The sequence below is a fragment of the Lissotriton vulgaris genome, chromosome 3_1 (assembly GCF_964263255.1).
Source record: "Lissotriton vulgaris chromosome 3_1, aLisVul1.2, whole genome shotgun sequence".
In the NCBI taxonomy this organism is placed as follows: Eukaryota; Metazoa; Chordata; class Amphibia; order Caudata; family Salamandridae; genus Lissotriton; species Lissotriton vulgaris.
In genome coordinates, this window is record NC_141689.1 from 175,834,364 (window position 1) to 175,906,452 (window position 72,089).

Below are 72,089 nucleotides of genomic sequence, written 5' to 3' on the forward strand. Positions count from 1 at the left end.
TAGCCTTTGAGTGACAATATTAAGTCCAAACATGCGTCAAACTCGGCACCTTCAAAGTATAAACATGCCCAGGTTTGCCCAGTCAAACACACAGTGGTTTGGAGCAGATCGACTATCTACTTGCCCGACGCCCTGCAGCTGCAAGTGTCGAAGGAAGCCGACCCTCCAGCTGACGCACTGAGAGAGACGCTGTCTTTTCTCTTGCCGAAAAATCCAGCTCCAGTGTTTCCGGCTTACCCTTGCGGGTATCTAGGAAATCGAGTCCTGAGAGAGAGATACAAGACCTCCTTCATTCTAAAACCAAGGTTTAGAATGATTAGACCTCTTAGAGAATTCTTGGAATAGATTCCTGGCAGAGAACTACTAAACTTAGGCTACTCCTCACTTACTTCCTCCCTCGTACTAGACTAAGGGTAGGTACACCGGGGTAGGCGTATTCTAGAAGCACCAGTTGAGTACTTTTAGTCATTATTTATTACTGTATGTAATTTATACATTTTATGCACTTTTATTGCTTAGAAACCATATCATGCTTTTACAGTACTATTTTATAATACTGTGTGTATTATATACCTTGTACTTTATAACCAGTATTGCGATTGTAGCAGTTCATTTCCAATGCTTGAGAAAGAAGACTGTTCAATAAATATTTTTATTGGAAACGCCCATCTCTCTATTTCTCTGCATTTCTGGTGAAACGAAGCATGCACGATTGACTGAGTAAAATAGTTATCTATTGTTTCCGCAACTCTAGAGATTTGATTTCTTATTCTTGGGAAACAAAGTTATCATGTTTATGCGGTTGTCAGAAACTAATCCCTTCTTCTGAAATCAAGAAAGTTTCTAGTGACCTCTGAGCTAGATGGCACTCACTATTAAGTTTAATATTTTCGGTAGAGACCTAGTCGACTTCAGTCCTATGTCTAAACTACAGTATAGGGGACGTGGCCAAGCTGGAGACCTGATCGGACGCAGGTCTTGATGGCTCCCTGCCCCGATCCCCTCTAAAGCCCATTATTAGCGCACTTTTATCCCCCTAAAATCGTACCTGCATCCGGTCAAGGGGCAGTGACCGTGCACGATCCCCTGTGAGAGGATCCGGAGGGGAGGCAAAGCAGAGAACAACTTTTTCTGGAGGCGGCGGTGGCTGACCGAGTCGCATGAAATGGCGGCCATGACGGAGCAGTGAAGAGCTCCGTAGCAGCATCTGGCAGGATCCGGGGTAGGAACGGAGCTGAAATCGCCCCTCTCAGCGGTCCCATGAGAGGCTGCACACCGGCGAACTGAAGGTGGCACAGCGGAGAGGTACGGCCAAAGGTCTCTTGCTCAGAGTCAGCGGAGAGACTCAGGGCCAGTGCGGGGTCGCGGAAATCAAGGCCCCGGCTTCGGGCCTTCCTGGAGTGTGGAACCAGCGTCAGCGCCACCGACGGACCCAGCAGTGGAGGCGGCCCGGGCCCCGGAGTGCCCTGCACCGGTGCCCTGGGCTTGAAGCGCCGACTCGCTACCTAGCGGAGGATCGGCGGCCACCATCGCCGCCCCCCCCTGAAGCAGAAACTTACAACTAGGGGGCCCGGCCTGGAGGTGAGAGACTGCCAGCCGCCTGCCATACCTGGCCTGCACTGCGCTGGTGGTCGTGGAAACCGAGAACCACCAGCAGTTAAGGGGAGCCTAGCAGGCCACAGCGGATCGGCCCATAGTGGCGGGGTGCGACACAGCACACTCCCGGTAGCGGCGCACTAGACCCTGGACCCGGTCTTGGACCTGCAGAGGAGTGAGACAGAACCAGCGCCGCAGTCGGGCCTGGAAGAGGTGAACGGCCCAGCGCAGAGGCCTGCTGCTGCGGGCCAGCTTCCATGAATCCAGGTGTAAGCAGCCCAGCCTTAATGTGGCACCGGAGGGACAAGTAGCGAGGCCCAGAAGATCGGACGTGGCTCAGACCGCAGCAGCCAAGAGTGAATAAGGCCAGCAGACACAGTGCTCCCCCCAGGGGGGACGAGGCATGCAGTGGGGGCAGTAAAGCCGGCAAGCAACACGGTGTCTCACGCCCCTTGGGACGCAGGAAAGAGGTCGTAGAAGCGGCGGAGAAACAGATCGGGTCTGAGCCTGTGTTGGACCCCGAAGCACCGAGGTAGAAGGGTGCACCACACCGGCAGATGAAAGTGAGGTGAGGAGCTAAGGGGAGCGGCAGCAGACACTCGGGGAGCATAATCGAGCTCCCGGCGGGAGGTCGGGTTAGCCACAGGGACAAGGGTGATCGAGAGCGCAGGGGCCAGAGGTGCCTTACACACCTACCTGGCGGAGGGCTGCCACAGGCCGGGGTGCAGTAGGGAGTTGGAGGGGCCGACCGCGTTCACAGCTCTTGGACACCACCGCGGGGTGCTTGAATCTTGGCGGACACACAGAGGCATACCCCTGACCCGGCCCCAAGCACCGGACGAAGGCGCAAGATTTGGGAACAACAAGGCCAACGCTAGTAGAAAAGGCAACCGGACTATCACAGACATGCTCAGCAAAAATGCCACAAAGGGGGGGAAAACCCCAACAGCCACTTCTCCCACGGCGCACTCCACGGCCCCACAGCAAGATGAAGGAGAAGCACCCATCACAAGGTTGTTCCTAGAATCCCTCTTTAACACTCTCCGGGATGACTTCCAAACGTTGAAACTGGATCTTGCAGGGGAACAAAAGGAACTCCACCGCGATTTTGACGGCCTGGGCGAGAGAGTGGCAGCAGTAGAAGACTCTAGCCAGGCCAGAGACGAGGAGATGCATCACCTACAGCAGGAGGTACTTCGCCTACAGGAGCAACAGGTAGACCTGCAAGCCCACACGGAAGACCTAGAGAACCGTTCCCGCAGGAACAACATCCGTGTTCGGAATGTACCGCTGAAAGCAGAAGGGAACAGCGTGACCAGCTACCTACAGGACCTCTTTAGAGACATTTTAGGGGTACCCTCGGACTTTGAAATTCGTATTGTCGGTGCGCACAGAGTGGGCTTAGCGAGACGTGCGCCAGCCTCACCGCCGAATATCTTGGCATACCTTCCGGACTTCCCTCTGAAGGAGCGCATTCTACAGATGGCCCGGCAGAAACAACCGCTGCAGTTTCACGGTGACTCCGTCGCCCTATTCCAGGACTTGTCAGCAATCACGCTGCAGAAGCGGAGATCGTTCAAAGTGGTCACGTAGTTTCTTCAGGACAAGAAGGTCCCGTACTCATGGGGCCATCCGTTCCGCATTATCTTTAAATGGCAGGGGAAACTGCATCAACTCCGCTCTCTTAGCGACACCTGTTCCCTGCTGCAGCTCGAGCTCCCGGAAGAAGCAGTATCCAGAGAGGCTTCACCACATGGCTCTCAAGACGGCCCCACACAACGCTCTCACGATGGATGGCACCGGGTCCGAAGAAGACGACGCTCGAGGGGGCGCCTCAGGCCAGACCCGGAAACAATTGCACAGGAACGAGCGGCAGCTGTCCAGGAGGCCGTTAAGGACACCTCTGAGCCCTCCTAAGTAGCACTCACGGGGGGAGAAGTTACTCTTTCCTTTACTTGATTGGGGGGGAGGCAGAAGGGTTTCCACGGCCACAATTCCCACTCCATGACTTTCTACGGTCCTGCATTGGTTGTTGACAGGCACAAGACTATGATATGCAATGGGGAGTTTCACATTGAGGGGAGGGAGGGGGGAGGAGGGGGAGGGGGGAGGGGCCGGGGCTGAGGGGGAAGGTTGGGGACATGGCAGTTGGAGTTAGGGAGGGGCCAGGGAGGAAGGGGGGGCCATCCAGTGCAATGCCCCAGTTTCCGCTACCCTTACCGCAATCACGCACACCCCTTCGGTCAGACGGAGTTTCAGCGCAGATAATCACATCAGTTTAAATGCCAGCCACGACCATTAAGATATTGACCCTGAATGTGCGGGGCCTAAATAACCTGACTAAGCGGCGCGCCATACTATCCCACTTAGACAACACGCGCGCGGACATCTGCCTGCTACAGGAAACTCACCTGCTATCCCGCGATTGCCATCGGCTGCGCTCCCACAAATTCCCAACACAATTTTTCTCATCCAGCACTACCAAGACAGCAGGGGTGGCGATCCTAGTGGCGAAACATTTTAGAGGTGAAGTGTTATACAAGTGCGCAGAACAGAAGGGGAGGTTGTTGGCATACAGATTCAGGATAGGAGGGCTAGCATTTATGATTGGATCCTTATATAGCCCTAATGAGCAGCAGGAGCGCTTCCTAAGATCAGCCCTGATGGACGTTGCAACCACTCCTGATAGACACATCATCCTGGGAGGGGATTTCAACATGGTCTTTGACACACTCCTGGACAGATCCGCACAACGTACTCCACAAACAGGGGCATTTTCCACTAGGTGTAGGGAACAGATGGCGGAACTAGGTCTTCACGACCTCTGGCGCCGCACGCACCCCACGGAAAGGGAATATTCCTATTACTCCAACGCACATAAAACGTACGCACGACTGGACCATCTTCTGGTCTCGGAGCCGGTATGCGCCTTAGCTACGGCGACGGAGATAGGAGTAATTTCATTGTCAGACCATGCGCCGGTCTCCACCACCCTCAGTCTACCACCGATATCTTGCCCGCCTAGAGTTCGGCGCCTCAGAGACACCTTACTGCACCGAAAGACGGTAGTGAAACACATACCAGACGCTATCCACGACTATCTATCGCTCAATGCCAACTCAGACACATCCTTGGCGACACAATGGGCGGCCATGAAGGCTGTTATTCGAGGGGAGTTTTTGGCCCTTTCCTCAGCGGTAAACAAAGAACGGCAATCCAAACGGGACAAACTCGCCCAGCTAGTATGAGAACTAGAACAAATGTACCAGCGTACAGGAGCTCCCAGAATCTGGAAGCAACTTTAAGTAACGAGGAAACTCCTGGAGGCCCAGGATTTGGACCGTGCGGAGTACACGGCGCTGCATCTAAAACACACATACTATACCGGCGGAGACAGATGCGGCCGACTTCTGGTACATAAACTCCGAGTAGCACGCCAGCTACAACTGGTGATAGAGATCTCTGACTCAGGCGTGACGATAGCCACGGAAGATGCCGATATTGCGGAAACATTCAGCAGATTCTATGCAGATCTTTACGCAGGAGACCCCCAGGACGACACCGGGACAACGGACTACTTAGTCTCAGTCACGCTCCCCTCGCTGGAGCCCTCTCAGGCGGAGTACCTAGAAAGGGACATCCACATCCAGGAGGTGATCTCAGCAATTGCTAGACTTAAACATGGCAAAGCTCCCGGGCCAGATGGCTACACGTCCCTTTTCTACAAGACATTTTGCACGACGCTTGCACCGATCCTCACTCATTCTCAACGCCCGGCCCAATCCCACCTGATCTCTTGCGAGCATCCGTTACCGTGATTCCCAAGCCGGGGAAGGACAGGACCAAGTGCGGCTCCTATAGGCCGATTTCGATCCTGAACTTAGATCTCAAACTATATACTGGGATACTGGCAGCCCGACTGGCACCCCATTTGCCTGGGCTCGTAGAACCGGACCAAGCGGGATTCATACCTGGGCGGCAGACGGTGGACAATACCAGGCGGATCGTCCATCTTATTGAAAAAAACCTCCCGAATACCCGGAGAAAGGATGATGCTAGCGGTCGACGCCGAAAAGGCATTCGACCGAGTGCACTGGCCGTACCTGGAGCGGGTCTTAGCGAAAGTGTGCATTGGCGAAAAGTTCCGCTCCTTAGTGTTCAATTGCTATAAATTCCCCACGGCAGTGGTGCGGGTGAACGGATATAGCTCAAGGAGCTTCACCATCGAGAGGTAAACACGGCAGGGGTGCCCGTTGTCGCCCCTACTCTTTGCCCTATATATGGAGCCCTTTGCTCAGCGGATACGGCAGAATCCCCTAATAACGGGGGTGAAGTTTGGCGGCTTCCGCCATGCAGTCAGCCTTTATGCTGACAATGTGATATTGTCCCTAGACGACCCGCGAACGGCCCTTCCGGCCTGCATCGCGGAACGAGATACCTTTGCCGCCATTGCAGGGTTTAAGATGAACATGGATAAATCTGTGGTGCTAGATCTGTCGCTTAGATCGCCCACTAAAGCCTACTTGCAAGATCTCTTTCCACTACACTGGTCATCAGACCGAGTGCCATATCTCGGAATCCAGCTGGCCAATACACTACCGGCCATGGTGCAGGCCAATTATACCGCGCTGGGGGGAAAGATCTGGGAGGAACTTGGATGCTGGAACCATGGCACGCTCTCCTGGCTGGGCAGAATTGCTGCGGTTAAGATGACGGTCTTGCCGCAGGTCCTTTACCTATTCAGGGCGTATCTACTTCAGCCACCGGTGTAATGGATCCAACAAACACAGGCAGACCTCTTGCGTTTCATCTGGCAAGGTCGGAAGCCCAGACTGAAGAGAGCTCTATCCATGCTAGCCCCGGAGGCCGGGGGACTAGGGATTCCGGATCTGCGCAAATACTTCCAGGCGGCGCAATTACGCTACTTGGTGGAGTGGAGCCGGTGGGAATCGGACAAGCACTGGCTCTTGAAGGACCAGGCGGTGGCGGGTCGACCCCTACAGGAAGTACCCTTCCTGCGTAAAGCCCACTACCCGGCTAACCTGTATGCTTCCTTCGTCACGAGGGTTCCCCTGCGAGTTTGGGATGCCACTAACACCGCGCAGGGGCTCACTACATTTCCCTCGCCACTTACTCCGTTGGTCGATAACCCGGGCTTCACTCCGGGGCTGGAAAGAGGGGCTTTCGCGCACTGGAGGGCGGCGGGATGCAGGACTTTATTCCACATTTATGGACCGGAAGGAGTTATTCCCTTCCCACTCATCAGGCAGGAGTACTCGCTGCCGGAAACGGACAGACTGCGCTATATGCAGGTCCGACACTGGGCCCTACACCCGCAGGTGCGGGAAACTGCAGACAGGACGCTCTTACCTTACGAACGGTGGTTATTGTCCAGCACCTCTGATGCGTATCTCATATCGGACCTTTACAAGTTGCTGCAGCCTCCCTCCTCACACTTTTACAACCCGGGCAGGGAACGCTGGGAACGGGAACTGGGCCGAACAGTCAGTCACAAAGAATGGGACCAGATTTCGCACAGGGCCCGCCACGCGGCATACCACACAGGACTAACAGAGACGATGACTAAGGTATCTACATACTGGTACTATACGCCAGAACGACTGCATGAAATAGACCGCAAGCGGGAGAACGTCTGCTGGAGAGGTTGTGGGCAGGTGGGCACACTATCACATATACTATGGGACTGTCCGCTCCTGCATTCTTACTGGAGGGAGGTGACAGATGAGAATGACACTCACTTCAATACCGAACTGCCGCGCTTCCCTGCATACATTCTTTTGGGTCTCCCGAATCCCCTGATGTACCCTCTGAAATCGCATAGGGGACGCCAGATCGCTATTGCTTTAGGCGCTGTGGTGCAAAATATCCTTACACACTGGCGAACTGCTGAGCTCCCCTCCATCGCCAGGTGGTTACATAGGCTGTGGTAAGTTCTGGGGATGGAGAAGATGTCTCTCACTTTAGCGGGGGATATAGAGCAGTTTGACGATCTTTGGCAGCCGTTTCAGTCCCTCTTGGCTAATGAATTTAGAGAGATCTCTTGTCCCAAATACCTCCGCCTATTACGACTTACGACATATGAGGGGACAACCTCCTGAGTGGAACTTGGTTGGGGTTGGAGTCGGAGAGAGTGACACAGCGGTACAGAACGGGGCGGATTTAAGCACTGGACGGGGGTAGGTGGGGAAGGGAGTTTGTGGGAGTTTGGGGTCCGGGTGGGGAGGGGTTCAAGGAGGGGTTCAATCTCCATTCGAAACACTGCTTCTATCTATGTATCTTTGCTGGTCGGTTCCTTGTTGATATGTCATTTGTTATTGTTATTGTTATCTACAGCTTATATAGCGCCAAATCACTGTCAGGTCTCAAGGCGCTTCTAACAGAAGAAAGCTATGCTAACAAAAGAACAGATACGTAGAGCCATGGCACTAAGTGGAGCTTAGGGCTTCCCTAAACAAGAGTGTTTTTAGGGATTTCCTGAACTGCAACATGTTAGGTTCCTTACGAAGAGACTCTGGAAGTCTATTCCAAACCTCTGGAACCATAACTGAAAAATATCTGCCACCTTCGTCGCTAATTTATAGCGGGGACAAGACAGCAGTTGAGTGTTCGAGGACCTTAGTGATCGTGTAGGTTCTTTAATGTAAGCAGGTGCTTGACCATATATTGCCTTGTGGGCAATGCACAAACTTTTAAACTCCACCCGTTGTTTTATGGGGAGCCAATGTAGCTTACATAGCAACGGTGATGCATGAGTGCGTCTAGGTAGCCTAAAGATCAGCCTAGCTGCATCGTTCAAGACTACTTGCAGCCTATTTGTCAGTGTTTTGAAGAGACTTGGACAGCTAAGGACTCCTCGGACCCTTGAGGTCCTACACCTTCTATGCAATGTATGTTTAGATTCTTTGTGTTGCCTCAATAAAAATGATTTAAACATAAACTACAGTATATATTATTCCAATGCGCAGAGCCTATTGGAAATATAGGAACTACACTACAGTGCATCACAGACAAACTGGTCCGATACACCCACTCAAGGACCCTTCACTCAGAGTCCAAAGATCTTCTTCTTATGCCTTGCATAAAACAGGCTTGGTTTGGGGGATAATCCTTCTCCTTTTTAGCCCCATTGTATTGGAACCAGCTATCCATCTACCTTCGTCGCTACACCAACTACACATCCTTCAGAAACTATTAAAAACTGCACTATTCTGATCCTCCTGTATGGGTTGCCAAGGGCCGTTACAGTGCGGATATACCCTGGTTGGGGTGATTTGTGGGCTTTATAAATGATACAAATAAAGAAAGAAATAAGGTTTTGATGGATTACCTCAATCACTAGGGGGGCTCCTGGCTTAGGAGATTCTAACCTGGGTGGAGGGCACTGTGTTGTTTCTGGGAGTGGTGTATTGTTTGTAAGCCTGGGTGGAGTTTGCGTATTTCCGCTATGAGGAACACCGCTACGAGGAACTCCGCGAAGTGCAAAAAAAACTCTGCTGTGCTATGCGGAGCTCCGCAAGCAGCGGACTGTTTTAGATAAATGCTATTTGCGGTGATTTTCAGTGCCATGTGCTTGTCTGCACTGTTCAATCATGAACAGCACCATGCACAGAGCAAGTAGGCACTGCTTCCTTTCTACTGCTCGAGAAGATTTTTACTCGAGAGACCGCTTTCTCATTGCGAACGGATGGTTTCTCAACGCGAGCGGTCGCAAACATACGTGACAACTCGCAATGAGAAATTAGACCGCCTGCATTGAGAAATCTTGCCGGGGGGTTGATTTTCCACACTTGTGCTCGCCAACTTGATGTTGACGATCGCGAACGAGGAAAAATCTCACCAGAAGGTGGATTTTCCTCGCTCGCACTCACCAACTTGACATTGACGAATGCGCGTGAGGAAAAAACTCCGCTCTGCTATGCGAAAAAGAGTTTTTTCTGAACTCCGCGAGCAAGCGTATCGCGGAGTAAGGAAAACTCTGCAAACTCTGCAAGCGGAGCTGAGTTCACCTCCCAGACTTAATTGTATGTTGCAAAGGAGGTTTGGGTGTTCGACCGTTGACGTGTTTGAGGCCAGGGACAATGCTCTGCTATCCTGCTTCTGCAGTATTACTCCCCTTTCGGAGGCGTAGTGGGTGGATGCGATTTCATTCAGGTGGCCAGATACCCTGCTTTATGCATTTCCTCCGATTTCTTTGATTGCCCGGGTCCTGTGCAAGATCCACCTGAAGAAGGCATTTGTTCTGTTGATTGTTCCCTGCTGGGTTCACCGCCCGTGGTATCCTCTTCTGAGGGAGCATGCGGTTCAGGATTGTTGGGTGATTACCGATCACCCATATCCACTGAGGAGTTCTCATCTTCCTACGGGGGTTCTGCATCAGCTCCATCTTCAGGCCTGGCTCTTGAGAGGATGAGTCTCTTGTCCCGTGGCTGGTCCGCAGAAGTGGTTGACTTACTTCAAGGTTCCCGATGTCCGGCGACTCTTCAGTCTTATTCTCGGCATTGGGGTTCCATTTCTAGGTATTGTGTCTCTAAGGGTCTGGACTCTGGTACGGTGGATCCGATCAGGGTGCTAGATTTGCTGTTGGATGGTTTTATGTTGGGCCTGGCTCATTTTATGCTTTGGGCTCAGTGGGTGGCTTTGTGGGCATGCCACAGTCGTAATCTCTCATTGGTTTTGCCGGCCCTTCAGGTGGCTTCTTTGAGACCTTGGGGTCAGTGGATGTGAAGTACTTTACCATTAAGGTTGTGTTTTTGGTGGCCGTTGTGTCCGCCGTGTGGATGGGGGAGTTTGGGGTCGTTTGTGATGTCTTCTCCTTTCTTGCGCATCTTGCCAGATCGTGTTGTCCTGCTCCTCAATTCTATGTTCTTGCCCAAGGTCCCCTCTGTTATCAATTATTCCAGGGAGGTCGTTCTGCCCACCTTTTCTCCATTGCCTTGGTCTGGGGTGGATGCTTGGCCTCCCCCGTTGAATGTCAGGAGGGCAGTATTGTTATCTCTGGAGTGGACCCTGGTATTTTGCAAGTGGGATAATCTGTTTGTCACTTTTGGCCTGGTGAGACTGGGTCATACGCCTTTTCTTTCAACTTTGAGTAGGTGGATTAAGCCGATGATCCTTCTGGCCTAGCGGTCCCAGGAGTTGGGGATGTGTGCCCGGATCCAGGGTAGGTCCATCCGAGGTATTTGTGTCTTTTAGTCCTATTTCAAGCGTGTCTCAATTACTAGTGGTATCTGTAGGAAGCAGGAACTCCCAGTCCACCAGAAACCTCTTACTCCAACCCGCCTTCTTCCAGAAAAAAATAACCTATATTAGGGCATTCACCGGGGCAGCTTCTAGAATCTGGAACTCCTTCCCACCCACCATCAGAAGAATCCCCTCTCATGCACTTTTCAAGAAGGGGGCCAAAGCGTTCCTCATGGGTAAATTCCTCGTCTAATGCCTGCCATGTCTGACTACAAGTCTGATGTTTCTAAAACTAGCGCTTCTCCCTTAGATCACCAACTCTCCCCGCAGAGAATTTTCGGGGCCCTTATTTTTACTTTTATTGTTTTTTATTTTATTCCTATTTTTTACCAACTTTGAATATGATTGCAATCTTCTTGTGTATTACCAGTAGTCCTATGTTCCCTACACCCTGGCCCATCGCCACCCGTTTTTACAGTTTTTGTATGTATATTTCTGCACCTGAACATTGTCTGTACTCCTCTGTATATCTTGTAAAGCGCTATGATACCCTCACAGGTCAAGTTTGCGCTCTATAAAACACTAAAATAAAAAAATTAAAATTAAAAAAAGGCCGTGAAGAGGTGTCTCCTCGGATGTTCATGGACCACTATCGGCTGGTGTTGGGTGGTGCTGCTGCTGGGTTTTTTGCTGAGGCTGTTCTACAGACTAGCTCTGCCATGTGCTTGATATCTGGCTGCCTGTTGGGCATCTGTTTGTTTTTACCTCTGTTAGTTGTTTGGATTAAACTTGTTTTTTGTGTCACTCTTTGGTCTGTGGTTTTCTTGTGGTGTCCATGAAGCCACTTGGCTTCAGTATATTCTCACTGCATAAATGATGTGCGAAGAAGTCTTACAAGGAGGTAATGCTTCAATTACTTACCTGTATTCTTCATGACTACGAGTATAGTCTTCCTCGCTACATGAGTTCCCATCCATCCCTCAATCAATCAATCAATCAGTGCATTTATAGAGCGAGCTACACACCCTTGAGGGTCTCAAGGCGCTGAAGGGAGGGGGGTGCTGCTACTGCTCGAATAGGCAGGTCTTGAGGTGTTTCCTGAAGGTGAGATGGTCCTGGGTCAGTCATAGGTGGGCTGGGAGGGAGTTCCATGTCTGGGCGGCCAGGTAGGAGAACGATCTTCCTCCAGTGGTGGTTCTGCGGGGTGGCAGCGAGATCGAGGCTGGCGGAGCGGAGCTGGCGGGTCGGAGTGTAGAACGTGAGGCGATTGTTGAGGTATTCGGGCCCATGTTGTGGAGCGCTTTGTGTGCGTGAGTGAGGAGCCTGAACGTAATCCTTTTGCTGATGGGGAGCCAGTGCAGGTCTCTCAGGTGGGCGGATATGTGGCTGTGGCGAGGGATGTTGAGGATGAGTCATGCAGAAGCGTTCTGGAGTCTTTTCTAAAGTTTGGGTGTGGTTCCTGCGTATAGAGCGTTCCCGTAGTCCAATCGGCTGGTGACGAGGGCCTGGGTGACCATCTTTCTGGTTCTGGTAGGGATCCACCGGAAGATCTTCCGGAGCATGCACAGGGTGTTGAAGCATGAGGATGAGATGGCGTTGACTTGCTTGGTCATCGTGAGAGAGGAGTCCAGGATGAATCCCAGATTGCATGCATGGTCTGCGGGTGTCGGTGCCCAGCGCTGTGGGCCACCAGGAGTCATCCCAGGTGGATGGTGATGGTCCGAGGATGAGGACCTCCGTCTTTTCCGAGTTCAGTTTCAGACAACTGAGCTTCATCCATTCTGCCACCTCTTTTTTTCCTTCCTGGTGGTTGGTTTTGGCAGTGGCTGGGTCTTTGGTGAGAGAGAGTATCAGCTGGGTGTCGTCGACGTAGGAGATGATGTTTAGGTTGTGTTTGCGAGTGATGGCGGCGAGGGGGCTCATGTCGATATTGAAGAGGGTTGGGCTGAGCGAAGAGCTTTGGGGTACGCCACAGATGATCTGGGTGGCCGTGGAGCGGAAGGGATGGAGGCGGACTCTCTGTGTTCTGTCGGAGAGGAATGAGGTGATCAAGTCCAGGGATTTTCCTTGGATCCCAGTGTTGTGGTGGCGGGTTATTAGGGTGCGATGGAAAACGGTATCAAAGGCGGCTGAGAGGTGTAGGAGGATGAAGACGGTTGTTTCCCCGTTGTCCCCGTTGTCCCTCCCTGTTTGGCTTTCGGCTTCCTGTTGTTGGTGACTGTTCTTGGAGTTGAACAGCAAGTGCGTTGGGTAGTGCCTCCTCTTGTACTGTGTCAAGGGTGAAGGATGTCGGCCATGTTTGGCACGGATGGGAGGACTAAAGCGCTAAATTGATTGGAGGGCTCCAACATATTTAGTAAAGTATTAATGTATAGGATTAATGTATAGGGCAAAAAACATTGAAGAACAGAGGCATCCCTTTCTCGTCTCTCTAATACACACTGGTTCAGATTCTAGACCCATCATACATCATCATACATCATACATATTTTAGCCATGGGGGATCAGTATAGAACCTGAATAGCTCCAACAAAACCAGAGCCAAACCACAGCAGTTGTAAAATCCTCCAAAAGATATCCCACACAACCTGATCAAAGGTCTTTTTGGCATCTAAAGGAATCAGCCTGAACTTATTGCCTTGAAATCCTTAATCCAATTATTCATGTGGTCAATGAGCACAGCGTCCAACAATAGCTTTCTATCAAATGTGAATATTCTCATGGCCATATAGCTGCCAAGAGCTAAAATAGCCATCACTAGTGGGCCATGATCTGAGGTGATCCTAGGAAAAACTTGAATCTTGGCTCCTGCTAACAATACTGGTGATATTAAAAAGTAGTCTAATCTAACTAATGTATTGTGTGGATGGGAATAAAACGTATATCCTGGGTTCTGCAGCGCTGCCCATACATTGACCAAACCATGAATGGTCAATAAATGATGAAGGGCATATTACCAAGGCAGGCAAAATGAAATTATCACCGCTTTTGCTGCCGTTTTCGGCCGCAAAGCGGTGATAATTTCATCGCCCTATTAGCAAGCTGTCGCTAACATCAGTTAGCGACAGCTTTTAGGTGATAGCGAGCGGGTTGGGGCCTGCTTTGCATGTCAGCGATTGTTATCGCTAATGACATGCAAAGTGGGCGTACCCAATCTGTTAGCGACTGAAAGCAGTCGCTTACATCGCTATCGCCTATTATCAACGCAGGCGTAGCGACTAAAAAATGTGCGCTAAGCGCGAATATCGCTGAAAACTAACGACTGCTCAGACCAGTTCATAGCCTGTATATTCAATGGTAGGTGGATATTCGGCTAAGTCCCTATTAGCGATAATGCCTGAATATCGCTGGATTTCCAGCGATATTCACGCATTTCGCCAGATATTTTATCACTTTGGAGATAAATGTTGCTAATAGCACGTTATCTCTGTGATAAAATCCGGCGACGTGCGGCGTTAAAAAAAATGTGACTAAGCTTATTTAGCGATAAATATCGCTAGTTGTTGATAATATGCCCTGTAGTGCCTTCCTGCCCTTATTGTTCTGTGTGCCTGGCTGTAAACCCCGACCACCCAAATATATATTAAAATCCCCACATGAAATAAGTGGGGTGGGCACTGATGCCAGTTCCACATTCAACCCCTCCAGCACTCGTCTAACGCACCTATCATACGCGGACGACGTGGTACTGCTGAGCCAGACAAGAATTGGCCTTCAACGCCTGCTACACGACCTGTCCAGTTATACAAAAAGGAACCTGCTAACGATAAACATCAGGAAAACAAAGACATTGCTCATAACACGACGTCGCAAAAATCAGCCAATCTTCCAAATAAATAATGATCATCTGGAAGCCGTGAACAGCTATAAATACTTGGGGGTATACCTAGATAAGCGCCTAAACTTCCAAGAGCATTTTAAAGCCGTAGAAAATAAGGGGGCAACTCTATTGCACGCCTTTGCCAGACTGGCAACCGAGCTAAAGGGTCCTCTCGTATCCCCTCTACTAATTGCAATGAAAGCAAAATTACTGCCCACAATAGCATACGGCAGCATCTTGCACCACGGAAAAAGTGCCACCCTCCCGGACAAAATACAAACTAAAGTCTTCAAACGGGTTTTTGTGTTACCAAGTAGTTCTTCTCCAGCTCAAGTTAGACTTGAGTTCGGACTACAATCTCAGGTTTTGCTGAAAAAATATGAAGCCATCAAATTCTGGTACAATGTCTGGATGAATAAGGAGAACGTAATGTACGGCGCACTCTGGGAAGCAATCCAGACTAGTCCGAACTCTGACTACTCAAAGTATCTAAAACTTTCACTAGAAGCAACCGAGCTGGGTACCTTGTGGGAAACAAAACTGCCAGTTCCTTCGTTTAACCAGGTGATTAAAAGGATCACTAAGAAACATTCGTTTCTTACTGACAAAATAACTTTTAGCACCCGAACCCACGCTTGGATGACTATTAAATCTTACACAAGACTCGCTCCAGCAGTTTACCTAGACACCGCATTCTCACTGACACTTAAACGTAAATTTCTCCTTTTACGGATGGGCATTCTGCCCACAAAACTAGATCAACCTAAATGGAGAACGCAAGAAACAACGGAATGCGATCTTTGTGGCGCAGGTAAACAAGACATTATGCACATAGTCTGTATCTGTCCTGCAATGTATCAAGATCGAAGGCACTGGCTGAAAGACAAACTCAACGAGCAAGGAGTCCGCACCTGTCGATCTGCGATTGTCCAGATTCTATGTTCAGCGGACCCACAACTGATCTGCCGATCAGTAAAATTTCTGGACAGCTTTGTGAAAAAAAACGAGGCCCACAGCCATCGAACCGACCTTCGTCGAGAGCTAAGAACACTGTTTGAATAACAACTCGTGCTCTAGCAAAGCCCACTGAAATCAGTGGCGGCCTTTTTGTAACATAGTTTTATCCTCGTTTTTTAAAATTCTCCTCCCCTTCCCTGTTGCTACTTACTATTCCTTCCCTATTTCTTAAAAGTTGTTTTAAACGTCGTAGAATGTTATATATTGTAACGGTTTTAACTAACCAAGCAATAAAGAATTTACTTACTTACCCTCCAGCACTGACACCTCATCAAAATTAGAGCCATAAACTGTGCATAACGTAAACTTACCCACCCCATAATACATTCCAAGATAGCCCTTCGACCTTGTTTGTCCACCAACATTCGACATGATCCCTGGATTTCCCGTTAAGTCAATACTGCAACCCCTGGGTCATTGTGGATAGTTGTGTGCATGCCAATACTGAATACCCTGATACAGCTAAGCTCTTCCGCTTGCCCTACAGTATATTTGTTTCCTGCAAATAAAACAGGTCGGGTGCATCATGTGTACCTCTGTGGCCACTCTTTGTCTTTTCCTATTATTGTTTAGCCCGCATACATTAAAAGAACAGATATGTAGTCCTGATTTATTCATCCTATCCCCCATTGGATGAAGCTGCCTTCCCTCATTCATAGCTCCTGTTATGTGGCCACATCAGTGTTTGATCTTTCATCTTCATTACGTTTATCATGCTATGGATGCTTTTTCTTTACCCCTTGTCTCTACACCCCTCAATCCCCATCTTCCCTCCAGCCCACACCACCCCCACTCAGTCCTACATTCCCCCCTTCCACCGAATCACCCAATGCCCCCAACCAAACCAATGTAGTTATGCTTTAGGACAAATGGTCCCTGTGATAGCAAGCTCCCGCCACCAGGATGCTCCCCCCACCTGCACTCCAACCAGTATTATCACAACAAGCACCCTGTCACCTATATAGTGTAAAAAACCTGACCCAATACAGATGATACCATAAAAAAACAAAAAAACAGAACCCCAAAAAACCACCAGATAGTTAGAACAGCAAACATGCATACTTAGTCACCTACTCCAATATCAGCAGCCTGCCTTTATCTCAGATAGACATCAGCTCCGACAATCAGTTCTGGGAATTATCAAAGCTCTAAACCTTCCCTTGAATACTGAACATTTAACTCTCTTTCATTGTATTTTAAGTATATTCCTTTTGGATGATTGAACATGTTTATATCAATTTTTATCAATATAATTAAATTGTATATGTCATCATAGTGCTTTGTTTGTTTCACTTCTCTTCTTGTGTTTATTTTATCTTATTTTACTGTATTGTATCTGTGCCAGATATTTAAATTGTTTTTGCCTGGGTATTTACCTTTGCCATAAAAAACCTGACCCAATACAGATGATAACATAAAAAAACAAAAAAACAGAACCCCAAAAAACCACTTGATAGTTAGAACAGCAAACATGCATACTTAGTCACCTACTCCAATATTAGCAGCCTGCCTTGATCTCAGATAGCTTGCATATACACCTTTGCCTGTATCTCAGAGGTGAAAAAATGAGTATGCTGCTATATGACCTTTAGCTTAGCTGGGTTAAGGAGAAAGGCTTGAGCACCTTTGCCCTGAAGCGGAGCAATGAGCTGACGTAATTGCTAACGTTTCTCCATAAAAAGTCTGGCCTGATAAAAAATTCTGCCCCTTTACCTGCCCTCTTTATATCAGGACGTGCAAGTTTAAATACAGATTTGCGGGCCAAAAAGTTTTAAAATGAGATTAGTATCACCCTTAGTCTAAGGGCCACCTGTCCTGGTCTTGCTCGAAGAGTGTAACTCACTGATATATTTGCAGGGATCCTGGCCATCTGAGCCCTCTGGGATTTGTAAAACTCTCTAATTATTTCTCCGGGGTCAGTTTTCCAAATATGTCAGTTTCCACTGTGTATCCACTTTGTATGACTGCGTAGCCTCAGTTGCCACCTTCTGAACTGCCAGCTCATCCTCTAAGCATGGAATCCGAGCTTCTGCTTCGTTGAACCTCTCTGTCAATTCAGAGCATGACTTTGCAATATGACAGGCAGAAGTCTGCAATTTACGACAAGCACTTTGCATCCATTAACTCTTGTGTTGCTTTCCTGTGAGTCATTATAGTTTGATATATCAGAGTTAATTAAATCTCCTCAGATTTTTCTGCCATACTCTCCTTGTTGAGCTCCAGGATACGCCCACTTTCAACCCTTAACTCCACCGAGAAAGAGTAGTCGCAGAGCATTATTGCCCATCGCCTGCATAGCCCCATCTCCCAAATCCTGTTTCTTATAGACTTTCCGAGGGCTGGCTTCCAGGGTATCTGTGCCCGTATCATCGGGGTGTCTACTGCTTGGCTCAATGTACCCACTGCCATGAGAGCCACCTCTTGCATGAAATTTTAGAATTGACTCTTGTCATCAGAAGAGTCCGAGTGGTCTGATAAGGAATAAAAATTATCCCCAGAATCAATTTACTTACTTGCGGTCTGGATAACATTTTTACTTCTTGCACCTAGGTTTTCTGGGTTTGAGAGGGCCACCATCTCGGATCCTACATTGATTTTAAAGTAGCTGGCTATGACCGGTGAAGCAAAGCTGTGGGTTTCACCCCCTCCTGCCCTTGCCACCATCAGAGCTTCGCCCTCTGCAACTTGCGCCGTATTGCAAGAATTAGTTACATTCATAGGGCCTCATTTATGAAAAGTGACGCATCCAAGCGAGAAAACAGCAATGCGTCACTTTTCATTGCGCCCTCCTTGTGACCCCAACAATGCGTCAAATTTACAATATGATGCATCATTGCGCAAGGACTTACAGATACGTCAGTATTTCTGACTTATCTGTAAGAGCAAAAGTGACGGTATTGCTGGAGTGTGTCACAAAAGTGACGCAACTCCGGCATTGCGTCCTTTCACATGGGGCAAGCCCCATGTGAAAGGGCCTGCGTCAGTCTTACGCCTGCTGTGAGGCAGGCGCAAGATTTTGACGCAACGGCGTCCTAGAAGTGACACAGTGAAATCTCATAGATTTCACTGCGTCACTTCTACGACCCTTCCTTGCGTCAATACGCCCCCCTTGCATACATTATACCTGGCGCAGGTATAATGTGGTGGAGGAGTTTACAAGGTGGCGCATCTACCTAGACTTTGTAAATACGGCGCAACAAGGCGCATTTCTTACGCTACTTGTGCGTCACAAAAAGTGATGCACCGGCGGCGTAAAAGTGATGCACGGCCTCATAAATGAGGCCCATAGTTTTACCAACCGAGTCCCTCTCCACCGATCGTTGTGCCACAGAACGATTGAGCGATTTGCCTCTCTCTACCGTCAGTCCAGTACTATCACTCTCCGGTGTGTGTAACAGAATATGCTGTGTCATTTTCTTCTCTTTTCCAGAGGTAAACAAAGGGGAAATAGTACGCTTACCCAGTATTCCTCTTTGAGTCCACTCGCCTTTCTCCTCAAACAGTGGTGGCTGGTGACATTTGAAAGTGGCGGGCATAAAACAATTGTCGTACTTCACTGCGGCGAGCGAGTCTGAACCACCTACGGGGGTTTCAGGGGTTCACCCCGAGGGATGGATCCAAAAAACACACAGATCATTGACCGATAAAAACTGCAATTGCTTTCTAGTGAACAGCACAAACACTCCTAGGAGCAGCACAAACACCCCCAGGAACAGCACAAACACTTGTAGGAACAGCACAAACATATCTAGGAACAGCACAAACATATCTAGGAACAGCACAAACATCTCTAGGAACAGCACAAACACACCTACTAACAGCACAAACACTCCCAGGAACAGCACAAACACCCCCCTAGGACTTGGAACAGCACAATCACCCCCCTAGGACTTGGAACAGCACAAACACATCAGTGCAGTGACACATCAGCTGGTCATGCAATGTGGTGTGACCCGTCTGTGCGCGGAATCCTAGCGCCAAAAGATAACAGGTCCAAGCAATGACCATGATTCGAGATGGGTAACATTGCGTCATTTTTGCATGCGTAATATGTGTAACCTTTGTGGAAGTTGCAGATAGCACCCAAATCATTCTCCGGGGTCCACATAAGTGATGATAGCGCTCAACTTCAAAATAGCGCTTTATCAGGACCTGTGCTCATCGGCACAACACTAAATCAGGCCGACCATTACATTAGATAATAAACTGGCCTTCAGAATTCACATCTCTGATTTAAAGACACGCATTGGCATGCAACGCAGATGTGTTTATTCATTTAATTCTCTTCTGAAGTATTTAAGGAAGAAAGATCTCAGGTAATGGTTATTGGCGTGCTCTACATTGACCATACCGGCTCATAACAACATGACAGAGAAGGGCAATAACAATAAGTCGGTCAGAGACGAAAAGAGCCTAGAGGGATCAGAGAAAGGGGAGGCAGGCACCATTCACTAGTTGAGCAGGTTCAAAAGAGAACAAATTGGTCTTTAGGGTTTCACGTTACACCACAAGGTTAATTGATTGTTTTTGAGGGATCGCAGATAGAGGGTTTCTTCGCTGGCTGTATCTTTCTTTAACACAGGAATATCCAGGCAAATCGGAAAACTGCTTTTCTGGCTTACGCCGCCCAGGCGGACGCAGGTGCCACTTACAGCCGCAGCAAGCTGGGTGCCAAACCGTGTGGGCAGCAGGCCGAGGCTCTTATGTGCAGCATTCCAGGCAGCTTTGGAAACTTTTCGAGTAACCCTTTACTTGTCTTGGTCGCCAGTTATAATGCTGTCAGTGGGCGCTGGTCCATTAATAGTATAGGAAACAAAGCGTCTTTAAATGTACTATCAGAGCTAAAAGAACTTAAATTCAATATAGTTCACTCAACGTGTTCAGAAATAGTTTAAGGTATTTACTACGAGCCGAGTCGTGCCATGGGGACCTGTTGTATGGCCCCATCTACCTGTCGCCACTGGGTTTTTTTTACACAAGCGATTACAGTTGGTCACGCCTTTGGTCTTAGATGCAATTAGCATGTAGCCTTAGGGAGAGGAATGTGTGCTCTGACTCTGAGGGCTGCTGGCCTAGGTGAGGGTTCACTGTGCTTGAAATAAGGGCTTAGAAAACACAGAAAAAGGATAAAGCAGAAATGAGCAGCAGCGGTACAGACTCTGAAACGATAGCATCTTGTTCAAAGTGTCGGGACTTCAGGCAAGCAATTTAAAGTGTCTACGACACCAGAGTCACCAGTAAACCACAAAAGTAGGGGGTCACGCAGGGGTGGGGGCCGGGCCGGGGAGAGATTTAAAATAAAATAAAAAACTTACCGGACCGGGTCAACGTCGCCTCTACTCTGGCCCCAGGGTCCTGTTGGCTGGCGCCTACAAACAGCTGCAACGTCAGTGCTGGCAAACCCTCTTAGAGCGGGGCTGTTCACCGCCCTGCGCCTGCCCATTAGGAGACCGAGGTCTGAGCCTTTGCTCAACCCTCGCTCTCCTAATGGGCATGCGCCAGCAGAACAGACAATAGTGCGCATGAGTGGGCACAGAGGAAAAATTCGACCTCCGTCCCCACGCATGCGCACTTGTGTTGTGCTGCCTGACCCATGTCTGACAATCATGTCAGTCAACATGACGTCGGACCGCCCACCCCCTTCAGACTCTGAAGGGGGTGGGCAGTCCGACGTAATGCTGACTGACATGATTGATTGTCAGTTCTCCCTTGTCTCTGAACTTAAGTTCAGACTAGACGCCCAGGGAGCTGCGGGCGCAGGTGGCTTGTGGGGCAACGCCCCAGCGCCTTTAATGGACGCACCGCCACAACCGCCTTTACACAATGTTGCCGTAGTTGCAGGATTTTTGAAAGCTCCAGTCTTATCCGTCAGGGCACGGGATCTCACTCTCCCAGCCTTGGGAGGCATCACCAGGCCAGCTCCGTCCATTCCCCTTACGTAGCCATCTGCTGTTGTGGCAGCCACAGAACACAGGTGCCAATATCACAGCTTCCTCCAGAGCAGTCCAAAGAGCCGTAGCAGCCTATTCCGCAACGTCACCAACTAAATTCCACTCAGGCCGTAATGGCAGCCATGAAAAGTCCCGTGAGTACACCCACGATTGTGCGAGCATTGCCAGAGTTTTTTTCAGCTAGTTTCCCCTGTGTAGGCAAGGAGGACCATGAGCGCCAGCTTACACGTACGAAAGCGCGGACGCCATCTTCACCCCCTAGTTATTACTTTTTACTGTTTGAGTGCAGCATAAGTGCTTAATAAATTCGACAAAAATATTTCTAATGTGATAGCATGAGCCATGGAAAAAATCTCTAATCAATATTTATTAGAGATATAGGCGTATAATTTTGGCACAGAGTAGAATCTTTCCCTTCTTTATGTATAAGGTATGTCATGGCTTCTGTGAAGGACCTTTGGAGGCATTTAAAGAAGAGAATATGCCTACCAGTTTAAACAATAAGGGAATCAAAAGACTAGAAAATGCCTAAATAAAATTTTACTGTAAACAATTCGGGCTAGGAGCTTTACCAGTTAGAAGTTTATTAAGTGGGTTAAAGAATTCATTAGCGGTCAGAGATTTTTCAAGAGAGGAAAAATCAAGAGAAACCAGGGGTGTAACACAGGCCCCTGCAGCCCCCGCGGTGAGGGGGGGGCCTCACCCTCCATGGGGCCCGACAGCACCGCACCTCTGCTGGGGAGCTCTAGATTGAGTCCGGAGGGGGCCCCTTCATGTACCCTGCAGGGAGGCCCCCACAAGGTTTGTTACGTCACTGAGAGAAACCCTGAAATTCTTATGTAAATTTGTAAAATATCTATCAAATATATCCTCCGTAGGGCTCTATCTGCAATATATAGCTTTGTATAATATTGAACAAAACTTCTCACAACTTCCAAATCTCTAAAAACCCACTGGCCCTGTCTATAAACAATAGATTTAATAGTTGATTTTGCTTTTTTTAAATTTGAGGTAATTTGCAAGGAAAGTATCTGGCATTCAAGTTTAGTAAACCACCACAAGCTTAGTATTTGTAAGTTTTATTACATTGAATTGTAGTGTTAACAAGTTCTTCTAATGTAGTTTTGTTATTTTTGTATGTATAATACTTTGTTTACAAATGTTTAATCGTGTCTCATGTATATATATATATATATATATATATATATATATATAATATATATATTAGCAGCCCGTTCCGATGTTGTCCGGGTATGAATTGCTGCCGGCCAGTAGTATATTGTTTTGTAGGACTTCGTTTTGATAGCATTTCTTATCTTTGACAGGCCTGTGAAACGCTCTGATTCACAGTGCACTGCTGATGCACTTAAGAGTGCGCGTTCAGTAGTGTGTGAACTCGAGTTTCCCTACTTTATTTTTCATTGCAATATTATATAGCGCAAACTCGACAACATGGCATGAGCACAATTTACATTACAGAAGAACACATTCATTTGTGGTAGGCACCAGGAGACAAAGCGATTTGCCTGGAATCACAGGATGTCGAGCTGATGCCGAGATTGGAACGTAGCTCCCCAGCTCTAAAGTTCGCAATTCTAGAACTTGTGGCGGAGGTTTGTCTAAAATTGTATGTCGATGCTGGCCATCAATGAGAGACCTGTGCATTTTTCAAACGGGTGGTGAAAAAATATGAATATGTTGCTGGAGATGTGGGCCACCGTGCCACCAATGTACTTACCGGGGGAGGGTAAACACCCATTATTCTGCAACTTTCTTTCCGCATACCATCACTCCGCATACTTTCATTACGAAAGTACCATGACTCCGCAATGCCATTTTAACTCATGGCATTACATTTTATATGCTTTCACCACGCATACATTTAGCATGACTGTTAAAAGCATGTTTTTTTATGTTTGGATAAGGTAAGTATGGGTATTGGGCTATATGTTTTGGGGTACTGAGGTATATATTTTGGGGTGTTTGGGTATTTTAAAGGTTCAGATATATATATTTGGGTTATGGGGGACAGGTGTAGCTTTAGGGTTTAGGGATAGGTATGGGTTTGGGGGTACAGGGGTATTTTTAGGTTTCAGGGCTAGGTTTGGGTTTTGGGGTATAGGGGTATTTTTGGGGTTATGGGGTAGGTTTGGGTTTTGGGGTACAGGGGTATTTTAAGGGTTCAGGGGTAGGTTTGGGTTTTGGGGTACAGGGCTATTTTAGGGTTCAGGGGTAGGTTTGGGTTTTGGGGTACAGTGGTATTTTTAGGGTTCAGGGGTAGGTTAGGGTTTTGGGGTATAGGGGTATTTTTAGGGTTCAGGGGTAGGTTTGGGTTTTGGGGTACAGGGGCATTTTAAGGGTTCAGGGCTAGGTTTGGGTTTTGGTGTACAGTGGTATTTTTAGGGTTCAGCGATAGGTTTGGGTTTTGGGTACAGGGGTATTTTAAGGGTTCAGGGCTAGGTTTGGGTTTTGGGGTACAGAGCTATTTTAGGGTTCAGGGGTAGGTTTGGGTTTTGGGGTACAGTGGTATTTTTAGGGTTCAGGGGTAGGTTAGGGTTTTGGGGTACATGGGTATTTTTAGGGTTTAGGGATAGGTTTGGGTTTTGGGGTACAGGATATATTTATAGGGTTAAGATGGGTTAGTGCTTAAGTGTGTTGGGGTATTTTAAGGAGTAAGGGTGGGTTATGATTATGGGGTGCAGGGGTATTTAAAGGGAGCAGGGTGGGATTAGCACACGATATGAGACATGGCATGAAGGGCGGAACGTACCACACGCCCCCAGCGTTTGTCACGCCCCCAGCAGACGCCCACAGCACAACGCAGTCACTCCCACAAGGGACTACTTTGCTGGCACGGTTCTTTTACCTTTTAAATGCATATGGTGGGCGTCTGCATAGCCTATGTCCTTCTGCTGAAACTGCCCTTTCCAACGCTGTATTGTGTGTTGTGATTGGAGCTGTGGTTCCTGAGATTTCCCGCCTCAAAGGTTTGGGCTCTCTCTTTATTATATTAGTATGGATAAGACGATTCCATTTAAGCTTTCCATTTTTGAAAAGAGACATAAGTAATAATAAATCCTCTGGAAGCCACTTTTCATGAGCGTCCCCAAAATCACTTCCAGGGTGTTGCAACAAAGCTGATACACTCATTTCAGGTCAAGGTTTTCTCACTTTCCATCTTAAATAATTGAAATAGATTTGATTAACTTTAACCTAGTTTTGCAAATGAATCAGTAACATTTCTCTAAACAAAAGTACCTTATTTTGATTTTTGGAAATCAACTGTTGAACAAATGAGTTTGCAGACTACACAGCACTTTAATTTATTTTTCTCTCCATGCTTGTCTCAAAGTTGATGAAGGCTGTTAGGATTGTAGGGTAAGATTTATTTTTGAAAAAATTAGCAATACCTACTGGGTCACAATTCGACGTACCTCATGGATATTAATTTTGAATCGCAGTCTTCACAGGAATGGTGGCCTGCTTGGGTCAGCAGGCCACCATGTCTGTGATTGCTTTTTAATAAAGTCATAATTTTAGAATGCAGCCCATTTCCCCTAAAGGAAACAGACCTGCGTTTAAAAAGAAATGTTTTTTTTTCTTCTTTTGCTTACGAATAAGTAGTGGTCCCCTGGACCACTGCCTCCTCTTAAACAAATATTTGTTTTACATTCCAAATAGGGAAGGTGTCCCAAAGGAACCCCTTCTCATATACAAATGGACTACCATTACGTGCTTCCAATCGGACAAGCATTCATGTTTTTTGACCGGAATTCGGTCATAAAATATTAAGTCATACCAATCAGATTTGGTATTTGGAAGGGACTCCCTTTCCAAATACCAAATTGACGTTTGGTTGCAAACCCCAATTGCGATTTGGTAACATGTTACCAAATCACAGATTGGGTTTCATACATACCAAAAGGCTTTTTTGCAGTTGCTCACTGGACCATACTGCTAATTGGCCCATTTTTGAACTCAAAAAATCTCAGTACATCTGGCCTGTAATTTGCGTGAAATTCCCATCTGAGAAACTGAATGTGCCAGCAGGAATTAAGCTTCTCTTTACTCAAGGCAGGGCATTTGAATATTCAAAAAACATTAACTCACTCGCATATTACATTGCACCCCTTCAAAAATGTCGAAGCAGTAGACGGGAACAATGTGGTATATGTACTATGATAGTGGTTGTAGTTGTTACTGGGGCGGTAGAAAGGGGATCCCATGGACCTCCCAGAAATACCTCTGCAGGCTGGTTCAGCTATTCACTGCATTCGCCTGCAAGGGGATCTCTCTCCCCTCTTGAAAGTGCAGGCAAAATGCCACCTGCACTATGAAAAATGGAATGGCTGCTTCACCTGAATGAGATGCCTTCAGGCCGCTGCACAAGTTGGTGGCTGCCTGGGGGGTGGGAGGGGAGGGTGTATTTTCCATAATAGTTGCCCTTTTTAGCTCTCGGGACGAAGCTGCGAAGCAGCTTCCGGTCAGAGAATTAATGTCCTCTAGTGGGGCTTCAGAACCCGCCTCCCTGCTCTGTCTCTCCACCATTGGCTGGCTTCCTAAAAGGAGGCCAGCCATTGGAGGAGAGAGCCGTCCCTCCAAAGAAGCTCCGTCTTTTTCGGATTCGGGGGCGTGATTTTTTGCATTCTTTAGCCCTGTGACGTCGTCTGTCACTCAGGGCGCAAAGAACACGCCCCCGAATCCGAAAATGGCCGTGCGTTTCTCCGAGGCATTGTCTCCTTGCCTCGGAGAGACGTGGTCGTGTTTTCGTAGCTGCTCGCCTCCCTTCCCTGCTGCTTTTAGGAGCTGCTCGGCTCCGCTCGCCTCCCCCCTCCCTCTGCCCTCCTCCGTCGCGCTCTCGCCTCTCCCCTCCCTCTGCCCTCCTCCGTCGCGCTCTCGCCTCTCCCCCCCCTCCCTCTGCTGCAGCTCTCGGCCCCCACCCCTCCCTCCCGCATTCGTAATCGTACCTCTGTGGAGGGGGCATCCGCGGAGCCTGGGGTAGAGGGGGTAATTTTGTTAAATTAAGTCTGGTACCCAAACGTTTTGATTAGGCCACGGCAAGGCTGAAGTTTTAAAAAAATGAGCTCCGCCAGGAGCTGCGCGTAATTGCCGAGCTACAGGTGTTGTGCTCCTGGCCCCCACCGAGCAGCCTGGCTCCAGACAACTCACCCAGTGTAGCGGCAGCTTGCGGGGACCCGGGCTTGATCATCTGTGCCTTCGGTCCCTCACCAGCCAGCCATGGTGGTGCGGAGGACAGGTCACCAGCGGAGCAGAGGCGGCCGAGCTCGGGCAGCACACAGGCAGGCACGCGGTGGGCCAAACAACACCATGGCAGTCGGCAGCCCCTTTCTTTAAGCGCACCCCCGCCCGCCCACCGCTCCTGCAGCTGCACATATAACATGAGTTTCGGAATGAAGATTACGAACAATAAAATACGAGGTATCCCGATTAAATGATCTAAACGAAAATGTGTGTCTTTGAATGTAAAATTAATCATTCCCATTCCAAAATGGCCACCGGACGGCGAGTTTAGTTCACTTTTCTACTTTACTTTATCTGGGTGTATTACTAGTGCTTCTTACAGACAGCTCCGCCCACGTAAATACAACCTATCAAAGAATGACCGGTGACGTCCTGAGCTTCCTTCCTATTTGACAGTACGCTCACCACAGTCACTGGCGCTTTAAGGCAGATGACTGAAGACGAGAATCACGAAATGTAAAGACTGGTTAATAAGAATCTTTAGGTGCTAAAGCTTCAAAACCGATTGACGCAACTGGACATAATTATTAACAGCAAAGGTCAAAATGACTTTCAGTGACGTTTATCCATTCGCACACGCCTCAGTAGTAGGATAACTGCACTTCCGATATGGCGCTTGTTAGGAGTCTCCTGATTGGCCTCTTTTTCTGAAAGTCGCCATGAAGTGTAAAGAGGCGACTGGCAGCCGAGAGATGGGTGTGGGCATTGTTTGGGCGCGTGGTCCTAGAGTTGAGGTAATATCAGAATCTACGGTGGTACTATTGACATTGAGCTTCAGATCTGTAAAGAGCGTGTCAATTTACTCTGTAATTCTAGGTGTTTGCTCTAGAAGAGGTTGTTGTATACTGTTGGTAGTTCTGTTGGGTTTGGGGAGGTTTCCCAGTTCCTGTCAGGCATTGGCTGGAGTTAGTGTTCATTATTACTGAGGCAAGCACACAGAACCCATCGCACAATTGTAACCCGTGAGATGCATGTTTTATGGCTTCAGCTTCCCTTCCGATTACCCATTAAACCCTGTGTTTGTTGAATCAGTAAACCTCGGCTGACACATGTTTTCTTGTAGGGAGTTGGCTGATGTCTTATTGGACTGCTCATATCTTTTCCTCTATAACTTCCCTGTACAACCAGAGCCCTTATAGCTCCTTTTTCCCCATATCCTTCTTGTACTTACCATGGGACTCTGCCAAACTATACACCTGCCAGCATCCTCTCCTCTGACACCTTGTTAATAAGTCTTTGTTCGCTCTCCCAACTGCACAATATAAAAATCATTAGTCTGACTTATGTTTTTTACACATTTCCTAAACTTTTGTGGATTCGGGAGTGTTGCCACGCTTTTAAACGAGGGTCTGATTCTCTCAGATGGGTCACGAGTGACAAGTACTGTGCTACGTTTTCTGACACCTCTGAGATATCCCTGTGCAGTCTGCAAATCTTGTGTTCATTTTGAAGCTGTAGGAAATCTGTGATCAGCAGGTGAATTCCTCATAACAGCAGGTCTGTTTTTCCTCTAATATCATATATGTTGGGGTAGCCCACTTTCCACAAGGTTCAGGTATCAGTTGACACATCTGGTCTGCTTCTTCTTTCCAAATATGTGTGAGCCATCTCCTTCCTATCTCTAGTCTTTGATTGTTAGCATGTACTTAGTAATCAGTCACCAGTTTGAGGTTCTGCTTTGTGGTAAACTGTTTTGCTATACTGTTATCATTTGTGTTGAACATTTTACCAATAGTGTGGTCTCTGACTGCTCTTTAACGCTGCAAGGCTCCTCCTGGCATCTTCTTCACGATCGCGGCCACAGGTACAACTTCTCATAGCGGGGGGGAGGAGTTATGTGATCATTCAGAGCCTTGAGTTGTGTGTTTGTGCAATGGGGGAGGGGGGTTACTAGTGACCTGGCTGTGTGTGTGGCTCTGTGGCTGTGTGTGTGGCTCTGTGTGTGTGTGTGGCTGTGTGTGTGGCTGTGGGTGTGTGGCTCTGTGTGTGGCTCTGTGTGTGTGTCTGTGTGTGTGTGTGTGTCTCTCTCTGTGTGTGTTTGTGTGTGGCTCTGTGTCCGCTAATACTCTCTAATTCTCACCTATTGTCATTGTAAATGACAATAACATTTATTTATGTTTTAAAAAAAAATGAAAAAAATTCCATTTGCAATGCCAATAGCTCTAACTTTAACAAAGCCGAGACCATTGCATTGTAAATGCTTGTTTCTTGTTTGCTCCCGCTGCACCTTTTGAAAGGCGTGCCAAGGAGCAAAAAGGGGTAGTGCACCGTATATATAAAGCAGCCAAAGGTCTGTAAAAAAATTGGGAATCTTTATTAGAAGCAGGCACCTGCCATCCCGATCTCCGAAAGGGAAGGGGTCTAAAGGAAATCAGTTCCCAACCCAACCTATTAGTCAGCAACTGATCAATGGTTTACAAATGAAATTACAAGTCACAAACCTTTGATACATAGATTAAGAATTGCAATGTGGGAGGGACTCCCCTAACACATCCCTTCCCAATTGCTACTTTGTAAAGACATTGTAATGACAAGCACCAGCCGCCCTCCCCGTTTTATACCAGATTTTATCATCAAATACTCCTACACAAGAGGAGGCTTGTTCTCCCCCAGACCAGTAAGTAAGTCACGATACTGCTGTATTCTGCAGCTTGGGGACAGTTCTAATAACAAGGCATGTACAACCTGCAAACTCACCATAGGAAATGGAAAAAAAGGAGAAAGCTCCACTCAATAAAGAGTTGGTCAATAAACAACCAGCTAAACCCATAAAATGCTCACTTATTAACACTAGATCGCTAGTTAAAAACACCTAGGGGCATATTACCAACGTTTAGCGATATTTACCGCTAACGATGCTTAGCAACGAATTTTTTAACGCTAAGCATCACCGGAAATTATCGCAGAGATAACTTGCTATTAGCAAGGTTTATCTCAGTAGTGATAAAAATCCTCGCGCTAACTGCCAATTGAGAGATTATCGCTGGAAAACCAACGATAATCTCTCAAATTTTTCTCTGGAACGCCCCCTTTGCATCTCATTAGAGATGCAAGGGGAAGCGTAGAGAAAAAGGGTGCTAACATGCAAATTTGCGTGTTAGCACCCTGTTGCTGATAGGGAGATAATTTTATCCCCGCTTTCTTGGCTTTTAAAGCCAAAAAAGCGGAGATAAATCCCTTGATAATATGCCCCCTAGAGTTTAATATTTTTATCAAAAATACCATATTGATGCAGCTTTTTAAACGGAAACTTGGCTAAACTCAACTGCAGTTCCTGACATTAACCAGGCCCTGCCTTCTGAATACTCCATTCTCAGGCTAGATAGACCTGTTTTGCAGATGAGGTGGTATCACGATTATCTTTAAAATAATCTATTCCATTAACTGCACACCTTTCCCCCTTAAAGAGGATTACGGAGCATTTACGTTTGAATTAAACCTAAATGCAAATAATTATTTTAATGGCATACTCGTTTCTCGACCTCCAACAAGCAAAACGCAATTAATGAAAGTGTATCAGTTCATGTCTTGAATCTAGATTTTGAATTGGAAATTTTTAACTTTCTGGTTGATTTTAATTATTATCTGGAAGACACTTCGGACAAAGAGGCCAGTTATCTCATAGTCAGTCAGTCAGTCATAATAGCTTTATTTCGATAAAAACACATCTTAAAAGCTGTAGAACAAGAATAAAAAGCTATATTATTGAAAACACAATACATTTTGACAAATAGTAAATGTACCCTAATCGACTGAATAGCAAACTTCATCAGAAACCTTATAATAAATAGTTCAAAATAACATTTACAGCATAAAAATGGGAGAAAGTGCAATTCAGAAAGTGCGGAGAACACATAGCAGCGAGAATACTTAGGGATTGACATTCAAGGTTCTGGATCTAATATTCCAAGCCCATCTCAGGAACTTGGCCAAACCACACGCATAGAGGGCTCGTGCATCAGATCTGGAAATGCGCAGCGCCACAAGGTGGCTACGAGTACCCAACTCCCTGCAGAGTGGTTTAAGCCAACATTCCCTTGGCGCTGTGTATGCTGGACAAACGAACATGACATGCGCTATTGACTCAAGATTAGCCCCACAGGTCGGACAGGAGGCTGGTGTCTGGTAGGGAGTGAGGAGTGAACCAACCCTGAACTCAAAAAACAGAGCTCTGTCGTAAGGTTTTTGTATGACATCTAGGTATGGTTCATAGCGAGTACAAAGCTTGTGTTGCTTGAACTCCTCTGACAGCCTGCCTAATTTGGGATCAAGGAAACCCTTATTACTAACCCAGGACCAGTAAGCCTTCTTGAGTTCTGCCTTTGGTGGAGCGGGTCTATTTGCCCATGCCTCTTTAAGGTCACGGTCATGCAGTAATGTTTTTAGGTCCTTTAGCCATTTGATTTTATGCCACCCATCCATGTTCATTTTTTCACTTAACCCCACTGCATACTTTGTCAGTTCTGGCGTCCGCCACAAGTGGGCCCACAACAGAAGGGGGCGAAGTCTTGCTAGATCTCTAAATGAGTGGCACCCTAGATCTTTTAGCAAAGGCCTGGTGGGGGTCCTCTGGGGAAGCATCATGAGCTGTTTTAAAAATTAATTTTCTGATCTCACAATTTGCTCTGAATTAGAAAAGCCCCAGAGTTCGGCACCATAAAGGGCCGAGCTCACTCCCCTGGCCTTATAGATGTCGATAGCGGGAGCGATAGGCCTACTTGTTGAAGTGCGGTGCTCTTTAAGTATTGACCCCGCTACCCTTTTATGATTCAGGAGCATTTTTTTGGATGTGAGAACTCCAGAGTATGGAGTCAGAGATGGGAATACCCAGATAATCAAACCTGGTGACCCTCCCTAATGGGACAGAATTTAGTGCTGGTGGGGGTCCTAAGATTTTTGGGGGGATTCAGCACCAGATACTTTGTTTTCTCAGAATTAATGACCAGTCCTCTGTTGGTGCAAAATGACTGGAAGCTGTCCAACAGACTCTGCGGGCCGCTTGGGGTCTTTGAAATGAGGATGGTGTCAACGGCGAACAGGAGGGTGGGAATTTTTTCGGCCGCCAGGGCTGGAGCGTCAGATGGTATTTGCTGTAGATGTTCAACCACCCCATTCACAAACAAAGAAAATAGGGTGGGAGCTAAAACACAGCCCTGGCGGACGCCCCCTGTTCACCAATATTCTGGCGGTCTTCTGTCCTTGAGAGCCCCATCTCACTTGGGCATAATTGCCTTCATGGAGGCGCACCAACATGTTTAAGATGTTCTTAGGGACCCCTGCTCAGCTAACACCTGCCACTGGTGCCCTCGGGGGACCAGGTCAAAGGCAGTCTTTAGGTCAATAAATGCGAGATAAAGACTGCCCTTGCCTTTCTGGACCACCTTTCAATAGAGGAGGAGTAACCTAAACACCTGCTCGATTGTCCCGGTGCCAGCCCTAAAACCTGCTTGGTAGTCGGAGAGGATCCTATTTTCATCTGCCCATTCCAAGATCCTCTCCAACACCACCCTCCCAACAACCTTTTGTACTGAATCAATCAGGCTTTTTGGGCGATAATTAACAGGTTCGTCCCTGGCACCCTTTTTGTAAATAGGGACAACCTCTGCTCCTTTCCAGGAATCTGGAATCGTAGAGCCGTTATCGATGGCATTAATTAAGATGGTGATGAATTTCGCCCATTTTACGGGGTCTGCCCGAAGGAGATCCCCAGGGATGCCATCCGGGCCTGCTGCCTTTGCTGGGACTATACCCCGAATGGTGGTTTCCACTTCCAATTCAGAGAAAGGATAGCTGTTTGGTTCCCCCAGGCCTATTCTAGAATAAATAAGTAGGCCTTCCCATGGGACATCCTCAGAGTTAGAGTAAAGTTTCAGGAAGTGGTCGTACCAGGTGTGGCTCGGGATGTTAAAGGTAATTGATTCACAGTCAGGTCGTGTCTTCGTTCTGATCAGATTCCAGAATCGGCTAGCGTCCTTCTCCAGACTGGCTGTTTTCAGGGCTTGCCAGCGCTGCTCTTCCCACTCTTTTTTAGCATTGGACACTGCCTTCTTATAGTCCCTTCTTGCTAGCTGAATCATAGGGAGAGACTTGCTTTTGACTGCCGCAACCAGGGCGTTTTTTTTTCGTCTACAAATTTGCGTGTACCACATATCATTACCGTTTGGCTTCTCGCGCATTGGGCGGAGCGTGTCTCCAGCGGTTGTACGAAAAAAAATTCCCAGATTACTGATAGTTTTTCCATAAATTTTGGGAATTTTTTCAGTGGCATCTAAGTCAACAGAGGCCTCTCTCATTTCACCTAAAGCCTCTGCCAGAGTCTCTCTAATGCTGTATAATTTCTTGCCATACAGGGCAACTCTATGCCATTTCAGGTATCTACTACAATTTGAGGGAATTACTTCCCTTGTTGACATTGAGTTTCCTGTATCTCTACATCCAGAATTGGGCAACCGTGAGGATTTTAAAGTTAAGTATAATGGGTTATGGTCACTGTCAACTGTCGGTGTTATCACCATATCTATTAAATGCCACCACAATTTGTAATTTAAAAGGATATAGTCAATTCGCGAGGAGCAACCTACTCTATTATAGGTATGTGCCCCAGTTGAATCAGACGGTGACCTGCCATTGGTTGCCCTTAGCCCATATTCTGTGGCTAGAGAGTTCAACTGAACAGCCAATTTGGTCCATCTTTTTATCGGCGGAATACTCAGCAAGGGGATTCCCCGCTTCGCATCGTCCTCTTCAATGTCTAGCACATCTACGGCAGCGAGAGGCTCAAAAGTACAATTGAAGTCTCCCGCTACCAAGATGTGCGAGTCGTGGGTGCAATTGGAAAGTTCAGCTTCCAAGGATGTGACTATAGGAGATTCTGCTCCTCCCTTTGTTCCTCGGACATACATGTTAAAAATTTCCAGAATTCTGCCTCCTTAGTTCTCCCTAATAGTTCATCTTAAAAGGTCAAGAGAAATACATTGGATCTGTTTCATTGTACAATCTAAGGAAATACTGATCCATACTAATAAGCCACCGGAGGGGCGCCCCTTCCCTGTTAATGGTGGTACTGCTGGAACGCAGTAGGACCTCAAAGCCTTCTTTATGATGAGGGACCAGACTCCATATCTCTTGGAAGATACAAATGGTGTAGCCTTCAATAAAGCTGTTCCAGTCTGGGAGGGGTACTTTCTTAGAGAGGCCAGCTATGTTCCAGCAAAGGATCTTTAGGCTTGGGCTGTCCGCTTTTGAGTGCCCCAACTCATTAGATAATTTAGTCTGGGCGCAATTAAGTTCCAAAGAGGAGTGTGTAAAACGGGGCTTACAGCTATATGCCTGGAATCAGGGGCCATTCGAAGAGAATAGGAAGATTCAGGTTGGGATGGCCCAACCTGATTATGTGCACTCTGTAGGACAGTAGTGGCAATGGAGGCACTACCTATAAGAGCTGGTGCAGGGTCATGTATGTGGACAGTTGGTGTTTGGGACATTACTGGCAGTCAATCATTGTCGCTTACTTGCGACCCTCTGGATAGCTCAGTAACTTCATCCCTCATGATTGTACTAGAGGCCAATGGAGAACATCTAAATTGAATACCCGAAGTGCCAGGAGGGCAAGTCCTGTACTCCAAAGCCAATAGGCCCTCGGCCAAGTGGGGGGATATCAATGTAAGCTCGATAGTATCTAATTGTTGAGCTAAATGAGAGTGCCTTGTTGCCTTGACTATCCTCTCTTATCAACGAACGGCACTCCCTAAAATGTCAGATTGAATGTATGACCTTATTACTTAATGAATCCCCATATTCATGACCCACCTCCTTAGGGACATTAACCATGAATACTGTCTGCTTTGAGTACATAGAACGGGGAGGGCATCCAGCGAAAGGTAAACTTGGCACTACTGTATTATGTGAAGGTACCTGGGGTATAGAGGGAGCTACTGCGATGTGGATAGGCCCAGGTAAAACGCTTGTTTGCTTCCTGCACTGCACCATTGCCACAGCCTCACTGAGTGACACTGGCTTATGAGTTGGAATAATGCATGATGATTGATTTAGTGCAGAACATGCCCTGCCAACTTGTTTGGGACTTCTTGGCCATGAAATTGAGGACTGTGAGGAGGTTAAGTGGTTTTGTGAAATATGGTGCGACGCTAGTACTTCCACAGTGGCTCTTAAGTCTGTTACTAAAGCTTTTAGGTCCCTCACCTCTGTTGTTAGCAAATTTATAATTGATATCAGAGTCGGGGTCCTATTGCTTAAATCTGATTCACCCTTCATTTGTGCATCAGTTAAAGCTTCCGCTAAACCATGAATTGATGAATCGTCTTGAGGAGCCGATTCGTCAGCCAAAGCTGAAAACCGATTGGAGCAGACTATAACAGTAGGCTCCAAGTGGCTCGGCCTATGCTGTACCAAGGGATGAGGTGGTATCTGAGAGGGCAAAGGAATATCAGGAGCAAGGCTGGACTGTTTATTACTAGTAGAGATGTTCGGACCAGACAATTTACGAAACATCTGGGGTATATGTATGTGGGCTAACTGGGAGCTTTTACCGGATTCATCTGTCTGTGTTGTATTAGTATCTAAATTTACAACTAGGTCTCCTAGCAATATACTTTCACAATCGTCAACAAGCGTTTCTATACTGTCCATAACATCAATTTTGGACATCTTCTTATTATTTTTCTTTACTTTCTTTGCTTTCCTAGGGCCCTGCTTTATGTCCGTTCCTGAGCCCCCTGCCATCTCCATAGCTTTCCTCTTACCCATAGAAATAGACGCAGAAGGACAATATATCAGTTCCAAGGTTCTTTTGGGTTTGTATAACTGTTAGGATGTAAAAAGTACCTTTGGAAACAGTCACAGGTTGATGCAGTTCTCAATTCACTCCACCCGATGGCTGATGACAAAGGAAAGGGGGGTGGCCCTGCCCTTTTGTGCTGGTGGCGGTGAAGGAGGGGCAGGGGCCTTCACTTCCTGGTTCCTGCCCCGCTCGTCCCGCTGCTTCCTGGGGCTTGTTGTCTGTCCCCGCTGATAATGTTGGTGATTTGCACTGCGTCTCCTGCGAAGCGGGAGGCGCAAGGTCTTTTGAGCTGGTGGCGGTGAAGGAGGCGCTGGGGCCTTCACTTCGTGCTTCCTGCCCCTTTGCTCCCTGGGGCTTGTTGTCCACCCTCGCTGCTAATGCCGGTGATTTGTGCTGCGTCTCCCGTGAATCGGGAGGCGCGAGGTCTTTTGTACTTGCGGCGGAGACGGAGGGGCTGGGGCCTTCACTTCCTGCTTCCTGCCCTGCTGGTCCCGCTGCTCCCTGGGGCTTGTTGTCTGCCCCCGTTGCTAATGCCGGTGATTTGTGCTGTGTCTCCCGCGAAGCGGGAGGCGCAAGGTCTTTCGTGCTGGTAGCGGTGAAGGAGGGGCTGGGGCCTTCACTTCCTGCTTCCTGCCCCGCTGATTCCGCTGCTCCCTGGGGCTTGTTGTCCGCCCCCGCTGCTAATGCCGGTGATTTGCACTGCGTCTCCCGCAAAGTGGGAGGCGCGAGGTCTTTTGTGCTGGCGGCGGTGAAGGAGGAGCTGGGGCCTTCACTTCCCGCTTCCTGCCCCGCTGGTCCCGCTGCTCCCTGGGGCTTGTTGTCTGCCCCCGCTGCTAATGCCGGTGATTTGCGCTGCGTCTCTGCCAGTTATTAAAGAAAGAGGGCTGTGTGTATAACATATACCGCTCCAACAAGCGAGGAAAAATTTCACATGTACCACTTAGTCACATACCTGTTGTTAAAATGCGGACAAAAAAGGTTTTTTTCTAAAAAACATAGCAGCTTCCGACACGGAAGGATAGGGCTTCAAAGCAAGACTATATGGTAAATAAATAAATAAACAAGTATATACACTGTAGCTCTATCCTTCTGTGTCGGAAGCTGGTCAGTTTTTTTAGAAAAATCTGCCTTTTTTGTCCACATTTTATCAACAGGTATGCGACTAAGGGCCATATGTATGTAGGACAAGATTTGCGAATCGGAATTAGCAATTTTTACCGAATCGCTGATTCTGAATCGCAAATTGCTATGTATGAAAAAACTCGCAAATAAATAGCGATTCGGTAAAAATCGCTATTTAACTGCGAGAACGTGAAAAGCGATTCCTTCAACCGGAAGAAATCGCAAATTTGCGATACCTTAACGGGAAAAATCGCAAATTTGCACTTTTCGCTAAACAGCCAATCGGAATACTGGTGCAGTCTGATGACATCACCACCAGGAAGTAACAGACTACCCATGCTGCAACAGTGTTTGTTGAGGGAGATTCACAGAGAGGGAGAGAGGGAGACTCAAGACTGCTCCAGGCACACCATGGCTGAAAGTGGCAATAAGGAAATGGCTGGGACACAGCAACAGGAAGGAGAAAATGCCAGGAAGAGGAAAATGAAGTTTTCTGAGGCTGAAATAGAGACCCTCATACAGGAGATGGTGCCTAACCACGACTTGCTATTTGGTAAAAGTTCCATGAAGGTGCCAGAGACCAGGAAAAGGAGGATTTGGGCTGACATACAGGCAAAAGTAAATGCCCTGGGATCACACACAGGAGTGTTGAGGTACTACGCAAGCGCTGATATGACCTGCACCAGCGCTCCAAGGAAAAGCTAGCTGCCAGGATGGAGCAGCCACAGCTCACCGGTGGGGGAACATCAACTGTGCCAGAATCAACACCACTGGAGGAACTTATGGAGGGTACTCTGGAACCGGAGAGTGTGACGGGCATGGCTGACCTAGACAGCTCGGACCAACAAGCATCCACAGCAGGTAAGAATCATGCCATCACAACCCCAACCCCACCCACCAGACCCCCTGCAGCAACCTAGAGGGTAGGGGAAGCACATTGAAAGCCAACGCAGTTCCAAAGGCAGTTACAGCAATGCATTATGGGAGATGTAGTCAAATGTCAATCTAAGTTGTGTTATGCAGCCATGCTAGGCCAAATTGGACTGTGCAGGTCAGGAAAGAGAAAATAATCAGTAATGTATACCCAAACATTTTGAAAATTTATTTTCAAATAGTAAATGAAACAAAAATTAATGTGTGCTGTTCTGTCCACAGCACCAGCAATTACCCAGCCCACAGGCAGTGGAACAGTGAGGGACCATCCAGACTCCGGAGATGCAGGGCAGGAGCCAGATACAGATGGGGAGGACAGCCCTGTAAATACTCCCAAGAGACAGAGGCGGCACATAGTGAGGCCACTGCCACCAATGGAGGATGAGGCAGAGGACAATAATGCCAATTTGCAGTCCCAAGAGGCACAGCCACAGCAGGAGTCCAGGCCTCAGGACAGGCAACGTCTACAGGGCACAGGCAGGCGCAGACAACACAGAGCCAGCAGCATTGCTGATCAGGAAGATGATTCTGTCTTTGCAAGCTTGGAATTAAATATGCTCCAGGTGCAGCGCCTGCAAGCTAAAAACATCAAGTCCTTACATCGTGAGATGAGGGCAGGGCTCAGGGGCATACAAGGAGAGGTGAGGGGCGCCATGCACGAGCTATGTGGGGAGCTGCATGCAGAACGTGCAGGGAGCAGGACCGCATGGACCGTTGTATATGTGCCATAAATAGATTGGCCTCTGCCATCGACGTTTCGTCCAGGCGCAGCATTCTCAAGCAGCGTGAGTTTTCACATGGCATGCAAGACATCGCCACTGCAGTCGTGCAGGCAACATCCGCTGTGGATGAGCTGCGGGCACTCCGTACAGCTAGCCCAGGAGTACTGACTCCCAGTGAGAAGGACGCCCAGTCTGTGCGGAGCAACAATACCCCACCACCCATCTAGGAGATGCGCCGTAGTGGCAGGAGCAATAGGCCTACTACGCACAATTAAGATGACTCTGACCTAACACAAATTTAATTATTGCACTGTGACTGGAACATGTGCATTACATTTTGAGTGTGAGTAGTTGCCACAGAGGATATGTGGCATTGTTTATCATGCTAATTAAACACAGTTGCACCAATTGAAGTTGGCGTTGTGTCATTATTTCTTACCTAGAAGTAGTTGTGCATGATCTCATCACACCTCTGTCAGCCTACTGCAGCACCAGCTGCCATGCATCCAGGTCCAGGCCCCTCCACGTCAGAGGAATCTGATTCGCTCAACACCACTGCCGTGTCTTTCCTTGTGGCGATGTTGTGCAGCATGGCACATGCTACAACAATTTTGCAGCAAGTTACTGGGCTGTATTGTAGCGCTCCTCCGCTTTTATGGATGCAGCAAAATCTGCTCTTCAGTATGCCGAATGTTCTTTCAATGGTGCCTCTTGTGCTAATGTGTGCCCGATTGAATCTCTGCTCACCAGCAGTTGTAGGATTCAGGTAGGGTGTCAAGATGAAGTCCCGGACTGCATAGGCACTGTCACCTGTGGTTGGAAAGGTAAATGGTTAGTGGCTGACATGCACATGTTAGTCAGCGGTAATGTGCCCTATGTCTACAAGCATTTACCTAGTAAGTATCCCTCGCCAAATTCACCTCTGGAGAGTCTACGGTATAGCTCACTGTGTCTGAACATAAATGCGTCATGTGTGCTGCCGGGATACTTCGCTACTATGTCAGTTATGATGTTTTTCGCATCACACACCACCTGTATGTTTAGTGAATGGTAGCATTTCCTGTTCCTGTATATGTACTCATTGTGAGAGGGGGTGAAATGGCGATATGTGTTCCATCAATACATCCTATGACGTGGGGGAAATGGGCAATGTTGTAGAAGTCCAGCTTGGTCTGGGCTAGTTCCTGTGGGGTGCTGGGGAAGTGTATGTGGTGTTGCATTCTCTGTACCATGGCATCGAGGAATGCATGGAAAAAGTGCGACAGAGCACTTTGTGACACCCCTCCTACTGAGGCTATCACCCCCTGAAAACTACCTGAGGCCAGTAGGTGTAGTGAACACAGGACCTGGATGTGAGTGGGGATGGCTTGTGTCCTGCGTGTGTGGTGTGCTAGATAGGGTCTGAACTCTTCAATTAAATCCAGTATACTGTCATCCTCCAGTCTGTAATGGGTGTAGATGTCCTCCTCTGTGCACTGGTAGATGGTGATGCGGTCATGGAATATCCTCTCCTGGCGCCTCCTCCTCTGCGCAGCAGCTCTCAGTCTCAGCCTCCTCGCAATGACGTACAGCCCAGCCATTGTGGAAAAGAGTCTGTTGCATTGTGGGATTCATTTTATAATTTGCATTTGGTTACCACCTGCTTCCACTTGGTGGTAATTGCGATTTCCTAATTTGTGATTTTGATGATTTCGCAAATTGCGATTTTTTGATACATTCCATTGCGATTCCTTCTTTGCGTTTTCACTATTTGCGAATTTCGCTAACTGCATGGTGGCAGAATAAGGAATCGCAATGAAAATCGCAGAATTGTGGATCACGCAATTTAAGGAATCGCTATTATTGCGATTCCTTAAATTGCGATGCATTTTTGATTCATACATTGGAAAATGCTAGTTTTTGGTCGCAAACACTATTTTTTAGCGATTCGCAGCGTTTACGACCAAAAATTAGCTTCATACATATGGCCCTTAGTGATACATGTGAATTTTTTCCTTGCATGTTGGAGCGGAATATGTTATACACACAGCCCTCTTTCTTTTATACCTGGCACCGGTTTCTTTTGTAGCACACAGCTTGCTATGCTTCTTTTCTTACTAAAACAATTTTGTGGTTCTCCTTTATATGTTGGTATGGGACTTTGAAATGAGCCCTGCCCGTGGCCTTGAACATGAGTCCTTTGGGTATTGTTTATTCTCACCCATTTTCTTCTCATTCTTTTTTGGTAATGATGCACCGTATTCCAGTTCATTGATTTTGTCTTATCTTTGTTATGTAAATAAACTATTTTTTTCCCCAGAGCTGATCATGTAGCTATATGATCCTATTTAAAGAAGAAGCTTGAGGCTGAAAGCACCTGTAATTACCTTGAATGTATGTGTCTTCTCTCATGTTTATTGGTGTATTGTCCCACCCCACTCGGCCATCTCCGCCCTGATGATGGTGTAGCCCTGGCGGGGGCTAGACACCGAAATGCGCGTTGGCGTTGTTCTTGTGGGGGCAGCTGGATTATATCCACCCCTTTGATGATTATTCTCAACAGTCATCCAATCATTTTGTGGCCGTTGTTTCTACCATGATACACTTGTCGATGTGATGTGTATGTGTGATGTTGGATATCTGATGATGAGTTTTGGAATGGATGATAGTATGACTGTGATGTGTGAATATGGTGTGTGGGACACGATCATTGTATTTATGTTTTACTAAATTTTGGCTTTGAACTGATATATAGATATATATAGCCTGTATGCTGTGTTAAGTTAGCATGAGCTTTTTAGGAGTTTAAATGCCATTTTACCTTTCTGCTGCTTTTGCACACGACACATAGTTATTGCTTTAGCTTTGAGCCTAGTAGAATGTTTTTGATTCATATGAGAATAATTTGTTGTTACACTGATATCAGCTGAAACCTTCAAGGATATCTCGGCACAGTGGTTGTTGTGAGCACTGAACACCCACTACGCCGGCCACACGCTTGACCCCGTCTTCTCCTCCAGCAAGGACATCACCTTCAGCCACGCCACCGGACTCCACTGGACAGACCACAGCTGCATCCACTTCAGCTTCAGAAGGACCACGCTCCACCACCACCCCCAACAGGTTCCCAGCAGAAGCTGGAACAAGATCACCACCGACCAGCTCGCCACAGCCCTGAGCCAGAACCCTCCCGCCAGCTCAACGAACCCCAACCAAGCCGCCAACAACCTCTTCGTCAGACACGGTCGCTCACCTCTACCTCTGCTCACTGTACCTGATCTACCTTGGGTATCGTTAGCGCTCACCCGTGCCTGCATTAAGTGTTTTGATTTGTGTACTCTTACAGTGCCTATATTGTTTGCCTGCAGTGTTTGTTAGACTGTAACTTCCTTTGCTCGCACGCTTTGCCGATCGCTTTATCCTGTTTTATACCTGCTGCTGTGACCCTCGCATAGTGTGCTCCGCTCCCCAGGTGCCTCGCTGACCAACTCATTACTTGGAAGCATTTCCCCATCCCAGTCGGCGTTTCAGTCCCAGCCGCCATTATTGTTGTTGTTGTGCCCGGAGCCCGCCCCCTCCACCACGCACCCGCCTCCCAGCTGCTCCTTCCCCCCACTAAGAAGCTAGTCTTCCCCCCTGCCCTCCGAAGCTCTGTGACCGCCCTGACTTCGTCAGACACGGTCGCTCACCTCTACCTCTGCTCACTGTACCTGCTCTACATTGGGTATCGTTAGCGCTCACCCGTGCCTGCATTAAGTGTTTTGATTTGTGTACTCTTACAGCGCCTATATTGTTTGCCTGCAGTGTTTGTTAGACTGTAACTTCCTGTGCTCGCATGCTTTGCCGATCGCTTTATCCTGTTTTATACCTGCTGCTGTGACCCTCGCATAGTGTGCTCCGCTCCCCAGGCGCCTCGCTGACCAACTCATTACTTGGAAGCATTTCCCCATCCCGGTCGGCGTTTCAGTCCCAGCCGCCATTATTGTTGTTGTTGTGCCCGGAGCCCGCCCCCTCCACCATGCACCCGCCTCCCAGCTGCTCCTCCCCCGCCCCTCCCCCCCACCTACCTATGACCGATGCTTGTGCACGCAGCGTTCACGCGCAGCGGATGCGCCCCAGTTGCGCCGAAGGTGCGCCAAAGGTAAGCCCGTCTACGCCCGTCCGCGCCTGGACCGCGCCCAGTGCCACACCCCCTGGCCCCCGCCCCAGCCACCCCACCCGCATTACTTTCGACGCCTCCACCCTCTTAGCCCTTAACCCCGGCCGACTCCCCAACTGCGCCCAAGCCGCCCCTGAACACACCCATGGACCCTTCGCATGCAACTCCTTCAAGTATGACGGCACCAAGACCAACTCCTCATCCACGAACACCATACAGACACCTGATACCAACCACCTCAAATGCATCCTGCTCAACACCCGCTCGGTCCACAGACACGCCATCGACCTATGGAATCTACTAGACACCATCTCCCCGGACGTCGCCTTCCTAACAGAAACATGGATGAACGCCTCCTCAGCCCCAGACATCACCATTGCCATCCCGGAAGGCTACAAGATCATCCGAAAAGACCGCTACAAGCAAACAGGAGGAGGCATCGCTATCGTCCATAAGAATTCCATTCGCATCTCAACCAGCTCAGACGCCGACTTCGCTAGCGCCGAACACCTTCACTTCCAGATCCACACCGACCCCAAGACTACACTCAGAGGAACACTCCTCTACAGGCCACCAGGACCCCGGGCACAATTCAGTGAAGACATCACTGACTTCATCACCCCACACGCACTCCCCTCCGAGGAATACATTCTTTTGGGAGACTTCAACTTTCACCTTGAAAAGAGCAACGACGGCAACACCAACACCCTTTTAGACAATCTCGCCAACCTCGGACTCAAACAACTTGTCAACACCCCCACTCACAACGCAGGTCACACACTCGACCCTATCTTCACCTCCAGCAAACACATCTCCTTCAGGCACACCACAGCTCTCCATTGGACGGACCACAGCTGCGTTCACTTTGTCTACAAAAAGACCACAGCCCACAACAATCCTCAACCTACTCTGCGAAGAAACTGGAACAAAATCACCATCGACCAGATCTCCTCATCGCTGCTCCAAAACGCCCCTGCCTACTCCTCGAACCCCAACCAAGCAGCCATTAACCTCACTCAATGGCTAACCAACAGCGCCGACATCCTAGCACCTTTGAAAAAACGTCAATTCAAACTAGGCAGCAAAAACGCCCCGTGGTTCAACGATGATCTTAAGAACTCCAAGAAACTCTGTCGCTCCTTTGAGAAGGCCTGGAAAAAAGACCCAAACACCAACACAAGGGACGCCTTCAAAAACGCCACCCGCATACACCACCAACTGATCCGGACTGCCAAGAAAGCATCATTCAAGGACCGACTAGACAACAACGCCCACAACAGCAAGGAATTATTCAACATCGTCAAAGAGTTTACCAACCCCACCGCCAACTCCAATGACATCACCCCATCTCAAACCCTCTGTGACTCCCTAGCTTCGTTCTTCCACAACAAAATCGCAGACATCCACAACAGTTTCGACAACCAACCCGGAGCCCAACCCACACAAACTTCGGCTGCACCTCCACCCCCCTTGAACACCCTTAATGACTGGAACCCAATCTCCACTGAGGACACCATCCGCCTGATGAACTCTATCCACTCAGGATCACCCACAGACCCATGCCCTCACCACATCTTCAACAAAGCAGACTCCATCATAGCACCACACCTCCGAGACGTCATCAACTGCTCCTTCAACTCCGCCACCTTCCCGGAAAGCTGGAAACACGCCAAACTCAGCGCCCTTCTGAAAAAACCCACAGCGGACCCCACCAAACTCAAAAACTACCGCCCCATCTCGCTCCTTCCATTCCCGGCCAAAGTCATCGAGAAAGCTGTCAACAACCAGCTCGCCGCCTTCCTCGAAACCAACAAATCCCTTGAATCCTCACAGTCCGGCTTCCGAGCCAAACACAGCACTGAGACCGCACTCATCGCAGCAACAGACGACATTCGAACTCTACTGGACAATGGAGACACAGTTGCCCTCATCCTACTCGACCTCTCCGCAGCCTTCGACACAGTCTGCCATAGCACCCTCCTACAACGCCTCAGAAACATCGGAATCCAAGGAAAAGCACTGGAATGGATCACCTCGTTCCTTGCCGGTAGAACCCAGAGAGTCCGCCTCCCTCCATTCAAGTCGGAGGCCACTGAAGTCATTTGTGGCGTACCACAAGGATCTTCACTCAGTCCCACCCTCTTCAACGTATACATGAGCCCCCTCGCGGACATCGTACGCCAACACAACCTCAACATCATATCCTACGCTGATGACACTCAACTAATCCTCTCGCTCACCAAAGACCCCAACATCGCCAAAACTAACCTACATGAAGGAATGAAAGAAGTAGCTGAGTGGATGAAGCACAGCAGTCTGAAACTGAACTCAGACAAAACGGAAGTCCTTATCTTAGGTACCTCCCCCTCCGCCTGGGACGACTCTTGGTGGCCAGAGGCCCTTGGAAAAGCACCCATTCCAACGGACTACGCACGGAACCTGGGCGTCATCCTGGACTCCTCACTCTCTATGAACAGACAGGTCAACGCCGTTTCATCCTCCTGCTTCAACATTCTTCGAATGCTCAAAAAAACATTTCGCTGGATCCCCACCGAAACCAGAAACACGGTCACCCACGCATTGGTTACTAGCCGCCTGGACTACGGTAACACCCTATACGCCGGAACCACCGCAAAACTCCAGAGAAAACTCCAACGCATCCAGAATGCATCAGCCAGAATCATACTAGACATCCCACGTAAAGACCACATCTCTGGTCACCTGAAAAACCTTCACTGGCTTCCCGTCAATAAGAGGATAACATTCCGCCTCCTAACCCACGCACACAAAGCACTTTACGAACTTGGACCAGATTGCCTCAACACACGACTTTCATTCTACACCCCCTCCCGCCAGCTACGCTCCTCCAACCAAGCCCTTGCCGCTGTCCCTCGCATTAACAAATCCTCCATGGGAGGAAGATCCTTCTCATACCTGGCAGCTAAAACCTGGAACTCACTTCCCATTCACCTTCGCCTCACTCAGAACCATCTAGCATTTCAGAAAGCTACTTAAAACCTGGATATTCGACAAGTAATTCCCCACCCTTCCTCAAGCGCCTTGAGACCCTCTGGGTATGTAGCGCGCTATATAAATTACCGACTTGACTTGACTTGACAAGATGGTTCACCAACTGCGCAGACGACCTCGCTCCACTGAAGACCCCCCGTCAGGCCCAGCAACAAGAAAGCATCCTGGTTCACTGACGAACTCAAGAGCTCCAAGAAAAACTGCTGTACCTTCGAGAAAGCCTTGCGCAGAGACCCGACAACAGACAACATGACGGCCCTCAAACACGCCACCCAAAAACACCACCAGCTAATCCACACCACCAAGAAAACCGCATTTAAGGAACGACTAGACAACAACGCCAAGGAACTTTTCAACATCGTCATAGAGCTCTCGAACCCTAGCGCTGGAAACAACGACATCACCCCATCACAAGACCTCTGGAACTCGCTCGCCTCGTTCTTCCACAACAAGATCGCAGATATACACAACAGTTTCAGCACACAGCCGACGCACCCCATGACCGCACCAACGCCCCCCACCACCACCCTCCGCGCCTGGAGCCCGATTAACACCGAAGACTCCATCCGCATGACGAACTCCATCCACTCCGGATCACCAACCGACTCCTGCCCGCACCACGTCTTCAACAAGGCCGACTCCATCATTCTACCCCATCTCCGGGACATCATCAACGCCTCCTTCGACACCGCCACCTTCCCAGAGAGCTGGAAGCACGCCAAACTCAGCGCCCTACTGAAGAAACCTTCAGCGGATCCCACCGAACTCAAAAACTACCGCCCCATCTCGCTTCTTCCTTTTCCTGCCAAAGTCATCGAGAAGACCGTCAACAGACAGCAGGCCGCTTTCCTCGAAACAAACGGATCCCACCACCACTCGCAGTCCAGTTTCAGAGCCAACCACAGCACCGAGACCGCCCTCATCGCAGCCACCGGCGACATCCGAGCCCTGCTCGACAACGGGGAAACAGCGGCCCTCATCCTCCTGGACCTCTCCGCAGCGTTCGACACGGTCTGCCACCGCACCCTAGTGCAGCGCCTCAGCAACGTCGGAATCCAAGAGAAGGCTCTGGAGTGGACCATCTCCTTCCTCGCCGGAAGAACACAGAGAGTCCGCCTCCCCCCGTTCAGAGGCCACCGAAGTCATCTGCGGCGTACCACAAGGATCATCGCTCAGCCCCACGCTGTTCAACATCTACATGAGCCCCCTCGCAGCCATCGCACGCCAACACAACCTTAACATCATCTCCTACGCTGTCGACACCCAGATGATCCTCTCCCTCACCAACGACCCCGCCACCGCCAGAACTTACCTACACGAAGGGATGAAAGACGTAGCCGAGTGGATGAAGAACAGCCGCCTGAAACTGAACTCAGATAAGACGGAAGTCCTCATCCTGGGATCATCACCCTCCGCCTGGGATGACTCCTGGTGGCCACCTGCCCTGGGCAGCGCACCCAAACTGACGGACCACGCACGCGACCTGGGCTTCCTCCTGGACTCCTCCCTCTCGATGACCAGACAAGTCAACGCCGTCTCCTCGTCATGCTTCAACATCCTACGCATGCTACGGAAGATCTTCCGGTGGATCCCCACCGAAACCAGGAAGACGGTCACCCAGGCACTCGTCACCAGCCGACTGGACTACGGTAACGCCCTCTATGCCGGAACCACAGCCAAACTTCAGAAAAGGCTCCAGCGCATTCAGAACACTTCAGCATGACTCATCCTGGACATCCCCCAAAACAGCCACATCTCCGGACACCTGAGAGACCTGCACTGGCTCCCCGTCAGCAAGAGAATCACGTTCCGACTCCTCACCCATGCACACAAAGCTCTCCACAAACAAGGCCCCAGTACCTTAACGACCGACTTACCTTCTACATTCCCGCTCGCCAGCTGCGATCGACCAGCCACGCCCTCGCCGCCGCCCCACTCATCCGAAGAGCCACCGCGGGAGGAAGATCCTTCTCCTACCTGGCTGCCAAAACGTGGAACTCCCTCCCCATCCACCTCTGCCTGACCCAAGACCACCTCTCCTTCAGGAAGCAACTCAAGACCTGGCTGTTCGAGCAGTAGCGAACCCCCCCCCCCAAGCGCCTTGAGACCCTCCGGGTGAGTAGCGCGCTATACAAATGCTTGATTGATTGATTGATTGATCTTCGCACGTTCCTAGACATAACATACATGCAGCTGCAGCCAAGTTCTGGCTTTAGGCGCGTTTTATATTGCTTTGCACGATAGCATACAAACACACTTGATGGTGCTTCGCATGCAGAAGAGCTGGTTGCTGATGAAGTGATCCCTTACCACTAGGATCTTGAGGTATGGGGCCGCTCTGCTAAAACCCAAAAGAGACCTCCTTAGATATATTATAATATACTAGCTAGGGAGGGTGAGAATTAGGTTTTGTTAAACCCTATTCATTTTAGCATAATACTATGCTTTCACCCTTTGTGTTCTATGGACTAGTGACTATGCTGATTACTTTTTTCTTATAATATGTTTGCTTGTATTAGCTAAGATACTGCGTTTGAGAACACTGCATTAGTGAATAAACATTTCAAATATGTACGTGTCCTCTTTTACTCCTTGTTCTGGATTGAAATGATAGTATAACGAAAGAGTGTTCACGTGTTCCACGTTACCTGAGGTATACTAAGTCCATGTTCTGGTTTGTCTAAGCATTGGGAGTTTATGAAGACCAATGTGAGACTGATTGCTAGTCTGGTAGGGGATTTTTGGGTACTAAGGTGAGTTTTGGCACACCCTAATTCACTGAGGTTCAAAGCCTCTTTGTACAGTTCTGTCTGCGCACGGAATTCCTGCGACATGGTGCCCAATCGTTGGTGGTCTTATTACGTGATACTTGAGTAATACATCATTCGATCCTTAACACCTTCACTATTGTTTCCAGTTAACAGTGGTGTCGGACAAACCTACCTGTATGCGTATAGGTCCTTTTAAGCTTGAATCTTTCTAAAACGGTTTCATTGAGTTACTACCCAGTTGTGCTACAAAGTTTCCTTTGTGTCTTTTTTCTTTCTGTGTCACTATGGCTGCAGTGGACATTGCGCAAAATAGCCGCATTGCGGTGCGCAATCATTTTCAGAATTATAATGTCCCTGAAGATGGCTTGGGCGTGATAATGGTGGTGAGTGCAGAGGTGGCTTACCCGTATGAGATTTTTTACTCATGGGTGACCTTCTGAGGTTCCGTGACAATTGTGAGTGGTGTTTTTCGACTCGCACGAATATGGTCGAGTCTGGTATCTATGAACCGCAAATGACGAGTTTAGTAAGTGTGCGTAGTTTCGCTGTGCTAACTTAAACCGTTCGTTTGTTATGCGGGTTTTTCATCTGTACCCACGGGTTCCATCTTAGATACGGCATCCATTTTGTCTCTTGCCCTCAAGTAGCCAGCGAACGGACGCTGTCCGCTTCGCGACCCTGGGACTCCCAAGATATTTGCGGAAAACACATGTTCTTTGTAAGTGTCTTTATGACAAGAGGGGTGCTACTGTAAAGCAGATGGCGCTGCCCGAGGCTCATCTTGCCGCACGGACTTATTGTCTCAGCCGTGCATCTCATTAGGCACGTCTCTTTGATGCCTGTATCTCGTGTTTCCCGATACCTCCACTTTTACACCCTTTCCGATCTCCCCACTGTCTCCGTCTTCCTCTGCACCTGTCCTTGTTCCTATTTCGATCTGTTTTACTGTCGATTGGAATGCACTAATGTTGGGAAGATGGGTTTTTACAGTTGGGAACCACCAAATGTTTCCGCACTTGTATTCCGGACCTTATGTGTATCAAAGTGACCAAAACGACCCCTCTGGGGGATAATGGTGGGAACCGGGTTGTAAACTTTTGTGTGTCATGTTGTCCTATGGGTAAAAACTGTATAAAAGGAGCGATCCACAGAACCAATTTGAAGCAGTCTCCCCGAACTACACTTGATGTACTTCCTGTGATTTCTGTGTTCCCTGCAGCAAATAAACCTTGAATCTTTGACGCCGAAGGAAGTGTCCCGTGTCTCTGTCATTCGTACGCCGGAGCAGGTTACCCACGAAGGTTTCAGGTGTTGTGCCCTGGCACCGCTGGGTCTTAAAGAACCCAGTCCTTCAGTTGGCGCCCAACGTGGGGCTGCATCAGTGGTACCGGTCCAAGCCCGACGATCGTGAGGAACTTCGTGTGAAATCTCCGAGGGAAGGTGCACTCCGCTTCATCGATCCTGTTGTCGAAATAAGTGGCCCGAAGACTTTTCCCGCGAAGATTCCCGCCTCCTGACGGCTGCGACGGACTGCTGCCCTGACTGTAGACCTGTTTTGGCGCCTGGCGTAGACCTTGGTATAGCGAGACGATTGACGGGCCTTCCTGGTGACGCCATCGATCTTTGAGTTAAGTATTTGTGGGTCGCTCCCAGAGTTCTTGGTTGTTGACACTTTAGCGAGTGTTTTTGTTGTTAACGCTGTGTGAGTGTTTTTGTCGGTGACACTTTGCCAGCGTACTTTGTTGTGTTATTTGACGACTGCAGCCGCCAAAAACCGAGGGTTTTGTTCTTTGCTGGGACTTGGTAAATCCCGTAACCCTTGAAGTTTGTGAAACTCGGCTAGTGTGCAAGATGCCTGGTCGCAGTACTTTGTTTAGTTGTTTCAGGCCTTGTGGTATGGATTCCCGACTGGAGGACTCGTGTCCGATACCTCCGGTTGGAACTCCCACGTATGAACTGTATAGCAAACATGGGCTAGGCCCGATTGCTTTTAATGAATACTGGATCAAATATACAAAGAAAGATGGTGACCTTCGCTGGCCACCACATGGTAGCTTCGAGGCCCCGATCTTAGATAATCTAGAGGTTAAATTGTTCGCGAAAAAGTCAAGGCCGGCCATGTTTGATGCCTTTCGGTTGTGGCGTAAAGAAGCCCGACAGAAAGAAATCAGACAGACTAAGCGAAATCAGCGAGATACTGCTGGTACCATTGTAAAGAAAGCAGAGCAGTTCCAGCATGATAAGGAGGTTAGGGAAAAGGAAGTGTTTGACAGATTACAGCGTATGACTATAGATAAATGCTATCCTACTTTGCCTACGGAGCCGGAAAAGAGGGATGAGTCAGTTGAGGATCCTTTAATGTCCTATCTTATGAAATCGCCACCTCCATACGTACAGGGTACCACAGCCCCTGTGACTCCCCCTGTACCTGTTCCTGCACCTATTCTTCCTTTGCCTGTTCCTCAACCTGCACCCGTCCTTCCGACTGTTCCTGCTCCTACATCTGTTTCTATTCCTACTGCTCCTCCGCTTCCACATACTCCTGCTCACGCTACTGCTCCTGCTCTATTAACCCCTGCTGTTGTTTCTGTTTCTACTCCTTCACTTGTTAGTCCTGTGTCCTATACTTCTCCCTCTACTTGTAGTCGTAATTCTCCTCTTGCGGCTAGTTTCTTTCATTCACTCGGACCTGTTCTTGGGTCCGCTGGTTCAGATGGTCCTCAGAGACGTAGTCAGCTTCCTGGTGGAAGGGAACGTGCTTTGTTATACAATATGGCGATGGGTTGGATGACGCACCCTCTTAGAAATCCACCTCGTATCGTACTCGACACGTTTTGTCAATTCAATATACCAACCCAAAGATTTGTGTTCGAGGAAATGTGTAAGGTTCTTCGTGATCAGTTATCGGCCGACGCACCTGACGAGGTGCTGACCGCGTTGTCTGATCTACAGCTTCAGTTTTCGGCTGGACTGATAGTGGATACCAATGTTCGACGTGCTGTTGAACGGTTGTTATCTTTTCGTCCCACTCCTATACCTCAAGCCTTGTTTGTCGAGGATGTCGAAAGACAGACAGATGGGTCTGGTCAATTTCCTATGCGTGAGGTTCCACCAGTGTGGATGCCAGGCGATCCTACTGCTAACCCCATTATTCCTCCATACTTCCAGAGAGTGTGATTCATCTCCCATGGAAACGCTCGGAAGTGTTACAGGTGAAGCAATCTTTGCCTGACCCTCGCAAAAATCCTGCAGGGTATTATAAGGAATTATCGCAGCTTGTAGATGCCACGATAATGAATCTTGCCGATATTGACATGCTGTTTGGTAATGTTGTACCGCAACCTGTATGGGCTAAGATTCGTCAGGAAAATCATCCGAATGAACTAGGTGGTGATTGGGCTGCCATTGTAGCGTCTGATGCTTTACAAACTGGTGGAGCTAAACCCGAGCAGATGATTACTGCTCTTCCCCAAAGAATTATAACGCTAATGAAAACTCTTATGCCAGCTATGAAGGTGAACTGGGATAAATTGTCGGCTTGTAAGCAAAAGAAGGACGAGAGTGTTTCCGACTTCTTCACGAGGTTTGAGGAGGCATTCATTGATCATAGTGGACAGGATATGGGCACCGAGGGTGGTCAAAGGATGTTCGTGGATAAATTTGTTTCGAACTTACTGCCCGATTTGAGTAATAAATTGAGGAATTCGGAAAGTGCATGGGCCGTTTCTACTTCAGCTCAGATATTGGCTACGGCACAATATTATGAGAATAGGGAGAAAGAAGAGAGTGACCGTGCTGAGAAAAAGACGAAAGAGCTTAAAACTAAAGTGTTGCTTCAGCAAGCGTATCCCCCACGCTCAAATCAGAATAATTCGCAACAGAATAGATCGCAGCCGCAATCGAACCGATCTCAAACTCGTAATGACTCCTCCTCCCAAAGATCCTCGTTAGGGTACAATCAATGCGCTTATTGTAGACAAGAGGGTCACATTAAATTCCATTGTCCTGTTTTAAATGAACGTAATAGTGGTAACTCGTCTAGAGGAGGTCGTGGTGGTTCGCAGCAGGCACCACGTGGTAGAGGTCGTGGTGCTCAGAACGATCGCTCAGATAACTCATCAAATTTCGATAATTGTTTTGATCAACATGGATCGTCGCAAGGACGATCTGCGCAGTACAATGTAGATGATTATTACGTCGATCAGGGAACTGACGACAGTAATTACTAGGGCAGCCAAAGACAAGGAGAGGGAGTGGTATCAGTTCCGGTTGATCAGAGAGGGCCTTACATCGCAGTTGCTACATCGGGCGTCGTTGAGCCTTTTCTGTTGGACACTGGTGCAGCGAAAAGTTCCATTAAGCATTCGAAACTCCCTGGCGCACCTTTGTCTGGCTTAACAAATGTTTCCGTTGGATTCTCTGGCGCCCCTGTTAGCAATCCAGTTTCGCGCCCTTTGCCCCTTAAAATTGGGCCACGTGAGCTAGAAGCTCCGTTGATTTTGACTACGGGTTGTGGTGAAAATCTTTTGGGCCTGGATTTGCTTAAACGTTTGTACGCGACTTTGTATTGTTCTCCTGCAGGTGTGAAGCTTACGTTAGGAGAGAGGGTTGTCTCTCCCATGTACTTGTCCCTCGATAAGCTCCCACCGGAATTGAGTTCTCTTCCTGCGTTTTTGTGGGCAACGGGTCCAAATGATGTGGGCCTACTTGATATCTCCCCTCATGTTGTTCAGTTGAAATCTAATGTGCGATTGCCGCGTATTCCCCAATATCGTATCTCCCTTGATGGTGAACGAGCACTGTTAGCGATCATTTATGATCTGATCGAGAAGGGTGTCATTGAAGAGACTAGGGGAAACGTGTGCAACAGTCCTGTATTACCCATTCTTAAACGGACTGATCCTTCAAAACCGCCTGTTTATCGTTTTGTTATCGATTTACGGGAGGTGAATAAAATTGTGGTTCCTCAATTCCCCGTTGTGCCTGACATCACGGCGCTACTGACTCTGATTCCAGCTTCTGCATCGTGGTTTTCGGTGATTGACTTGAAAAATGCGTTTTTCAGCATCCCGATTGCCGAAGAGAGCAGAGACCTTTTCGGTTTCTCTCTTGGTGGACGCAGCTTCCGGTTCAAACGCGCTCCTCAGGGCTACTGTGAAAGTCCATCGATTTACAGTCAAGCCTTGAAGGGTCAACTGGATGCGTTTAGGTTGCCGGCCGGTGCGGCCTTGATCCAATATGTCGATGACCTATTGGTGGCTGCAGATACTCAGGACATTTGCAAAATTGCTACGGTATCGTTGCTGCAACATCTCTGCGAGTTAAATCACAAGGTGTCACCTACTAAACTCCAATATTGTTGTCAAGAAGTAACCTATCTAGGTCACTTATTGTCAAAGGAGGGAAGGAGGTTGACCCCAGAGAGAATTGCAGCAATTGCACGCATGGCTGTGCCAACAACCCAAAGAGATGTGCGTGCCTTTCTAGGTATCACGTCGTACTGCAGGCAATGGATTCCAAATTTTTCATTGCTAGCGAAACCATTAGTGGCTCTTACGTGCAAGGATGTTACGACTCCTTTACCATGGACGGAAGAATGTCAGAAAAGTTTTTCTGAATTACGTGATTCATTGTGTTCGGCTCCTGTGTTGGGTACTCCTGACTATAGCAAGCCGTTTACATTATATGTTCACGAGAGAGAAGGTTGTGCGTTGAGTGTCCTAACGCAACCTTTTGGTGGTAAGCAACGTCCATGTGCATATTTTTCCTCGACCTTGGACCCGGTAGCTAGAGCATTGCCGAGTTGTTTACGAGCAACAGCGGCAGCCGCGGTCTCCATCCGACAATCAGCAGGGCTGGTCATGGATAATATGCTTACGGTGATGGTTCCGCATGCAGTCGATACCCTTTTGAATCGGACGAAAACTCAGCACTTGACGAGTGCGAGGTTGTCTGGTTACGAGTTGACGCTGTTGGCAAGTCACATTCAAATAAAACGTTGTAATGTCCTGAACCCGGCAACTTTGTTACCAATTAGTACAGAGTCAAATGAAGTAGCAGAACATGATTGCTACTTGAGGACAGAGGAAGAAACAAAAGGTCGAGTAGACCTTAAAAACACCCCATTGGAAGATCCGGATGGTACACTGTATGTGGATGGGTCATGCTTTAAGCTGCCGAATGGCGATGTGACTACTGCTTATGCTGTTGTAACGTTGAATACTGTCGTTGAGACTGCAAGATTAAATCAGAATTCTGCCCAAGCTGCAGAGCTGATTGCTCTTACTAGAGCGTGTGTGTTAGCAAAAGGGAAACGTGTGAATGTGTTTACCGACAGCCAATACGCGTTTGGCGTCGCACATAGTTTTGGACGATTGCGGAGAGAGAGAGGTTTCTTGACGTCGCATGGTACGAAGATTCAGCATGGCCAGCTTGTGAATGATCTTTTGGATGCACTGACGTTGCCTAAGCAAGTTGCGATTGTTAAATGTAGTGCGCATCGTAAGGTGACGGATGATGTTGGTCGTGGTAATGCGTTTGCGGACGAGATTGCTAAGGAGACTGCCCGGAACCTTAGCACTCGGATGTATGTGACGAGTTCGGTTAGGTGGCCTACAGAATCGAGCATGTGGGAAGACACTATCGAAAGTGTGAAAGAAATTCAGAATGAGGCCACCGAGACTGAAAGGGCGAAGTGGAAGGAAAGTACGGGAAAGTTGGATGCGAATGGTTGTTGGATTGATTTGTCTGATCAGAAAAGATGGATGTTACCGGATGCGTATGTGCTGGCCGTTGTGACTATGGCGCATGGGTTAGCACATATTAGCGCGAAAGGTATTTGTAAATTATTGTCTCCTGTGTGGAAGAATGATGGTATCACGAAATGTGCTGAACGTCTGGTGAAGAATTGTATGGTGTGCATGATGTACAATCCTGGCAAAGGAACCCCAACTCCTCCTGGCAGTTTTGCTCCCCCTTCATGCCCCTTTGAGGTGATTCAATTGGACTTCATCCATATGGAGCGATGCAATAACCTGAAATACGTTTTAGTTGTGGTTTGCGAATTCTCCCGATGGATTGAGGCCTATCCTCTCAAAGACAACACTGCTTTGTCTACTGCGAAAATCCTGCTGAAGGAATATTTTCCTCGGTATGGAATGCCTAGAGTCGTGTGGTCAGATAACGGAAGTGAGTTCGTGGGTAGTGTGATGAAGAGTGTGTGTAAGGGCCTTGGAATTAATCAGAAATTCCACAGTGCCAATCATCCCCACTCAGCTGGTTTGGTTGAAGGGTATAACGGCACCCTTAAACTAAAGCTAGCGAAGATTCAGGCTACGACTGGTCTTTCGTGGCCTGACGCTTTACCTTTAGCATTACTGTCAACTAGGGCGACTGCACACTCCCGAGTAGGGCTTAGTCCCTATGAAATAGTGTTCGGTCGTCCTGCGAATGTTTGGGGGGTTCCTAGGCCAGGAATGTTCTGTGATCTTGAGCACCCAATGTTGATCGATTATCTTCATGACTTGACTGCTAAACTGAGGTTAATTCACCAACAGGTTTACGACGCGTTGCCGACGCAGACGGAGGGTCCAGGCCACCAGCTCCAGCCCGGAGATTGGGTGGTGACGAGAAATTTTTCACGCAAGAATAACCTGGACCCGAGGTTTACTGGACCCTATCAGGTCCTCCTTGCCACGAGGACTGCTGTTCGTCTCGAGGGACGCAAGAATTGGGTGCATGCCACCCATACCAAAAAGGTCCCTATCCCTTTGCCGACAGACCCGTGGGTAAGGAGAGGCATTGCATCAACTGAAACCGAAGGATTGCCGGTGTTTGTACCTTTTAGCGACGCGCAGCCAGTTGGAGAATCCTCAGCGCAGCAGAAAGACACTGTTGAACAATTATCATCAAAAGACTCAAGACCAAACCACTCAACTGATCATCGGGACGCTGTCTCTTCGACGGATCCTTTGTTCGACGAACAGACACGTCCTGGGAAAACTCGATACTTTTTACGATCTAGCACTAAAGACTAATAAAAGATCCTGCTTTGCTGTATTGACAACTGCATTATCCCGTTTTCCATGATCAGTTTGAACATTCGTACCACTGTAATTATTTTGTACATATATATTGAGTTTCATTCCTTATACTTTTTGCTTTCACAGCTGAGAGACTTTGTTTTTGCATATATACATATTGTGCATTGAAGGCCGTAGGGCCGCGCGCGTACTTCCTTCTGGATAGTAGGTCTTGACGCTAGGTTAAAGGCCGTCGGTTCCTGGGAACTCCTAGGGATTGACTATTGCTACACAGAACGAAGTGCGTCAAGAAACGTTGCGGACGGTCGTAGGGAATGGCATTCTCGAAGCTGAATGATTTGGAAGGAGCTCAGGCTCATAGATTCAGGTTGCACCAACTCAGTCGTACCAAATGTTTTATATTCCAACTGTTTGTATTGTTTTTGACTGCTTCTGCATTATTGGCGGGTGGGGTGTATTACACGATGTCTTACTTCTTACCTTCTGCTACACCTACTCCTACTCCTGACCCTAAACTTACCTCCACTGCTTCTCCTCATTCCTTTCATATGTTACCCGAACACGAACAGGCTAGACGTGTAGAATTCCGCAATAATTCCTTTATTCAGCTCCTTCATCAGCATCAGTTGGTGGTTAACACTACTAATTGTTGGGTGTGTGGGTTGATGCCACATACTACGGATAAGGGAATTCCATATCTGGTGTTACCGTATAGTTCCCAAGGGTCAGCTCGAGCATTTCAAACAATGTTTCGAAGCGCACTGGGTTTCCACCCCATTCGAGAACCACGTTCCCCTTACTCTGGTCCTACCTCGTATCAAAAACCTTTGTCGATAGCAATAGAGGATTTAGATAGTGATATCTATTATCCCTCGCTTATTCCCGAAGAAGAGGTACAGGCCTATAGGGTCCTAAGTAGAGGTGAATATAGTGCGTTCACTAGCGAAAAGCAGCTTAAAAGCTCGCCTCCGATATGGGTCGTACCCCACACTGGTAATTTTTGTCTCATGGGTCGTGGCCGAAGATCGCAAGCCCGACTTGGAGCAAGTGCTTGCATTGAAAATTACATTCTGCCGATGGCCTCGTCCCCTGTGTTTCTGGCCGCCAAGGGTACATACTTTATCTGTTATGATCGTGCATACGCATGGTTGCCCGCTGACTTCATGGGCTCATGTTTCATTGCCAATTTGTTGCCTCCGACGTTCACTGTAGATGCCGATTATCATAAGACTAGAGTTGTGCGAGGTGTAATTAGCAAAGAGGATACTGCCGGTCAAGAGGCAGGAGACTTTTTCAAGGGTTTCCTCCCGTTTTGGGGACCTATGGTCAATAGTAGGAACCTGAGACAGTTGACTCGAGTAGTAGAATCGACAGCTAATATTACTGCCAGTGCCCTTGGTAATATCACCACAGAACTTCAGGCGGAGAGACTTATGACGTTACAAAACCGTATGGTTTTAGATGTTATCTTAGCAGATCGAGGTGGGGTATGTAAGGTGATCCATTCGAGCTGCTGCATTTTCATTCCAGATAACGCTCCAACTGTCTATCAAGCCATCTCGAGGTTGCATAAGATCTCCGAATCCATACACGTGGATGTAGGGGATTGGACGCTACTTGGGTGGTTTTGGGGCTTGATGTCGACTTGGGGTTGGAAGATTCTGATGATCATCGGAGTTGTTGTAGTGTTCCTGTTTACGTGTTGCCTTTGTGTGCAGTGTGGTCCTGCCTTATGTGGCCTCTGTGCTACAACGTGTATGAGACAACCACCTGTTACCAAGGGGACTCGGTTGGACAGAGCTATGCTACAGCAACATCTCGATGGTCTGATGAATATCGAATATGATTCCGACTAGTGCTTGCCTACATGAGGGCAAAAGGAGCGTCTGAGGTTCCGTGACAATTGTGAGTGGTGTTTTTCGACTCGCACGAATATGGTCGAGTCTGGTATCTATGAACTGCAAATGACGAGTTTAGTAAGTGTGCGTAGTTTCGCTGTGCTAACTTAAACCGTTCGTTTGTTATGCGGGTTTTTCATCTGTACCCACGGGTTCCATCTTAGATACGGCATCCATTTTGTCTCTTGCCCTCAAGTAGCCAGCGAACGGACGCTGTCCGCTTCGCGACCCTGGGACTCCCAAGATATTTGCGGAAAACACATGTTCTTTGTAAGTGTCTTTATGACAAGAGGGGTGCTACTGTAAAGCAGATGGCGCTGCCCGAGGCTCATCTTGCCGCACGGACTTATTGTCTCAGCCGTGCATCTCATTAGGCACGTCTCTTTGATGCCTGTATCTCGTGTTTCCCGATACCTCCCCTTTTACACCCTTTCCGATCTCCCCACTGTCTCCGTCTTCCTCTGCACCTGTCCTTGTTCCTATTTCGATCTGTTTTACTGTCGATTGGAATGCACTAATGTTGGGAAGATGGGTTTTTACAGTTGGGAACCACCAAATGTTTCCGCACTTGTATTCCGGACCTTATGTGTATCAAAGTGACCAAAACGACCCCTCTGGGGGATAATGGTGGGAACCGGGTTGTAAACTTTTGTGTGTCATGTTGTCCTATGGGTAAAAACTGTATAAAAGGAGCGATCCACAGAACCAATTTGAAGCAGTCTCCCCGAACTACACTCGATGTACTTCCTGTGATTTCTGTGTTCCCTGCAGCAAATAAACCTTGAATCTTTGACGCCGAAGGAAGTGTCCCGTGTCTCTGTCATTCGTACGCCGGAGCAGGTTACCCACGAAGGTTTCAGGTGTTGTGCCCTGGCACCGCTGGGTCTTAAAGAACCCAGTCCTTCACTTCCCAGCTATAAACACAGATACGCATGTGTTCGACACGTACACTCCCACGGCTGTGCCACAGGAATATGCTCCGTATAGGGCACAGGAGATTCCTATAGATACTTGGCAGCATCGAGTTTGGTTTAATGGCGTCCTACCCCATACTTTAGCAGCTCCGAGGTTAGGTCCTTCGTCCATTCCAGGCGCAACTTGGCGTGTTTTGGCTGGATTTACGCCTCATCCTCTGCATGGAGCATGTAAAATAGCTGAATTAAGAAGACTACATGTAGTCGCAATTAGCGTAATTAGGTTGTTAGTGCAATACATTACCCGCAATCTCCCGGGCGGGGCCCCCGGTGGTGTGGCGCTTCCTGCCGGGCAGGCCGGAATGAAGCTCAGTCCCGTTATGGTCAATGCTGTGATGGGCAAGCGTCCCCAGGAACAGGATGAATTTCCTTTCTGGCTTGCTGAAAAGTTTGACCAATTGGAAGCGGTATTTCCTAACACGTCTCCTGGTGAAAAACACAGGATTCTGACAATTAGCTTACCGAAGGACTTGACCCCCGAAATCGGTGACTGTGAGACCTGGGGAAAAACGTTTGCGGCGGTCTACGCGAGATGTTACGGCACTCCGTCTATGACTGTCCTGCCGACGGTCCTTAAACGTGTTCAGGATGAACACGGACCGGAAGCTGCAGTTGAATTGGGTATGCGTCTCTGTGGCACCTTTGATGTGGTTTCCGATCTCATACTTGCGAATGTCAAGGGGGATGTGGTGAACTTTCAGGTTGCCTATGCTTTGCAGGCGATTCCCGATGCCGAAAAACCCTGGCAGTTGGCGAGGATTATTGTCGCGGCTTATAAAACCATGGGCCGCAATAGTAGGGGTCTCAAGCCTTTTTCTACTAAAGAGAAAAAACAACCCCAAGGGCAGAAGTCAGAAACCGACGACCAGCCCAAGTCCAAAAAACAAAATTGGCCTAAGAAACATAAACAGGGAAAACAACAACAACAATAACAGAAACAGGAGTCTCGTCCTGCGTCTCGATCGCGCAATGATAAAATCACCTGATCGTTTTCAGGTTTCTGATCAATGCTCTCCTCGTTCTTTTCAGGAGTCATCTGCCTTTTTGTCCGGTGGTGGAGGAGGCGGCAGGGGTCGGGGTGGCCAGCAAGGACGCAACCAGCCCCGCCCGAAAGACGGCAAAGGCAAGCAGGATGATTCTACACCGAAGAGATCCCAGTTTCAGAAAAAGAAAGTTGCGGCTTTAACAGCACACAGATATGCCACAGATAGTTAGAACCCAGCTTCGGAATCAGACATGGGCTCTGACCTTGCTGGACAGCGCAGTGGAGATTACCATAGTGCGGGAGGCCCTGCGTCCACTAATGAAGGTGACAGCGACTGACCGTTATGTTGTTGTGGAGACAGCTGACACTAGAGTCGCTCCCCCTGACAGGATCTATGAAATAGTCTTATTCATTGAGGGTGACATTCAATGTACCATAGAAGGGGTATTTTGGGAGAATCTTACGACTACCTATGATATTTTGTTGGCGGAGGCTGATTGGCCCCCACCTTTTGTGCTCGCAGCTCCGAGAGGGGAGAAGGTAATCCTCCCTAGTTACGCGCACACAGTCTCGAAGGAGCATGTGCTGAATTTTTCAGAAGAGTGGGCTAAGGCCCTTGAGCCGGCTCTGTACCGTACTCACTGTGGATGGGATACATTTTCACCTCACCACGAGATTCCTTTGCGGTCTACGCCTCAGCCTCAACCTCAACCTCAATATCCCTTGAAGCGTGAAGCGAAGGCTTCCGTTGCGGAAATCCTTTAACAATTGCAATATCAGGGTGTTATTGAAACTTGTGTGTCACCAATGAATAACCCTCTTTTTGCTGTGACCATGCCTGGCGGTTCATATCGTTTGGTATTGGATTACCTGCATTTAAACTCGCATTGCCGTACCTGTGCAGTACAGAATACTCACGGCTCTGCTTTAGTGGATAGTCTCGTGCGTAAGCGGTTTAAAACCACGCTTGACATTTCCTACGGTTTTTATGCCCACCATTTGGATGGTCTTAGTTCCCAATGGACCTTCTTTACTTCCGGCGGTGTCAAAAAACATTTCAAACGTTTACCGATGGGCTACAAGAATAGTCCTGGAGTGTTTGCTGCCCGCATAGTCTCTCTCTTAGAGAGGATTGACCCGGATGCTTGTTCATATATGGATGATGAACTGTGGGAGCATCTGTGTCGAGTTGACCGCTTAATTTGTAGCTTTGCGGATTTCGCTTACAAATTCAAATTTGCAAAATCGCACATTGCAGAGTACACAGTGTTGTTCCTGGGCTATGAGCTCAACAATGAAGGTTGAGGATTGGCTCCTCACTTCTTGGAGAAATGCGCACAATTGCGCGCTCCGACTACTCTGAAAAAATTACAGTCTTTGCTGGGATTTTTAAACTTCAGGAGGACATATATTCCTAATCATGCCCAGCGTATCAAGCCTTTGTATGCTTTGATACAACCAAATTTTACAAAAGCAAACTGGCTGCCTGAGCACTCGGCTATACTGCAATCTTTGCAGGCTGATCTGCTCGCTTCTAAATACTTATTGACTTGTGATAATCACACCAACCTGGTGATAAGAATCATCCCTGGGACGGTGGGTTTCTCATACCTTACTTTTAATGAAGGAGATACAGTACCTATTGCTTACAAGTCACACTTGTACATTTCGGCTGAAATGTGATTTTCCACTGTGGAGAAAGTTTTGACGGCTGTGCAGATGGCGATTCTAAAGGAACGCACTCTGTCACAGGAAAAACGCATGTTGGTTGTTACCCCGTGTTCTGCTTTGGAGGCAGTTATGCAAGCCAGTGTACTGAATTCTAAAGCTTTGCACCCTCGGTGGATACAATGGGCTGCATCATCTCCGGATGTCACATTTATTTTTGATGCCTCCTTACGGTCGCAGGCATTTTTGCAATATGAGTTTGTTCATCCTGCACCCTTGGCTATGCGGTCTTTGGAGGATTTCCATTGCATCATATACACTGATGGTTCGGCGCAGGTTGCGCATGGTTCTAAACACGCCTACGTTTCCGCTTGCGCAATTGTGGTAGTTGCCATGGTGAACGATGAGTTCAAGTCCAGAGTCGTGCACACGCAGACTCTAGGGGACTGCACCTCACAATTGGCAGAGCTTCGTGCTCTGATGCTGGCATTGGAGTACGCTGATCCTAGTGTGGCAACACTTATCGAAAGTGATTCTTACTACTGTGTCCAGTCTTACAATGAGAACTTGTTCTTTTGGATTCAGAATGATTTTCATGATTCCAAGGGTAGCACAATAAAACATAAAATGATCTGGGTCCGAGTGGCTGAGCTTAAAGAGCAGTTGCCACTCGTGTTTGTAATTCATACTCTCGGTCACCAGCACGTTGGAGTCCACGCTGTTAAAAAGGGTTCCAAAGACAACCGGTAACCAAAGACCCTTTTATGTTGCCCGGCGGTATCGCCTCTATGACCCACCAATATTAATCAATGAAGAAGCAGGCGCTGGAGACTGGAAGGCGGGAAACGAGGATTTTATTCTCTCCGGAGGAGAACACATCAATTCAGACAGCAAGTATCGTCACGAGGTGCTCTAACCACATCTCTGAGGCCTGGCCTCTTATACTAGGGTTTACAACCTTTATTGCACATAACACATTCTCGCAATACTTTAGTACTTGAAAGAACATCCTTGGAATCTCCCCTTCAGACCCGTTCCCACATACATTTACAGTTGGATTCCCCACCCCGGTTACAACAGGTGATGGTTGTCGCACAGCAGGGCATTCCGCCGATTCACGGAATGCATGGGGTTTGATCGGATCTCATGGGGTGGGGGCTTTGATCGGTTTGGGGATCTTTTGATGGGGAGGGGAAGTTTCCTACTGTACGGGGTAATAAACAGTATCCGCAGGGCCAGGTGGCGGCCTGGGAACAGGGAAGACAAACGGGGACACAGGAAAAGGGGTTTGCATCAGAAGGGTTTGAGGCCATGAAAGGAATGAGGGGAGGTGTCGTGCTGGGAACAGGATGGGATTCCGTGGTGAAGCTGCACCGAGAAGGGGTTTATGACCCAAGGCATGAGAGAGCGGGGGTTGTCAGCGTGCGGGGGAATGCTTGCGAGGTTAAGAGAGAGAGAGAGACGCGCTGGCTATCAGCGAGGGGCAGGGAGGCCATGGTGTTCAAAATGGCTGCCGCTTACGCGCACGAATGGGCTTGGAAAGGGGCAAGATGGCGCCGATAATGTTCACCAAATTTGTACCTATTTTCCACAGTCCTCCCTTTAACATTTCCAAGACATCTTGCTGGCCTATTTCCTATCTACACCTATATGCAGCGGTCATAAGTAAGGGAGAGGGGACTTAGGTGAAAGAGCTGTACATAAACATCACATTATAAACATCATATTGAAAAATCTCATCATTTAGTAGGCGGGTTCATCGTTAAGTTGGTTGCAAAAAAGTCATCGTAATGCAATATCAGACTAGAATTATGTAGCGAGGGCGTTGGGTACAGATCATAGAATAAGAACTGGTATAAGTAAGTCCTTTTTGTATACGGCGGGTGCATAGTCAGTCCAATGGTGGTTGGGAGAGAAATGAGATACAGTAAAAAAGATATATATATATCAGAGTTCTCGTTGTCCTTTGTTGTCTTCTGTCGGCACTGTGGAGCACCTGGATTACCTATCAACAGAAATGTTCATGTGGATTGAGTCGTTGGGGGTCTGCGGGCAGGGGTGCATTCTGTTTGGTTTTCGTCAGACCTCGTAGGAGAAATGCGTTACGGTTTTGGAGCAGGTGCATCTCCTTCCGTAATGCAGAGCATAGATTTTGCAATGGAAAGTGCAATTGTTCCAGGATTGTGAGATTTGTTCGTTTCTTGAGTCTCTGTGGTGGGCATTTCCTGTTGCTTCCATCATCTTCAGGGTGCTTGGTAGCGGGCAGAACCACAGACTTTGTTTATCTGTTCTTCGGGGGCGACCCTTGGTGGAGTTCTAGGTCACCGTTCTGGGATTTAACATAGTTCGTGGTCTATTTAGTCGGAGCTCCCTCCCTTCTGACGCAGGGAGTACTCTTCTCTGGGTAGCTCAGTAGGATTTGGAGGAACTTGGGAGTTCGGGTGGAAAGGTGCGGGTGTGAACAGTCCTTATGGTAGGTCGGAGGAGGAGGGGATGGAGCAAGGCCAAGTCGGGAACAGATCGGGGGGACGGAGGGTTTTCGACAGGAGGGTCCGTAACCATGTTCAGAGAGCGGGGACTTTTTGGCACACGTTGATCATAGAGCAGGGGCTTCAGGTCAGCCCTTTCCTTAGCTTTGTTTGAAACAGTGCCCCGTCCGGCGTCTCCTTACTGCTGTGGTCTCGCCTCGGCCTCCGTCGCTGATGTTCCACAATCCGCAGTCAGGCCGCGTGCTCCCACATCCGGTCTCTTTCTCCTCCGACAGTGATACCCTTAAATGAGTGTTGAAAAGACAGTCTTTAGAGATTTTGCAGAAAAAGGTAATTACATAAGTCTATTTTCTCTCCCAACACCAAGCAACTGGGGTAAGCACTCGCTACATTTGAGATTTTTTTGTGGCTTACGTATAAACAATTGATGATGGATTTTGCTGGCTTCCTTACAACTTCCTATTGTTGGTTAATTCTTTGACGCTTTGATGATTATTACGTTCATTTGTCATATGTCTATTATAGTAGATGTCAGTTCTTCTGGCAGAGACCCATTTCCCTAGTACGAGTCTTGCAGGGCTAGGCTGGTCTTCAGGGCCTTGTATTTTACAAAAAAAGTGCAACGTGCTATTCACCATAGTCTGATAGGCATCCTTCTGAGGGAAGAACATAGGCTAAACAAGTCCTCATTACATCAAAACATCTTATTTTCAGCAAGGCTTACAGCAACAAGGTCTTTCGATTTTCGATCTAATTTTTAACTTTGCATACATCTTTCTAACTTTCTATATAAATCCTCGCAACCTGGTTACTACAAAAACTCGGGGGGGGGGGGGGTGGTTTGCGATAATTATTAAACTTATCCTCGGGGAAGGTGGGATCTTATGAAAAGCGATTAGGAGAGCAAGGGGCGTTTTTCAAGTTCTCGTTCAGGGCAGCTGATACCAAACTGGGGGCATTTTGGGTAGATGGGGGTGTCCCGATCATTTCTTACAGCTTGGGGTACGGAGACAATTTTCAATGGGGATGGTCGCATTACCACAGACACATTTTATCACAGAAGCCACTGACAAATAGTTCCCTGAGAGTGGGTCAAATTTAGGGAACCTTAGTCGTCTTACCTGTCCCTTTCTTATCGGTCAATTTAAATTTCATCCATATTTTAGTAGAAAAGGAGAGGCAGTAACGTGGTACCGATACAATTTTATTTAGGACAAATTTTTGCAAATACTTGTGGTATTTGAGGCCAATCAGGAGGTGCACCAGGTTCGTCAATTAGGTGCCAGTCGCTAGGAAGAGGGAAAGTGTGGAGGGGTGAAAGAGTGAGAGAGAGAGAGAGAGAGAGAGAGAGAGAGAGAGAGAGAGAGAGAGAGAGAGAGAGAGAGAGAGAGAGAGAGAGAGAATAGGCAAAACAGTACACATGGGGCATAGAGAATGACCGTGTATTGTTTGGGCTATTCAGTGCGTTACCCAACGTTAGACGTTTCGGGTCTGTGTTAGGATGTAAAAAGCATGCAGTTTTGGGACAGAAAAGCATTAGATCTAGTACAAAAAGGTCGTGCATCGGGCAGGGCGTCCTTTTTGTGTCGTCTTGCAGCGGTAGTCCGTTTTCATGCATCGGGCGTGACGTGGTTCCAGATCCCTTATGATACTCTAATCGGGATTCTAATGTAACCTGCAGAGGGAAAAAGGGGGGGAAAAAAGGGGGGGGGGCAGGGGGACAACATTCGAACACATCAAATGTATAGGCACGAAAGTCCTTTACTTACCACATACTCGTACTTATCTCTTCGGGATATAATCCCTTAGGGTTCTGGTTTCCTAAAGTCATGGGGGCAGGCAATGTGACAGGTGGTTCATGGGGAGGTTCGAGGATGGCATTAAGGATCGTGTGTAGTGAGATGTATCCGGCCATCGGGATCCCTAAATCATTCCCAAAGCTGTGATGTTCTAAGGCATATCAGTTCTTCGTTCAACCCTGTACCTTAGTACCTTCGACCACCATATCTTTATAACTTTTCATCGATCACACCGTTTTACTTTACCCATTCTCAGAAGTCGAGGTCCTTCTTCATACGTCAGTTCCTGAGCTTAGTCGCATATCTTGGAGGCAGCGTATCATACCTTTGATTCGACCATCAACCCAGGGCCGAACAACCATTTCTCGGATAACCTTAAAAAAAGAGCAGAACAGTTGCGCACAGAAAAACCCTCCCACCGATACCCGCATTTACAAAAGTATGCGATGCCTATCCATAGCTTTTTTAAGACCTTTATTTGTAGAATTATTCAGTACGTAAAATGTGAGAGCGCAATTCATATTTCGGTCTGACATGTCGTCGATGGAAGCACATACAGTAGGGGGTTATTTTGTAGCACAAGAACATGTAAAAAGGTCTAATTAATTATTTGCAAGTAACCAAAAACATTTCATTGCGTGACGAAGGAATCAGGGGCATTTCAGTTCATAAATGGAAACACAGTCAAGCTCATCGTAATCATATTTCCTAAATGTAAACTGCGGGTGTGCATCATGAGCGACGTTATGTATCAGTTACAACAAATATAAAAAATAAATTGTTCATTGAAATCAACATTTTACGGAACCCTTCTTAAATGTTCGCCAAGTGAACCCTCCTCCCTTTAACATCGAGTGCGCAATGGTTCGTATATATATATATCTTAGTACATCAAGTTTCATTAGCTAAGGAACACCACGAGGCATCCGTTAGTTTTCATTGATACCAGCGCCATTTTGGGCGAGGCCGGTTTTAGTCCGGAAGTAGCATCAGGGGCAAAATATCCCCGACAATTGGCGGTTGGACCAGAGTCCCTTTCGGCAGTCCAAAAGAAAACTGTGCTAACAAAGGGGCTGGTGGTGTGGACCGTCAATCAAGAGAGGGAGGGGGTAAAGTCTCTCTTACCGGGTCATGTTGATGTTCAGCCGGAACTTGCTCGAGTTCGTTAGCCCATAATGTTCCTGGGTGGTTCAGACGGAAGCTGATGCAGACACGGGAGCACCGCCATCTTGTTGCTGTGCCGTGGTTATTTCATTTGAGATCAATGCAACTGTTCCTCACCGGAAGCCTGAAGGGGCCGAGGGCTCTTGGGACTTTGGTAGAATCTTCAAAGTCGAGGGGATGTTTGTCGATGGTGGGGGCTTGCGCCCAGGTGGGCAAGTGCCCGAGTTGCAATTTCGGACAAAGTTACTCCGGCGGCCTAGACCCACCTTTCGATGGCCCAGACGCCATTTTGAGACCCTGTGGCAGCCACCTTTTCCGTATCCATCAGGAGTGGGAGAAACTTCTTGTGATGGCAAAAGACAGAGCATCATGCTGCTGGAGCAGGACATTTTGGTTCGGGGCGCCAGGGTGCAGCAGTGGAGCCTTCGTCTGGGGAGGTAAGGGAGGCTCGTCCGTGCCGTCTCCCTCTTCTGGCGCATCCTACACCGTCCCTTGGAATCAGGGGCGCACATGATGACCACCCTACACCCCTGATTCCGACTCTTGGGGGACCACTGTACATCCGGTGCTCCGTAAATATGCCCATCGGACATTGTGTGTCCTGTACCACGCAAGTATACCAGCCGGGTCTTGTATATCCTGTACTGAGAAAATATACGAGTCGGGCATTGTGTGTCCTGTGTTGCGGAAATATGGCCGTCGCCCGGCTGGAGGACATCGGTGTCGGGCCAGGGCAGGGAAGCCTCCTACCTGTGGAGGTGGAAGAGGCTCGTCCGCGTCGCCTCTTCCTCCCTGCCCACCCTGCATCCGTTCGATGGAGGAATTCGTGATGGCCGGACCAGGAGATACAAGGGAGGGGGTCATTTTCATCCGCCCCCTCCCTACTCGCGGTCCGGGGGACGCCATCCCTGGAAGGGCAGTATGGGAAGACCATTTCATTGCCCGCTGTGTGGGGTCTCCAGTACCTTCTCGCCAGCAATCTCTTTTTGGCTCATGGTTGCTGGCAGGCCCCGCCCCACACGTGCTATGTGTTTCGGATGGGCGGGACCATCAAACTGTTACATTGGGAGACTTCCAGAGTGAGCATAATATGTTTTGTATTTTTCCTATTAGTAAAGTTTGTTTTTTAAAGAGTTCTACTAGTTATTCTATTTACTGTTGGTTGTGTGTTTTACCGTAATTAAATCCTAAGTTATATAATAGACGCTTGGCTTCCTTGAGTCTTTTCTCTAACGGGGGGGGTTGTTTACACTGACCTGCAGTTGTGTTTGTTTTTCAGAGTGGGGGAGCAACAGAGAGCAATCAGTCCCAGAATTCTAACATGTCGTTAAAATTGGTCTGACGAAATCTGTGCCATCGAGCATAATCAAACGGGGTGGTCCTGTCTGTACTAGTCTGATTGGTTTTTATCTCACGCCTTTTTCCTTTCTGCCGGTCCGTCCTTTCTGTCAACCTTCCATTCTTACCTATGCTTTGCAGAATCGGACATTGGGCTTTCCAGTGTCCAAGACATTTACAAAAAGCACATTGGTTTTGTTTTACATCTGTTCGTCCTGTGCGTAATGTCGGGGGATTACCTTCGGGTCGTTGTGTTCCGGGGTTGGCTTGTCGGCACATCCCTCTACACCGTTCTCTTTCCATGTCTACTCCTCGGGACTGTGCCATCGCTGGCCCTTCCCTTTGCCTACTAGACGTTTGGAGGGTTATCCGTCGTGTCCCCTCATCTTTTCTAGATTCGTCGCCTTCCCTTCGTCGTGTGGCTTCTTTGCGCCACATGCCGAGACTATCGAGCATAATAGGTGTTGTTTCATTCCTACGAAGGGCTATTTCTACCGTTTCTATTTTGTCTAGATCAAAGGATCCTCTCAGTGGCCACTGTCTTTCTCGATCCTTTTTCGTATATTTATGCCACAGCTCACTATAGGCTATAGCAATTAATCCATGCTTCATGAACATGTCCTTATTAGGGGTGCCTTCCAGCGGAGCCGGATGGTTCATCTCTAATAAGCGGTCCGGGCTAAACAGGCTACTGACTAGTGGGGAGAAGACAGGCATGACGGATCACAATGGGATAATAGTCAGCACTACCTATCTTATCACTGCGCGCAAAGACTAGACAGAATATTTCTATTCTACGTTGTTTGCACGTAGTGAATACCTCATGAACCAATTCTGAGCAATCAACGTTTAGGTCAAAAAATAAAAAATCAATATGGTCAATGGGGAGAATAAGTTGGCTCGCAAAAGTTCGCGTCACCTACCCTTTCACTATCTGTAAAGAGGGGACCTATTTTTCCCTGTTTGCAGACAGAGAATCTCCAGAAAACAATCTATAACAGTTAATCAATGTTTAGGTCGAAAATAAAAAATCAATATGGTCAATGGGGAGAATAAGTAGGCTCGCAAAAGTTCGCGTCACCTACCCTTTCACTATCTGTAAAGAGGGGACCTATTTTTCCCTGTTTGCAGACAGAGAATCTCCAGAAAACAATCTATAACAGTTAATCAATGGGGGAGAAAGATGGGTCCGATGGGTGCGTACCTATCCTTCGCTGTTTATAAAGGGAGAGCCTGTTGTTTCTCCGTTTGTAGACAGTGAATCTCTAATAAATTAACAAAAAGTAATACTAGTATTTTCCCAACAATTATCAACCACTTCCAATTATCTATTACTTTCGCAATTCGTCGTGTTTACACGACCTTACCCGGACCGCATGGACAGTTTCTCGTCTTCCGAATCCAGCGCCCGATCGTCCTCTTCTCTTCGTACTTCTCGTGGCACTTCCTGATGGTTCCCAGTCAGGACCGCAGATCACTCGAGAGAGGTCTGTTCGGAACCAGTGAAGTTCGGATGATCGGCTGTCAGACAAGGGTCTATCGGACAGGGTACCTTCCGATCGTTGCAGTCGTTCACTCTGTCGTCGGGACCTCTCCCACTGGATCCACGAGTCGCTGATGGGCCCCACGTTTGGGCCGCCAATTGTTAAAAAGGGTTCCAAAGACAACCGGTAACCAAAGACCCTTTTATGTTGCCCGGCGGTATCGCCTCTATGACCCACCAATATTAATCAATGAAGAGGCAGGCGCTGGAGACTGGAAGGCGGGAAACGAGGATTTTATTCTCTCTGGAGGAGAACACATCAATTCAGACAGCAAGTATCGTCACGAGGTGCTCTAACCACATCTCTGAGGCCTGGCCTCTTATACTAGGGTTTACGACCTTTATTGCACATAACACATTCTCGCAATACTTTAGTACTTGAAAGAACATCCTTGGAATCTCCCCTTCAGACCCGTTCCCACATACATTTACAGTTGGATTCCCCACCCCGGTTACAACAGGTGATGGTTGTCGCACAGCAGGGCATTCCGCCGATTCACGGAATGCATGGGGTTTGATCGGATCTCATGGGGTGGGGGCTTTGATCGGTTCGGGGATCTTTTGATGGGGAGGGGAAGTTTCCTACTGTACGGGGTAATAAACAGTATCCGCAGGGCCAGGTGGCGGCCTGGGAACAGGGAAGACAAACGGGGACACAGGAAAAGGGGTTTGCATCAGAAGGGTTTGAGGCCATGAAAGGAATGAGGGGAGGTGTCGTGCTGGGAACAGGATGGGATTCCGTGGTGAAGCTGCACCGAGAAGGGGTTTATGACCCAAGGCATGAGAGAGCGGGGGTTGTCAGCGTGCGGGGGAATGCTTGCGAGGTTAAGAGAGAGAGAGAGACGCGCTGGCTATCAGCGAGGGGCAGGGAGGCCATGGTGTTCAAAATGGCTGCCGCTTACGCGCACGAATGGGCTTGGAAAGGGGCAAGATGGCGCCGATAATGTTCACCAAATTTGTACCTATTTTCCACAACGCTGTCAGCAACTCGCTTGCTGATGAAGCAGCGAAATCAGCGGTATTGACATATTTAGTTGCAGCAGTCACACGGTCCAAAAGTAAGATTGATGATGATATCTTGGCGGCTGTTGCTGCCACTGAGAAGGGAGATAAATATCCTACGGGGTTCCCTTCGAAGTACACATACCACTTAAGTCCCGATAAGGTTCCTTATGTGACAATACCTGAAGTTGGGGAGAGGTTGATTCCCAACTCAGATCGCAGACATTCACTGATCACAGTGGCGCATGATGGGGTTGCGTCTGCGCATGCGGGCGTTTCAGCTACTGTGTCTCAGTTGCAACAAAGTTTTTGGTGGCAGAGAGTGTATAAACAGACGCGTGACTATGTCCTTCAATGTGACATTTGCCAGCAGATTAAGCCTTCAACTGCTACGCGTCCACCCCAAACACAGTTGTTCATTTCTAATAAACCATTTGGTTGTGTTTATTTAGATCGCTGCGGTCCTTTTTCTTCTGATACTGCGTATAAGTACATCTTAGTAGCAGTTGATTCATGCACACGCTTTGCTTGGGTCTGGCCTCATCGCAGCGCTGATTCACGACTGGCTTTAGGCTCGTTTTATATTGCTTTGCACAATAGCATACAAACACACTTGATGGTGCTTCGCATGCAGAAGAGCTGATTGCTGATGATGTGATCCCTTACCACTAGGATCTTAAGGTATGGGGCCGCTCTGCTAAAACCCAAAGAGACCTTCTTAGATATAATATAATATACTAGCTAGGGAGGGTGAGAATTAGGTTTTGTTAAACCCTATTCATTTTAGCATAATACTATGCTTTCACCGTTTGTGTTCTATGGAC